At 32.7% G+C, this 72,089-nt stretch overlaps 3 protein-coding genes across 3 annotated transcripts; 1 reads left to right on the top strand and 2 right to left on the bottom strand.

Annotated features, from left to right (window-relative positions):
* Positions 1–23,986: 23,986 nt before the first annotated feature.
* Positions 23,987–34,186, bottom strand: LOC108728306 (dynein intermediate chain 3, ciliary). Its single transcript, XM_018456798.1, has 11 exons — positions 33,892–34,186; positions 32,912–33,073; positions 32,582–32,682; positions 31,454–31,605; positions 30,397–30,574; positions 29,518–29,946; positions 28,767–29,049; positions 28,182–28,463; positions 25,605–26,077; positions 24,685–25,011; positions 23,987–24,311 (listed from the first exon to the last, which is right to left on the bottom strand). Exons 1-11 carry the CDS (start codon positions 34,072–34,074, stop codon positions 23,987–23,989), a joined length of 2,895 nt encoding a protein of 964 aa, XP_018312300.1. The 5' UTR covers positions 34,075–34,186.
* A 5,699-nt stretch (positions 34,187–39,885) lies between these two features.
* Positions 39,886–53,646, bottom strand: LOC108728860 (dynein intermediate chain 3, ciliary). The gene is made up of 10 exons (XM_018457657.1): positions 53,295–53,646; positions 51,616–51,777; positions 51,038–51,138; positions 49,140–49,300; positions 47,794–47,971; positions 46,500–46,928; positions 45,129–45,411; positions 44,134–44,415; positions 42,901–43,264; positions 39,886–40,469 (listed from the first exon to the last, which is right to left on the bottom strand). Exons 1-10 carry the CDS (start codon positions 53,475–53,477, stop codon positions 39,886–39,888), a joined length of 2,727 nt encoding a protein of 908 aa, XP_018313159.1. The 5' UTR covers positions 53,478–53,646.
* Positions 53,647–61,189: 7,543 nt separating this feature from the next.
* Positions 61,190–71,801, top strand: LOC108728296 (furin-like protease 1; the record flags this gene model as incomplete). The annotated part of the gene is made up of 6 exons (XM_018456790.1): positions 61,190–61,384; positions 61,810–62,028; positions 62,568–62,696; positions 64,268–64,433; positions 65,557–65,729; positions 71,384–71,801. Coding segments are annotated over exons 1-6 (1,300 nt in total), but the record flags the coding sequence as incomplete, so codon positions are not given.
* Between the last annotated feature and the right edge of the window lie 288 nt (positions 71,802–72,089).

Here is a 72,089-nt window from a genome sequence, read left to right as displayed (position 1 = left end):
TAAAAAGAATTCATAATTCTGCGATAAAGTTTTGTAATATTATATTTCCTCTATTTTCTAGCAATTAAATTAATCTCTTGCTTTCAATATGTTGTAAAATCTATATATTATATATATAAACGTAAATTCTCGTGAAATATAATACATACATCCACATTCAATTTAAAGTAACAATAAAAAGTTCCAACGTATATAGATAAGCACAGAGATAATCCTAAAAGTATAGAATAAAAGCAGAACTTTTAATTGCATAAAAGATTTTCTGTGATCCTAAGCGGATAATCGACTTCATTTTGTGCAACGTAGATCCATTTTAGGATTCGAAGAAACGACAGTGTTAACACAATATTCTCTTTATTGGTAGATACGATATATACGGATTTTCGTAAGTTTCAATTTGCAGTTCAATAGCGATTAATTATGTTTGAATAGGAATAAGCGGTGTTTTTTTAAATTTTACTTTGATACAGACTTAAATATGTTTTTTATTATTTTAAAAACACACTGACATGTTGAGAGAATTTAGGAAAATAACTTCTATTCAAAGTGCACACAAGATATAAATTTTAATAATAAAATGTGATTTTATCCAATCTTACAAAATTTCTTTATATTTGTTACGATCTTTATTTAAAATAATTAATTATTTGAAGAGAAGACAAGATTCTCTGTAATTTATTTTTGTTATAAGTTACAGAAATACATACAGATACATGTTAGTGCATTATTTTTCATAATATTTTTTATGGATTTCAATAGAACCATTACTGCGATGAACTTTTTTTTTAATTGTCTTTTCAACTTCAATAATACGATTATCATAGCGCGATATTAAAGACGTCACTCAAGCTGAAGTATTACCGACATTTATTGTTCTTTCAAGGAGGTCATTGGAAGCACACGCACAAACCAAATTAATGTCAGTTCTGTCAACATTTTAGTGTTGATTCGTACCTATTAATTAATTTTCGTTAAAACCTCAATATTTATTAAATGATTTAAGAAGATTTTACAAATATTTTGAAAGTTAATTTCTTTGAAATTTCAAGTGTGATAAATTAATTCAAAAATTAAATTGTATTCTACTCTGAATTTTTGTCGTGAATTATTAATTAATATTGTTATTATATGTCTCTAATAACTAATTCTGAGTAAAGGAATGAAATAATTTGGAAAACAAAAATGAAATTTTTATACGAGTAAAGATTTATTTGTATATTATATCTTTAAATATACTTATTAATACATTGATTAGTACATTGTGAAATACATGCAGAATTTTTATGCTTCAATGCGAATCAATAAAGTTAGTAATACTTGAAATTTGCATTCTTTATTGCAGGATGTAAAATTTTTATTTACGTAGAAGAGTGTGCTTGTGTCTATACTTTTGTGCTCTTGTGAATGCAACATCAAAGTTCTTTGATGTTGTTTAGGATTGTCGTAAACCCTTTAATCGAAGTCCAACAGGTTATCACGAATAGAGATTCTCGGCAATTACAAACCGATACTCGCAACTCCTGCACGTAATTGTGTCTGACACTTGATACACTCGCACTACTTACTACCGAAGTTTCGACGACACGAGTATTTAGCGCAATGTGTTGCTATCGCGTACAAACAAGTTGACACAACAGCAATCAAAATGTATAGTCATCAATAAATACAGATGTTTTATTATTATTATTTGTTGATAATTCATCTATTTAAATTCTTTATTAAAAAATTGATTTATATATTAAAAAATTGATTAATTTCTTTACTTACATAATGACAATTGCGTACATGAAAAAAAATTCATCAAAGAAATATTTGCAATTATGTGAAAGATATAAGCTTTGTTTTTTCATTTAAGTAAATTTCATAGAATTTTGATTGTGTGTGCCTTCCATTTTTGTCATTCCAATTAACTCGGCTGTTAGCTGTCGAAACATTCGATATATCAATCAGGCATTGCAATCAATTCAACAAACGCCCATTTTAACAACGCTATTTTGACAAAAATGGTTGAAATTAGATTGATAAATCTTTGATAACTTAACGTATCAACTGCATGAAATGCTATTACAAAAGTATATAGGTGCTTTAACGAATATGAATTTATGCCGAAATGAAATGAAAAATTAACTAGTTAATTAAGCATCAGAAATTTTAAAAAAGTTCCAATATAAAAAATTCTGTGTAAAGTTAATCTTTAATTTATCAGAATTTTACAAATTTATTAGTACCATTAAGCAGACACTTTCTACAAAAAATCTTAAAAGGCTTAACTTCATTAAATTGCATGAGCATTCATTATATATTCTGCCAATATACAAATATATCGAAGCTTTTAATATTATTTATTGTCACCGCTTTATACCTATATCGATCGCTTACAGGGCGCTCATTAAATATCATGCTTTAGCAGCAAAATCATCTTCCTGATCTAATTCGGAACGGACTCTTTCTTCGTCGTACGCTTATCGAGCGCTCGTTACGGAGATAATGCGATATTAAAAACCGGGTCTTACGAGACACCCTGTACACATTGAGCTTCCAATGCGCTCGTAACGTGGCTGATATTACGGAGCTTCGCGCAGCAAAACTAACGAGCTATCGCGGCAATTTGCCTACATTATTCAAAATGAAATTGCAAGATGTCGTGAAACCGCGAGAAGAATTTTATTTTTGCGGCTGATTATTTTGTTGTTTTTTGTTGATATCTCGTCGAGATAAATGATGATAAAAACTCTATACATTACGTGCACCGAAATTAAATTTTACATAAATTCATATTAATTATATATTTCCACTTCTGTAATATTCCACATCTTGAAGACGTTATGGATATCTCTAAATTTATCTTGTCCACCCCACATATTTCTTAAGAACAAACAAACAGTGACAAAGTATGACGTACCGCGCGGACCACAAGATATAACGCAGCCCGGATGAAAAATTGCCCATCGTCGTCATAAATCATAGGATGTCAAAGTTTAACTTGTTATGGAAATACAGATCAGGTACTCAGTATTTTTACGCCTCGCCAGTATTATTAAATATGGACGAAAAAGGACTATAAATGATGTCAGTATTAAAATGCGATAGTAACATATTATGATTTAACCAATTGCACAGTACTTTTTAATTCTGTCTGCTATTGTAGTGTACCTTCATGATGATTAGAAAACATAACCACAGATGAAATGAAAAAGAAAAGTTAAATAAATAAGTGAAAGTTTACGTTTTTTGGTTTTTTTTTATAAGACGTCTGCTCAGGTATCTCATTCACGGGTCAAAAAATTGTTTGCTAACAGAAGTTGCTTTTTTTCAAAGAGGATTGAAATTAAATATGCCAGTACCAGGTTGCATTAACGAGCTTTGAGACGCGATTAACTTGATAAAAGGGCGTCGTAATAAAATGGGAAAAGTTGTGGCCGTGATAAAGTTTCGAACTATCAAAGTAAAGTTCTTCTTCTTGAGAACTTTCTGGAAACGTGGATGATCTTACAAATTAGCACACTAACACGTGAACTATTTTTAACGAGTTTAAAAAATCTTTGACTTTTCATTTTCATTTGCTTTGTATTTCTTTCAATTTAATATTTACATTTCGCACTTTGAACGAAAAAGATGAAATTATTAGATTTATCTTTGCATTAACGTATTGGCAAAGAGGAAAAAAGATCAATTCGAGAAAAAAATTCTACGAATCTTTACACATGTTTCTCAAGAATATTCTCTAAAGTGAATATAATTCTTGTAAACAGAAATAATAATTAATGATTAATTTAATACTTTTAGGATATGATAAAATCTATTACCAAGACTATATTTAGAAAAAATTTAGAAACATTTAAGATATTTATTAAAGCAAAAAAGAACGGAGAATATAATAATATGATGTTATAAGAACTCTTAAACGCGGACTATATAGCTTTTCAGCGTACCATTTGAAATGGGCAATTTTAACATTTTCCCAAAAGTCGAGATTATCTCCAAAGAGCAGAAACGTGATAGAAAGTTCTACAATTTTAAGAGTTATAATTAAAGAGCTGAGAGTCTGTAACTCTTATTCGCAGAAATCAGCTGTACGAAATATTTGGCGAGGATTTCATTTCTCGCAGCAGCTTATTTTAATTGCCGTGACATTTGCGCGTTATAAATTCAAATCGAAACGTATCGAATAATTATCGGTAGATTGATTATCGGCTTAACTACGGTAGTTAAAAGCATTTTATCGCCTAGGGAATATTTGCCTCGTGATAAATGAATTATTTAAGAACGAAGCTACACCCGCGCATGCGCTAACATTTCACAAATAACGTAAAAACCGTAATTGTAAAGATATCGAATTAAATCCAATTTAAAAAAATAAAAAAATGTAATTAATTTCTAAAAAATATATATATACCATATATAAATATATATATATATATATACCATCCAAACTGCGCACAAGTTATCCAATTTTCCGAGTTTCCTCCTTTGTTCTATTTGATGAAAGGACAGAGTAAAAGCAAGCAGAAGGTAGAAAGGTCGGAAAGGACACCCTTTATATTTCTACTGTCGGCCCACATTAACGCACCCCTGTTAACATTGCGGGTTGCGGAACCCCACCCAGCAGCATTCGTTCCAGCATGCGAATTTGTACTGTGATATATATTATAACGTCTAATAGAATAGAAGACGTGTCGAAGAATACATGTCGAATAGAAGCATTCAGCGGAGGTAAAGTTAGAGGGTCAACTTTCATTTCCATATAACTCGTTACAATTGTGGAGCGATTACTGCACGTGCGTATCTACCGGGATCTCCCGTGAAAGATTTTAATTAATTTTCGCGCAATTTAATACGTCGTTGTATGAACATAATGCGACGCACGTAATAACGTGGTACGCGGGGTAATGCAGAACTTGACAGTGTCAATTAATTGCCAGCGTGATGGCGTAATAATGCGATAAAGGTTCTTTTCTCTGTAACATGCAGCAGACAATTAATTTAATTTGTAAATATTGCATTGGATCTTCTCTTTTATGTGTGCAAAATGCAGAATAAAATGAAAATATCAACGAATTGATATACATTTGCAGTAGCATTATGCGTTCGTACATTGCGTGTGACTTTGACATGCAAAGTGTATCAGAGTATTTCATTAAAGCGTACGTCGTTCAAAACGAAATGTCTAAAATCAGATTATTGATTGCATAAATGTTATTTACTATTGTTATTTAATTGTGACGACTGAAACTTAAAGACAAATAATTAGCAACTCGGAGAAACCGATATAGATCATACATTTAACAGATGAGGACAGTTTGACGCGATCTCTTGCGGATAATGCGGCCTCTGCGGTGCGTTGCTTGCGTTGCAGCAGCAAAATTCCGACGTGGCGTTATTACTTTCGAGTACGCGGGGTAATATAGCGCCGTGACTGCGCGCGAAATGGGAGTCCCATGTCAAAGTTTGTTTGAGTTGGAATCTCGTGAAATTTCGTGGACTAAAATTAACGGATCCTGGTGGTATCATTTCGTGAAGGGCTAGTCTACAATTTCGCCGACGGAAAGTTCCGCGTTGCGCTTTTCGTCGCGCTATCAACACGATAAATATACGTTATTATATTAAATCTTTTAATACATGTGATATGCTGCAGTTTTCTTCACTTAAACCCTCTTAACATATATTTAAGATAACAAGTTATCTCGCACGAATACTAATGAAAAAAATGCTCGTATATTTTTATATATAAAGTGTGATATTTTTTCACACGTTTTACAAAAAAAATTATGACAATTTAAAACATCACTTATAGAAAATTGAGATAATCTAAAATATCGTTCAAATATAATTTTATGTAACATAGCTGTTACTTTGATTAATTTAAAATTTCAAAATTAATTGTTTTGATTACAATTGAATTTCTCTGTTTTTTAATGTTTACATGGTTTGCAATTACTTTTAACTTTAATAAAACCGATTTTATGTGTAGAAATTTTGTGGCTATTGAATACCGGATAGGTCGTTCTATTTAACAAATAAACTAACAATCTAATTATTTCGGTTAAATCAACTAACCAGATCCGCATCGACAATTCACATGTGGCGTTTTCAATTTGTTCGTTTGATACGATTATCACCCACTCATTATTTGTTACGAATTAAAGGTTTCACTTTAAAGTTTTACTTCAAAATATATGTTATGTACACAGATCGATATATACACTACCGCTCAGAAGTTTGCTTAAAAAATGCACTATGTATAATTTTTAAATAATAACACCATCAACGAAAGAAAATATGATGAGTCTAACAGTTTCATGTTAGTCAAAATTATATAATACATTAAATAGGGGAGAGTTTATACCTAAAGCCGTCTGTATTACTGACTAAATCGTAATTTTTAATATAACAATTACTTTCTTCCTCTTTTACAGATTCGAAAATCCTTTTCCAGGATTAAAGTATACGCATTAATATGTGTCTGTGAAGTTTATGCCGAAAATGACAAAAAATTTTTCTTAAGATTTCAATTTCGAAATTTTTTGTCATTCTCGGCATAAACTCCACTTCACAGACATGTATTAATGCGTATATTTTAATCCTGGAAAAAGATTTTCGAATCTGTAAAAGAGGAAAAAGTAATTGTTACACAAAAATTACGATTTAGTTGGTAATGCAGACGGCTTTAGGATCATCTTAACCTATTTTTTATTATATTTTCCTTTTGATATTGTTTTGTATGCAAACGAACATTAGAAATTGTAGCTTGAGGTTTCCGTGAGCACGCTTATTATTACATGTTTAACTTTTCATCAATAACAAATTAATTGATTATAAATCTTTTTTTGTAACATGCTGCAAAAGGTACGAGGCTATTATATTTTTGTCTATATTACTAATTTCTCATATATTTTATATTATTGTTACTAAATACTGCCTATATTAACTAATAATATAAAATATTGATGAGGTACGATTTAGGCGATCAGTATGCATTTGGCAATTCTCCCCTATATATTGAAAAATTTAAAGTAATCAAATTTGTTTCACAATGAAAAAAAATTTTTTGCATTTATGTACTTATATTTGAAGAATATTTGTATTATCTGTATTTGAAGGATATATAGAATATTATTAATTTTTATTTAATTACAATTCATTAAAGGCATTGAGATATAATGTTGGGATGCCAGAAACACTCCACGCGAGTAATTACATTAATAAACCACAAAAATTATGTAAGATTAAACTTTTTTTTTAATTTAAAGATAGAATCAAATTTTTGAACGGCAATTTTCTGCGTTTATCCACAATTGCGTTTAATTGTCCACAGATGGATTATGTTATTGCAACGCCCAGACAATTCCGCAACCAAACGCAAAGATTGGTTGACTCGTCTATGCATATGCACCATCGTCGTTATGGAAATGAGTTGCGACTAATCACGACCATTGCCAATGGTTGCGACGTCGACGACTGTTAATCAGTCAAACGCGAGCGTGAGCGAACTTGCGCGAGACGCTAATGAGAACGTAATAACTTGCAGGCAAATCCCGAAATTATCTATTCCATAAATTGTCCTACCTGCCATATTGCCGCTGATTACTTAACGCGAGCGTAACTATGTAATTGCTCGGCATCATTTCAGAACCGGACTAACCGCAAAGCATCGTGTTTACTCTTCCAATCGATGTTACTTTATTTTAATTTATGCAAAGCAGATTTATTTGGATCTTATTGTGCTTTAAATCAAATATTATGTTAAAAATCAAGTCACAAAGTATGTTTGTCATACGAATAATTAACGTTGCAATTGCTAATTAAAAATACGTGCAATATAATTTTCTATTATATTTAATTGTGTAAAAAATGGTATAATTTTTATTTAATATTTTATTATCATATATGATATATGAATTACATTTGATATTGACCGTTACTGTTTTACTTTTATCAAGAATCCGTAATTGCAGAGTAATATTAATAAAAATTTCTTTTAGCAACAAACATTACATCAATATTACAATGAAAAATAACAGAGCATATAAAAATAAGAGTTATTTTTTTATTATATTTTCTACATTCAATGGATAAATAGATGAATATAAATATAATATTGTGAAATACGTAAAATATTCCAGCATCCTCTGTCCAAGTGCGACACGAATAAAAGCGGCAAGAGTCTCTTTGTTCCCATAAATATTCAAAGCAGGATAATATTTGCTCGAGCACGTTTAATGTAAAGTGCAAGTAAACACGCAACTTTTGTAAAACAATATTCGTCGCGAACTGTCAGTGCTGTTATCACTGTAACGCAGGTCTCCTTTTTAAAGAAGTGTAAAAATGAGAGAAAGGGGGGAAGAAATAAAGATGTCAACGCATTTAAAATGGCGCATTTTAAGATGACGTTTATCTTAAGGATCGAAGTGCAGAGTGCTCCGGCTTTTACAGTCATTAAAAGGTCCTTGTTGAATATTTAATGAGTATACATTACTCGGCGCCACGTCACACCATCGGACTTTAAGTGATGCAACAGTGAACGCACGCTGGAAATTCTAAAATTAAAATGCAGGAAACATGTTGATGCGTTTAATTAAAATTTCTTATTTTGCGTTACGAACATGCGCTGCGGCAAATTAATTTTGGCCAAAGGTACATTTTTGGTAATCCAGTATAATAATAAATAAAACTTTTTGATATACATATATAAGAGAAAAGAAAAATTACTAGGAAAATTAAAATTGTGATAATGTTTCTGTATAACGCAAAGTAAATCATTTTATTATGTCAACAGAAATTAAGTATTACGATTTAGTCAATGTATTTTGGATATTTAAAATGTAAATTGAATGGTATTTGAAATAGTATGCAATAATAATAAAATAGTCAAAATTTGCAATATTAGTAATTCTCTTAAATTTAATAAAATTTCAACAATGCAATGTGTGTATTAAAATATTATATTTCTGTTTTTTCATTTTTTACATTCGATGTACTATTTACCACAACTAATCGAATTCTGTTTTTTATGTTGCAGGTGAGTTTCGGAGGAATATCTTATTGGATATGTAAAGAATATTCGTTGCGACTGACCCAGGTCTTTAGGAAATAAGTGAGGTAAAAAGGTGAACGTGGTTTCTGGCAGCCAAGCGTAGCTCTTACGTTGGAAGTGTTCAACTTATGCAGCTAAAGTTCATAAACGAAACTTTCTCAACGATCAAATCTCTAGCGGAAAAACAAGACTGTTAGAGAAGTATGGAATAATTTATTTAATTCCATTGGAGACTCCTATACGAAGCACTATCCTAATATTTAATGATCATTATACAATTTATCAAAGAAAGGGAACGAGGAAAAGAAAGAAAAAGAGAAAGAAAGATAAAGAGAGAGAGAGAGAGAGAGTTTTAAAAATATTCTATACAAATAACGATCGAAAAATAATTATATTATTTGTACAACTTATTTAACATTTTACTGATGTGTTTAAAAAATTAGTAATCCAAAAAATATTTCTTTATATCCTACATTAAGAGAATTGTAGCTTTTTCGTCCAGGATTTTAACATGAGAACATATTTTCGTTTTAAAATGATTTCGAGTTAAAATGAGCTTTGTGTAATACCACCATTTCAGAGTACGTGCTTAAAATTATGAATTGCAACTTGCCATCCGAAATGTAACCCGTACCAAGTATAACTAAACGCTTATCAGAAATACGTGTATCGCATTCGTGTAATTAAAAGATTTTAAATAGCATGATTATTGATGCAAAATATCCGCGACGAAAGATATTGCTGTAATTTTTTATTTTTTACATTATCAAATTTCTCTTTCCTATATAAAAAATTGTTTTTGGTACTCTTTATGAAGGGTTATCGTTGTAAGAGTATTGCTAAATGGACCGAATAAAAGAAGATACGACAGTGAAAAAGCTAAAGCAAAAGTCGAAGTTGCCAGAAGCGTACTTTCGCATCCGATCGTTTTACATGAAGTTTCCGCTCTCCATTCGGAGTACCTAGATATTGCACGATGCACATTTGCTCAGCGCCATTTATGAAATTGTATTAAAACAACTTTGCCATATGGTGGCATCGGAAGTAAATGGCAATAGCTAATAATACCGTGGTTATTTTCGATGTTTAAATGAAGCCGTCTAGTGATGATTAGTTATTTCAACTTGCTGTTAGAAATTCTGAATTTTTTCTCTTAAAACACTTTACAAATATGAAGTTTGTTGTCATGAAATACTAAATGGTAATGTTTCCGTAATATTTTTCAGAGAAAAAGAGACTGTAGAGAAAAATAGAAGGAAAAAGAAAGGGTGAGAGAGTCATTTGTGTGCAGAGAATTATGCAATTAATTCTCAATTTAAAATCCTTTTAAGGTTTATTTTAATATTGAAGATTTATAATCTTCTATCTTTATTCTTGAAATGTATTGCACGAAAACTTCTACAGTTTTACAATTGAAAATATCGATTATAAATATATTTTTCTTTGAGAAAAATAACTATAGCTTAATTGTTCAACGAATCCGTAGATAGAAGCGAGATTTGGGAACTATTCTGTTTGTATTACTTAAAACGGACTGTATTTTGTCAAAATTGGAAAATTACGCGTTTTATATTAATGACTTAGCATATCCAAAGCGTAAGTAAATTATTGCATAGCACTATAATGAAAGCAAATACTGATGGCGAGTAATATCGCGGAGGGATGATGATTATCGTCCTTCGCGTATACAACCTCGTAAATCCTAGGCCGATTTTACGGCCGCGCGTTTACGGTGTTCGACGAACAAAGAGCCGACGGTGACGACGACATCGTCGACGACGTCCGTTCATGGCGGGTGTGGCACTGTGCTTTGCGCGGCTCCATAAAGCATTGTCAGAAGCAAGATCCCGGTCTTGACTAAAGTGAATATGTCGCTGACAAGGACGTACGGTCGTGTTATAGTCGGAGAAGCCGACGAGAGAAGTGGTATCCACATGCTAGTCACGATCCTCGTGGTTCGCTCGATTTTTCATTGCAGACTGCACTTGAAATATTGTTGCTTACTTGACGTGTCAACGTCGTTTACTTCGCTCCACATAGACATGAATTAAAAGCCGAGTATTAATTAAGATTAGCTTGAAGAAATATTTATGTAGCTAAGAAGCAACATATAACAATGCAAAGTTCTTCTACATGTTGTTAATAAAACATCTTATAGTTTTTCATTGAGGCGATCGCATTTTTGATTTCTCGCTTTTATCATTTCTTTTATACATAATCCATGAACCAACAGCGCGTTGTTTCGTGAGAGAAGCGTTGAGTTCTTTCTAAATTTTCAATGGGTTTTATCTTGCTCGTACAGTTTCGGAGGGATTTCAATGTTGTATATATGGCTGCATTTTTCATGCAATTTTCGGATGTATGTGGGTGCGGGAGTCATGCATCGCGCGTGACAAGCGGTTTTTGCACCTTGTCTGTCATGTGAAAGGATTCGGGACGATATCTAAGAGAACAAGTGACACTTTAGATGGAACGGCTATCGTACAGTAAAAGGAGATGTATGCCTTGTACTCGTGTCGAGATAACAAGGCCCGTATCAAACGCTCGGCCCCTTTTTCTCGATTTCATATCTACATCAAAGCGAATGACGAACTCTGTTCCTCGCATAACTCGACGAAATGTTATTTAAATTATTGTTTTATGATAGGTTTTATTTAATATAGATTTAGTATAATATATTGTAAACAATTTATATTTTGGAAATAAGTAGCGAAATTTTAATTTATCAACACATACTTTTTGACAATTTTGTTTCCTATATTACTTGTGATGCTGTTACGAAGAGTGTGACCAACAAACATTTTGTTTCTTTGAGTGTTAAAATTAATTTTTTTATTAGATTAAAATTTTCTATTGTTTTTTATTGTAAAAAGGAAAAAATATTAATACTGATATTTATGAGATTGTTCAACATCTTGCCTCAAAAACAAAAGGTTACTTTTCAGTTAGATTCTCCTTTAATTGAGATTCGCGGGCATTATTTTACTAGAAGTTTAATTCAAAGCTTAATCATCAAGCTTCTTTATTTGAACAAAATTCAATTGTAAATTTTCCTTTTTATTGTTTTAGGATAGGTTTTATTTAATATAGATTTAGTGTAATATTGTGAACAATTTATATTCGGAAGATACTCTCTGTATTGTGATAAAAAACAGATCTATTCTTTATAAATGAAATATTGTTCACTCACGAGAAATCACAAATTCTCGATTGCATTTACATATTTAAGTAAATGTGAATCATAACGGAATATTAACCCTTACCGTGCAATCGGGTCACTAGTGACCGATCTATTCCTGTCCGTACAAGTTTCTTTGAGTCTTTCGGTAATTATAAATTATACTACATTTTATTATTTTCCAAAATGAAGTTTCAATATTTATTCTATAAAGTTGAAAGTATGTTGGTGAATTTTTAGAGGTTTTTTCTCCAATTTTTAGAGATTTTTAGAACTATTCTTTTTGAATAGGTGAAAAAAACGGACGGATTTCTAGTGACCTATATTTGGACGGATGAGGCACCAAATTGTATCTTGTATTGTAAGGGTTAATATACGCTTTGCATGATGGCATTGCACATGTATATAAACAGATTTTTGATTAAATTCTAAAGATTTTGCGTAAATATGTCTTTTTCCAATTCTAAAATACAATATTTAAATGTTATATTTTCTACATGTTATGTTTTATATATGTTTACAGTGCGTGAACTATGTATTTACAATAGGCATTATTAAAGTGTACATAAATATTAAACACTCATTACGGTACTAATATAAATTATAATTATATGATAATATTATGTGGAGAATATCCATTACTCCGTTAAAAGCGAAAGGATTAAGGGACTAATTCTGTAACAAGCTGGCATGACTAATATCCGCGAACTCGACTCACGTCGGCAATTATCACATCGATAATCTGGATAATTGCGTATCAATAATCTGAACTGTTGCATGTCGCTGCAAGCGCGTTCCATTTTAACGTGGTTAACGATTGTTTTAACACAATGCAGCAACATCGCGCGCATATACCGTCCAAACAATATATACCATCTACGAAATCGCTTACCTTGCGCACAGTAAATTCAGTTTCACGCGCCGCTCGAGCACACAGTCGTGTAGTTGATTTGCTCGACATATTTGAAAAAGAAGAAAAAATTGGGAAAGCGGAAACTAACCAGTCGATTTGTTACCATTCGCGCGAGTGGAAATCCCGTTTCATTCAATCGGTACTGCATACGAACCGAATTCGATGGAACGTCGACAGGGGTGAAATCTGATTCTACGTGAACGACATTTTTGCGGACTGAATAAATGACGCGCGACGAATGCCTAGACAATCCCGTTCTGGAAGATTTAAGATCGATCCGGTGCACCAATTTCTCGTTGATAGAATATAGCACGACCCTTGGGACATTTGGGATAACAACTTTAAGTTTCGATCCGCCGCGTGTAACTGCTATGAATCTAAAATTTGCAATTTAAATGCGTGTATTCCGCTGCATCTCGCACCACTGTTCACCATAAATCACTGTTCATCATTTACTATTGCAGCCATACATAACAGGGAGTTACCGCTTATCTTTATCAGATCAATTTCTTTAAACGTTTGAAAAATGAGAGCTTTTATAATTATTTTTTCTAATCACAAAATATTTAAATCATAGCTACTGATTGATATTTAATATTATAAATAAGAGAAAGTAAGTTCTTTATATTCTATCATTTTATATCGCTTATTTCATAATAATGTAAGCTTGACATTCTCGATTTACAAAAATTTAAAATTTCTGATAAATTGTTATATACTTACAATGATAAAATGAAGAATAGATAGATCTTTCTGCTGTTTTTATCTTATTCGTCTTCTCTCGATCTCTTTTAACTTTTGTGTCTGCTTGTCTCGGTTTCGACGACGGTCGCAGCCTTTATCAGCTCTTCCACAACGTTGAGAAGAACGATAACCGAGATCGACTTTTTAATTACCTATCCTCGCGTTCCAGTTTCGTACTTTCATGAAGTTTTCTTTTCAGCATAGCCGAGAACGTTGGGTTTTCATTGTGTGTGTCACTGACAATAAATCTTACGAGTGTGATGGCGTAGAATTTTTCGGACAAACCTCAAACTCTCATTATCCCATCTCTCTTATCCCGATTCGTATGTTCGTTGAGGACATTATTCTGCAGGAATGACTGCGGAATTATTTGATAAATAAAAGATACATTTCTCGTTTAACAATTTAACAATTTACATAATGATATAGGAAGTACAAAGTTTAAATTATTCTTTTAAATTATATGTTATAAACGACAAGGTTATTCTGGTTATTGCTTATTATTTTTTATATTATTTATTGCAATAAAAAGAAATATTATTACATTTATTATAAAAATTGACAAAATCTTATTATTGAATTTTTAATTATTAAAGTGTCAGTAAACTGAAACATAGAAAAATAAAATAAAAATTAATGTGAGAAACAGCGAAAATTAGTAAGTTCATTAATTCATGTACATCAAACTCTACCTCACTATGATAATTACGATTTGTCACGGCGAGCGATAATATCGGATGTCATTAGTCTTTGGAAAATGCATTCTCATTAATCGACGAAAAAGGTCATCAGTAATTCCCTGTTATATGGTAATCGCTGAATGGCTGATGCTTTACTGCATAAACGATAAATTGTTAACAAGTAGCACTTGTGAATATTATTGAAGTATTTTCTTGAAACTATTTCTTGAACTCATTGCACGATACTTTATTTACACATTTACATGAAAGCTTCCGTATTTTGCAATTATTTATTAAAAGCAAAAATAATACAAATGTTTTCCTTTATTATGACGCAAAATTAATTCTGATAAAGCATAATTGCTTTCTCAATTATAAATTGTTACAAAGCAATTAGATTTATAACATTATATAATATAATCGAGAAACTATCGTTATATTGTTAAGATTAATAAAAGTTTTCAATTTAGTTGCATTATTTTGAAAAATACATGTACTTATTGATCGATCTAACTGCATCGGTGATGATATTATGTAACGTATGCATAAAAATGCAGAAAGGAACTTGCATACTGCGATATGCGGATGCTACTTTTTTCCATCTGTGGCATCTTCACGAAAAATAGCAATCACCGTAATCGATTTTATATTAGCGCTGTGCATTGCATTTTAATCTCAACGGTTACCGCTTTTCTCTGTGCACAATTTACATAATTTCTAAAATGTATTCGCTTTTATGCAGAACAAACACACACGGAAATGTGAAAATAGTAGAAACATGTTGATTTTTAACCTTTATTTAAATATAAAGACATGCATTAGTACCAATTTACAATTCATATCTATATACAATACATATCTATATCACTTCTATACTACTATATAACTAAATTATACACAATTTCAATAAAATCTTTTTTATATTTTTTTCTTTTTTATTATTAGCTTTTATTTATTTACAAACAACACACATTTTTATAATATTTTTATCAAACTTAATTTACCATGTTATGAATGATTTTATTCAATTAAACCCGCATTTGTTTGTCGATGTACAAATTTAATCCGAAGGCAATTATAATATTTTTACATCACAATATCTCTCCAATCTCAATACCAGATGTTCGTTGATTATATAAAACGAGCGTGAAAAAGATCATTTTGCGAGTATGCTGAGCTTCTAACAACATAGTCGTGCAAGAAGGACATTAAGCAGCACGTCTATCTCGTTTTCCCATGCCGAAAAATTATTCTAAGTGCTGACCTAAGTGTTCCGCCTAAGTAGATTACTTGGACCTATAAACATGCCGCAAGCGATGAAAAATCCTGTACAGCATGTTATGCAAATCGTGTATCTGCATGGAAAAGACGTCACGTCGTTAAATTTGAGTATGACGCTTGACATCGATTTAAAATCGATTATGGTACTCGCTGGCGCGTCCGTGATCAAGGATGCCACAGGTGAAAAAACTGAATTTTTCGCATATTGTCCGTAGTGAAATGCTTTTCTGTAGGATTTTGATTAAATATGAAAAATGAAACTAGAAGCACTATGTTTATCGAATAACTCTTGAGAAGTATTATTGAATAAGTTTTTGATGACGCATTTCTTTGAATTTTTTATCGCATATTATTTTTAAAATAAATTCATTATTAATGAATAACAATTTGATTTACTGTTTTTAATTGTAGCATACACATTACAGATTTTATATCTTATTTAATTTTAATTTTTAATTATTTATTACGATTCTTACAAATATCAAAAACAACAATAATTTAGAAGTATAAGTCGTATGATGTAATTTTGTATTGTAAATTTTGCATATAATTCTCAACATTATTATGTCGCATTTTTTTTCCAAATATATTTTGTTATATATAGATTATTATTTTCCGTTCGGTTAACATAATTATTATATAATATATTATTTCACAACATAATTATTATATAATATTTTATTTGGTTTTATGTTTATATTTCATTTAACAATTTTAATTATTTTGTACGAAATTTTACATGGTGAAATAATCGAAAACTTGTTTTTGTTAATTTATTATTATGTCTGCATAATTTTATATACGTATATTTATTAATTTATTTCAATTAATTTCAATTTATTTATTAATGAAGAATATGAAAAAGATTGCTAACGTGTTTATAAAATTAACATAAGTGCCGTTATAATCCTATTTTCTAATTCATTGATTCAAATGACATCATTTTAATATAATTTTAATTGTAATAATAATAGGTTGGTTTTTTATAACAAATATCATTTCCACAGTTTGTTTTACATTTCTACATATTCTACATTAATCGGCTAACATTAATTTAAAATTAAAGAACGTTTTGAGAGTTTTCGTCGAGTACTCATTTTTTCATAATCCTCTTATTATACAAATTTTAATAAGGACTAGTACAGGACGTAGGTATTTGTCAATTAAATTGGTAAAAGGCATTAAAGTGATTTATCGAGTTTGCAATCTCACGAATAGTTGCAATTATTTGCGTCTTACCGTCGTAATAATCATTTCTCTTTCTTTTTCAACTAATTTTCGCTGATTGAAGATAGTTGGCAAGAATAGCGTTGCTGCGGTTAAACCAGATTAATTGCTAAGTGACACTGACGAATCAAAGGTTATCGCCGACGGCCATCAAACTAATCCCAGCGAAGCCAGTCCAGATTTTTACTCAACGTTTTTCGCTCTCGCCGTTTTGTTTTAATGAAACGAAACGGAAATAATTATTAAGATAATACCGTGTTCTATTAATCCTTTCTTCTACTCTTAGGCATTGAATAATTTCAATCATTAAATCTTAACTAAAGAAATATTCTCCTATATTTTCTTTCTTAATTAAGACATGGTGCAGTGTCTTATGTACATCTAGATGAAATAATAATAGGAAAGGTTTTTTGCTCTTATCTTCTCTCTCTCTCTCTCTCTCTCTCTCTCTCTCTGATTAGAAAAAAACATTTGACTTATTACTAATAATATTTAAGAAAATTATGAAAAGATATTTGATGGTATTTTTTGTTCATGTCTTATTTTGTTGTATTTATTATTCTTGTCTTATTTGATGAATGAAATATTTATTATAAAATATGGATGACAGTTATACATGCACATTAATTTTTCATTTGTAGAATTTAGTTCAATTTATTTATTTAATTTATTTTATTTTTTACTGGCACTTTCATTCTTGCAAAATGTATGTGCTTCGTACACTCTTGCATGTTCTATTCTCATTTTGTTTTCCATTTATTCGCGTACGCTATTTCGCTAATCCATTCGTTCGCCACTTACGATTTTTTTTTATGGGTTTCGGAATACAAATCGCTCACCGAGCGATTGGTTCTTACGAATTTAATCATTTACGTTCAATCGCTCTACCGAGCAAGGCTGAGTTTGGAAACCCATCGAAAAAAAGTGTTGCAACCTTTCTGTGACTGGCTGTACACATTTACAGGTCCAAATATAATATAATTGTTTCGAATTCCGATGGGACTCGTAGCATGCAGCGCTGCAATATTAAAATAATCGATTGTTTCGTTTTACCTCGTACATTGGCTGCGTACCAAAACGATACCCGCGAGTTACATCGGCCGATTTTCCATTTAATCCTAGAAGCTGATTTAACGGGTGTACATTTGTTACGGGCATTAGGCGCACTCATTATTTATCTCGGACCGATAAATTCCGCCGCGGAAGCGAGTGTTTAATTTTACACGCGTCCGAGAGCAATAATTGGAGGATGAAAAAGCCCCTACAGACAATTATTCGCGCGTATTTATCGGAAACGGATAAGCCATCGAAAGATTCCAAAATATGAGTTTACAATGCTTTATTGATTAGGAATAATGCCATTATCGAGAAATTAATTTTGGTTCTGCGAATGTGGCAATAGCAGAGTTACAATTTTAATTGTATTTGTACATAGCGCGAGAATCGTTCTTACAATCTACAATATTGTCTACATTTTCCAAGAGCTGGAATTTGTGTTTGGTTCTGTTTCTTTTAAGAATAAATGGAATTTAATTGAAATTGAACCGTGAACATAATTGTCATTGAAGGAAATTTTCACATTTTATGACAAATGCAAGAAACGTTGATAATTAAACTTCCACAGCGTTGGAATCACTCTGTCAGTTCAAATATAATTTATGATTCTATGTCCAACATAAATTATGCTACTGAAGTAGCTTGATTACCTCGATAATTAGAACGTAATAGTATCGTAATGCGTCGGAAACGTACCTCACGATTAATTAATGTGTTATTAAATTGCAACGTCGAATAATTTACGATTATGTCGCATTACAATTGTGCAAATATATATATATGTGTGTGTGTGTGTGTGTGTGTGCTGGGCATAAAAGTATCATGCATATTAATGATCGTGTTTACCGACCTATTATTAATAGTCATTCAACTTGAAATTGAGCACAATAATGTAGACTAATTTATCTTTCCAAGAAACGTACACAGTAAAAAAATTTGTGTATTTGTGTTGGAAACGGTCCACTCACGTTTGTGTTAACAGTTTGTGCTGAATTTTTTAACATATTCGAGTGTTAATTTAACATAATGTGATTATGTTATTTAAAGATTTTTTTGTGAAATTGATATTCAATGTTTCTTAGTGTCAAAATGACACAATTTATGAGTAAGTGAACAAGTAACATAAAAATAATGTGTTTTAAATTCTAAGACAAATGAATGAAATATGTGTTAATTTAACATATCATAAATGTTAATTTTCTAAAAAAAAATATGTTCCCACAGTATGTTTACAAATTGTGTCGATGTTATCTTTCTTTGTATTTATTCTCTTACATAATATTTGTCTTACCTTCTAACATATTCATCTTGTGTAAAATTAACTCAAAAATTTGAGTGGACTGTTTGGAACGACGATTTATGTTAAATTCAACACATTTTTTCCAACTGTGTAGTTTCTAAATTAGTTTTCCATGCTCATCGTTTTACAATTATTAATAAATTATTTTCATCACTTTTCACGCAGAATCACCAAGTAAAATCATTATAGTCGTTCTTCTATCATCTCTTTTTAGAAGTAACTTGGGATTTGGGAAACAAATAAGAATTTTGCGGTTCAAAGTTCACACATTCAGTGCTCCTATTCGAAACTTGTATATATGACATTTTTTTCTAAATTTCTTTTCGTTGGTGAACGGTAACATTCGATTGGCGACACATCGAGCGTTGCTTGGGCACCGCAGGGATTTCCCTTGAAAATTACAACGTGAATAATTTGTCGCAATATGCAACGTTTGTTGCGGCAACACTGAAATATTTCCGTTTGGATGCATTTTGATTCGCTCGCCTTTTAAAAACGTCCCCAAAGATTTTGATCTGTCAACTTTAGCTTTTGCGTAAGTTACGATTGTACGAAGCAATAGACATTCGTATTTCGAGGGAGGAAATCATTTCTGTTTTGAATTATACAAGCTTGAATTATACAATGATATACACATTTCACAAATTGAGGGTTATATTATATATACACATGTATATATCATGGTTACATTTTGAAATATTCATTAAATACAAATTGGAGGGAATTAGATTATTGCTTATAATAGAATATTATATTGATTAGAGGCCTGTCAAGTTTAATGTTAATTAATTCTGTAATATATACATAAGAGAAGTTTTGCCCGAGGGGGTAACCACTTAATATAATCGTGGGACAGAATCCTCGAAATCATTATAAAATTTATATGAAATCTCTATGCATAATCCGATAATTACATATAAAACCACGAGAAACCATTGTATAATATTAAATAAAATCGTATATTTTACCAAATTATTTCATATATAGTGGAAAAAATTATTTGTAATCAGATGTAATCATATGAAATCATATAATCTATGAGACAATATTTCAGCTAGTGGTTACCCCCTCGGTTTTGCCTTTCAATTAATAAAATCTAATAATTAAATTATGTATGCATATTAAGATATCAGAACAATGGTCTAATTAAGTAATATCTGCATTATCACGTAATTGTAATGTATGTATAGAAATATTTCGTATAATGAATTAAGAAATATTTCGAAACGATTTCGAGCTGTGGCTAGCCGTATGCTGAGTGGCGGAAAAATACGTGAAAACTTACCAAGTAGAAACAATTATTTTTCTGCAGACGCCAGGGAGCCTGCCCACTCGGGTATTCTGTCAGAGTTAACTGATAAAATTTCTTTCTATCTATTTTCTGAGCGTCAATTACTTCTTGAGTAGCAATCTGTAAGTAACGAGTCGGCCATATGCGATGGTTTCCTGTTGTCATTTCACTGAAATTAGCGGTTGAAATAGTACGATTTTACTCTTGCAAATAGTGAAATGATGAGAAATTGTCAAAACATTTGATGTCGAGTAATAAAAGAGTTCCGAAAGATGGTGTTACCCATTTAAACTTTCACCGAGGAAATATTCCCTTTGAATGCATCAAGAAATTCATAGATTAACGAAGAGTATACAGGTTGCTTATATATCCTAATATCCCCTTTCTCAAATCGTTCGTTTCTTCTCGAGGGAACTGAAATTGCTCACAAGAGAAAACTTCCATTTCAACTTTCGTTAAAGCACGTCGAACTTTCGTCTGGAAACATTGTCGGTGAAAAAGGTGCGATTCACCAGACGATTATACCGTTTAACTTTTCGCCGTGTGAAAGGTATGCTTTCACATGCATTGTTGTACATGTGCACTGATTGATGCATGAACTCGAGGGGATGGAATGCCGGAAGTTGAGCTGGACGTTGGTGTCCTACCGGAAATGTCGTCTCTTGCTCCACTGTCCAGTCCACGACCGGAATTGAGCCTTGAATGTGAGCTCTTCCTGCGCGAATTTATCATCCCGAATCCCTGAAGACTCGAGAGGATTTCCCATCGTACCCTTTCGACTCACGATAATGCGAATCGCCGTGTAGCCTCGAGCGAATGGATTAAGTTAGTTTGCACGATCCGGTTTTTCACATGAATCACAAAGAAAATCGACAGATCGAAGATATATATACATATATACAAGTGATTTGTTTGAAGAAGTAAAGAATACAAGTTTCAACATGAACTGAAACAAATAGGGTAACTATATACGCCGCACCTAACAAAAACTTAATTTATTTAATATATATTATTTAATAGTAAATGAATTATACCAGTAAAAACTTTGTACTATCTATTATTTATATGAAGAAAATGTTAGAAATCCGAAATACTTATTTTTTCGTATTAAAAAGGAACTTTTTAAAACCCTTGTATTTTTGCTGTATATTCCATAGGAGTGACTACTCATTAAGGTGTGGGGGGGGGGGTACGGCTTACGAAAAATTTACAAATAATTCTTATAAATATGACGTAAAATGACTTATAAAATATTTGCAAAGTTTTATTAAGGGGTAACATCTATGTAACCGGCTGTAAATAAGGTTCATTTTTGGGAATTTTTTTGGTTTAATGAATCGTGCTATTAAAAAATGAGTTTTATAACTTTATTAAGCACATAAAAATGTACAAAAAATAATTTTTTCAGAATTTTATTTATCAAAATGACGGATCTGCAGTAGCGTGAAGGAGACAGTCAAATTGACAGTGTTCCGTGGCTAGCAGCACAACTGTCGTAATTTTTTATGTAGAATAAAAAACAAATTTTTTTATTTTCTTTATTCAAATATCTACAGAAATACTTAGCCGTTTTTGAAAATATTGATTTTTGACAAAATAGTGGAAGTACAAACAAAAAGTTCCATTTTTGTCACAAAAAATTGAGTAAAATCAACTATAAATTAAAAAATTTGTAACTTATCAAAAAAATCCTACGTGTTTCTTCAGAAAATGTGATTTTTTAAATGCTGTTAAAATTTGAAATAAATTGGTTCAAAATTGAGTTCCACTGCTAGCCAACTTACAAAATGCTGTTTTGAAAAAAATGCGTTTAAAGTTTTGAATGTGAATATTTTTAGATGTGAGGCGCTTTGCGCGGGAACCTATAACTTTCGAAAAAAATTATGTATCGCAATAAAACCACTTGCATTTCATTTTTGATATCCTAAAGTGTATTTTAAAAGAAAAAAAAAATCAATTTTTTGAAAATTTTACATAATGTTACCCCTTAATGTTTACCCCTTAAGGAATAAGAATGATAAATATGTATATAAAATAGGTAATAGATAATAATTAACAATCTTTTACATATAGTACTACAAGTGTTATGAAGTACATATTTCATGTAATGCATTTATTACATTTAGTATACTGAATCCAATCTGTATGCTTCACTTTGTATGCTTTGAGCATAAATCCCGCCCACTAAAAATGCCGGTATATTCCTTCTAAACAGGTGGGATATACAAGACATCAAGCTGAGCAAAGAATATGGTGTATAGCAAAATACAAGGGCTAAGCACTTGTATTTTGTTATACACCATTCTTTACTATCCCTTTAGATTTATGTATTACCAAATAACTATTAAACCTTTTTTAATCTCTTACAATAATAATTTTATTTAATAGATATGATATATGATTGAGTTATTCAGTACTTTGACAAATCGATTCAACTGACAGTAATTTTATTAATATTAACAGATGGAAACTGACATCATAATACAAGACTAATATAACAGAGCGGTTGCGTGCATATTATCCCCACTCCTATTTTTTCTGACTTCTGTGGTGTAAATATCGGAATTATCCCCTGCGATAATGATATCTGATACAATATACGTAGAAATATATTTGCTGAAGAGTAAATATATTTCTATAACAGTATATTAATTTATAATATTGTTAAATTCATAATATTATTTCCAATTTGAGTTATTTCAGGTCACCACTGCTTCTATTTAATATCATTAATTGAACTAAAACATGGAATTAAACAATTTAAAAAAAAAATGTATTATATTAAATATGAGACTCAAATTTAGTTTATTATTTACTAAGTACATACATTAATATGGACGTTGTTTACTTTGAAAATAACCACAGAAATGAATTGATTTGCATTTTGAATATATGGAAGTTAAAAATAACAAAATATTATAAAATTAATTCAAGAGATTGAATTATCATTTCTTCTTTGATATAAACAATGCGTAATATTATATATAAATTCTCATTATATCATTGCATGCTGACTATTTAATATCAACTATGATTATTTAATATTGTTATAGTCTTTATTATTTGTTATACTCTCTAAGTATAATATATTTAAACTTCTTAATCTTATAATTAATTGTATAAAATACGATACAAATTATTAAAAAATGATTTAAAAAAGGAATATTCATTATGTAAGTATGAGATATTATTCTTTCTCTAAATTAAAGAAAGAAAAATCTTTAGAAATAGTATTGCAGCACTGACATAAAAAAGGTTAGGAACGCTTCAGATAATGCAACATTACTCGATGGATTGGAAATCGGAAATCCGTGGATAAACTCTAACGCGAGTGGTTTCGATCTCTTCCATGCAAGCCATGCCGGGTTTCATCTTTTTTTCCATCGATTTCGGCGGAAGACCTTCGAAAAGTATCTGCAGATCCTCCGGAAGCGAGGGTGGTTCCCAGGGAACGCAAGGATCTGTCATGACGACCGTACGACACACCTTCTTTGCCTTTCGTGCCGTAAGGATCCTCTTTGTCGTGCTCGTGACCTCCTTGGCAAAATCCTCCTTACCCCTTCCCGATCCTCTAGGGATGTCTCGAGATTTTTCCGCTACTGCAGCACTGTATGGAATATCGTCGCTGAATTATCGGTAGTCAAATATTGGACGGTGAAAAATTCAATTTTTGAGTCTGCGGGTTGTTGAAATGATAGAAGCTCGATAGAGATATTCTATTCTTACAGAAATATGTTTGTTTCTAAATGTAAGTATTGTCTCTGTTTTTTACGATTCATTGTCCAATATTAGTAACAAATATAATATTCGGAATAATCAATAAATTTAAATAAAAAAATTGCATTTAAATAAAGCGAAAGATAAAGAAAATTAAAAAGCTTCTGGAATACAGTTCGACGAAGATGAAATCTTCCGAAAATAAAATTCTAAAGATAAATCAGTTGAAGTCCAATTCCGAAAAACCTAAAACCGGAACTAACCTGCTTTTCAAAGCTTTCTTGGTGAGTTTCCTTGCCATGTTAGCTTCTTGGATCTCCTTTTTAGCTTTCCTCACATCTTCCGTCATGTCGGCGAATTCCACAAGCGGTACCATCATCTTCTGAAAGAAACGAATTTTTTCTTCCGAACTGTACTTTCTAGTTAGCTCTTTGCGCTTATGAACGCGCAGAAACTTCGTCCAGCGTTCTTTTTTCTTCCGCCTCATTTTGTCCTTGACTAACAATTTCGCTCTGATGTCATCCTTCGATCTCATTCTCTCGTCGACCTCGCCCCATTTCTCATGATCTTTGGCTGCTCGATCTGTAAACCTAACGCCGACAATTCAATATATCCTTTTCTTGTGGCTTTTAAAGTCAAGAGAGACAGAAAGAAAGATGATAGTTGGATCAGAATAAGTTAAAGCGAGAATCATTCAAATTCTAGTGACGTCAGGAAATCTCAAAAGTAAAATCTTACTAAGATTCTATCAATCTTAATAAAATCGAGTAGTCAAGTTTTTCTATCTGATATGTTAACTTTTTTATTAGAATATAGTACGGGATGTAATGTAACGTGATAAAATAAAAAGGTACTTTGCATATTATACATTATAAAATGAATATAAAATTAATAAAAATTTATATAATATATAGAATGTTTGTTATAAATTAATATATTGACATAATTGTTAAATATTAATTAATTTTAGATTAATTATGAAGCATCATAATATACAAAAAAGTTAAAAAAAGAAAATTAAGGTATTTTTATATATATCTATTACATAAGTTATAAAGTCGATCATGTTGAAAACTTTTGTCGAAAATTTTCTTTGTTAATAGTACTTTTATAGTCTTAAATATTCTTTTAATTAAAAAATAAAGGAAAATCTATATCCATCTTGTTAAATTACGCGTCATACCTAGTTTTTCTAAATGCAGTCTTGCGGCAGCAAATGTCAGGTTTGCAAACAACAACTTTACATGGCTTCGCCAACCTGAAAATGACGGGCTTTGGTCGTTTTTTCCGCGCCTTCTTTCTGCGCTTTCTCTTGCTAATTTCCTGCATAGGAGATTTTACAATCGCTTTCACCAACGGAGGCAAGGGCTCTTCCGCCAACAAAGGCAAGGGCTCTTCCGCCATTGCTTTCTCCTGTTCAACGTCTTGCGCTATTTCCGCCTTAGAAATTTCGATGGTCTCGGTTTTCTTTGGATATTTTTCTCGCTCTTTGAATAATATTTTCTTTGGTGGTATTTTCGTCTCGAGTCCTGTTGCTTCATCTATCGGCAAATGCGAATCCTTTTCGATTTTCCGACTAACGACTCTTTTCATGATACGACTCACTTTCGAAGGTAAAATATCTAAATCATCAATGTCTTCATATTTTTGTTTTTCCTATGAGACGCGGAAATACGATATAGATTAAATCAATAGTTATAATAAATAAAGTTATTTATTTGTTTAATTATCTATGTGCGTTCAATTATTTCAACGGCATTAGATGCAGCTGTATAAGATATATACAGGCTGAGCCAGACAAAACTAAATTTGAAAGTTCCGCCATATTAGAATTCACCTGTAGCTGCTACTTTACGGGTGCGATCTACTTTACGCTATAAATGCTTCGAAGCATTTGACTGACCAATCGAAAGAAAGAATTTTATCTACTAATTGACCAATCAAAAAATGCTTCAAAGCATTTGTAGCATCAAATGGACCGTAGCCTGCATTGAAGTAGGCAGATGCGTGAATGAAACATTCCTAACTTCAAAGTAGTCAAGTCGATTATAAATTATATCATGGAGCATAAGCAAAAGGCAGCGATCACTGAAAGTTTACGCACTGGAAGGACGCCAAGAGAAATAATAACGTTTTTCGAATATCCAAAATCAATAGTCTGTGATGTTGCCAAGAGATATGCAGCTTTTTTCAGAGGAATCCGAGGAATGTTCCTCGGCAAGAAAAAAATACACGATGATAAAAAACAAGGACTCCGGAACTCATCCAAAGAGTCCAAGAGCTTATTTTGGAAGACCCAGGGATTTCGATTAGGAAATTGGCGGCCGTTTTGAAAGAGAGCTATTCGAATATCCGTCGGATTGTTGAAGAAGATTTGAGGTATATATATTTTAAGAACGTACGACGTATATCTCAAATCTTCTTTAACAATCGTTCGAATAGCTTTCTTTCAAAACGGCCGCCAATTTCCTAATCGAAATCCCTGGGTCTTCCAAAATAAGCTCTTGGACTCTTTGGATGAGTTCCGGAATCCTTGTTTGTTTCTCTCGCGTGTTTCTTCCTTGCCTGAGAACATTCCTCGGATTCCTCTGAAGCCGCATATCTCTTGGCAACATTACAGACTGTTGATTTCGGATATCCGAAAAACGTTATTATTTCTCTTGGCGTCCTTCCGGCGCACAAACTTTCAGTGATCGCTGCCCTTCGCTTATAAGCTGTCCTCCATATGATATTCATAATCGACTTGACTACTTTGAAGTTAAAAATGTTTCATTCACGTATCTGCCCGCTGCAATGCAAAGTAGTAGCTACAGGTGAATTCTAATATGGAGGAAATTTCAAATTTAATAATTTTGTCCGGATTCTAATGGCTTACCCTATATATGTTTCAAATTTTTTGTGTTTTGGATATTGTAATTGCGAGTAATTTTTGTTACACGTAAAATTTTGTTATACTTTCATTAAATTTAGATCTAAAATAGTTAAAACTTAAAAATGGGGAAAAACATATATGCGTCGCTACGCTGTCTTAACTGTATTATGTTTCTCACCCAATTAAAATTGCAAGCAGTAACAAATTATAAGTGATTGCTTGGATACAATTAATAATAATATTCAAATTTGAGATAAAGAACTGTAACAATAAGAAATAGAAAATAATAAAATTGTTCAAAAATAATAATGATTGATTTAATAAATATCAAATCAGTCATTTGTGGTTTGATATAAAATTATTAATAGCTAATAGTATATAATTCGTAAATGTTATGGATTTACATCTAATAGCTATATTAAATTTTGTCGAGCATAATTATTATTTAGCGACATTTCGCGCGACAGTGCATGGGCGATAAATCATACCGAAGAGTAAAAGGTCGCAGTCGAATGAAAGATAGATGAAATATTACAAAAGTTCTCTAATATATTGCGGTTAGCTGACCGCGCGAGTGTGATATATTAGAAATTTTATTAAACCCTGAAAATAAAACGTTGGAAGGAAGAAGAATATAGTGTGAAATTAAATATATTCAACGACACGCGACTTTTTATGCTAAATTTAAATTTACAACACAAAGTACAATATCTTTATGGAAATTTAACTGAACAACTTTTTTAATTTTTTATTGTTATTCAAAAGTTATTAAACTCTATTTCTGGTTGACTAGAAATTTTAATTTGAAATATATTTTGATCACAAAATGATATTTATTATTAGATATATAATACTTTAAGTATTATCGAATGTTTATTTTGATATTACCTTTTTTACAATCTCAAAAAATTTGTCCTCCACTTCTTGAAGTTCGGGAAACTCATCTTTAGGCTTTCTCTTGGATATAATTCTAGTTCTCTCTCGTGGTTCTTTTAATTTTTCTTTTTCCTTTCGTTTATTACGATCGTTTATTAATCGTTTATCCTTCTTTTTTTCTCTCGGATCCACCAACGCAAGCTCTGACATTTCCTCCATAGCAGTTCTCGCTAATTTGATTTCTTTCATACGTGTATCTATTGCTTTTACGAAACGAGAACATCTCTCCAGATACTGGCGTCAGTTAAATGCAATGAATATATATCACGTTCATTTTATTTCTCTCTTTAACTAATTATGTTTTTATCAAATTTAATTTATAGTATGATGCAATTAAATTTATAATGTAATGAATTTTAAATATTTATATATAAATGAAAGATTAATTTGGTTATACATTTTTGTCGAATAAAGAATGTTATCAGATATCGTTATATCTCATAATATTATTTCAGAGATTTTTTAACTTCTGTCTGTTGCATGCTGCTAATAAATTTCATGTGCAATTTTATAAAAAGACAAATTGTCGATACTCACCGACGTAAAATCGTTCCTGTCATTTTTATCAAACGAATATAGTGCTTCCGTCAACTCGACGAGATAAACATTGCCAGCAGAATTTCCGACGGCCAGTAAAGACCCCATCTCATGTGACGCGACCGCAGTTAATTTTTGCTCGCATAGTTTTACTGACAAGATTGGTTCTTGTAGTCCTATTAGAAGATCCCATACAGCCAGCACTCCGATACGCGTCGCTACGTAAAATGTAGAGTGTCTTTTTTTATCCCAGCAGCCACATTGTGGGCCTTCTATTATAAATCTAAAGAAAATTCAGATAATTATATGAAAATTTTAGATTTTATCACGTTATGTTCAATTATGTTCTATTCTAGTTGACAAACAATTGTAATAGGTGATTTCATTCCTATTGCCACAAGAATTGACTCTACATTTTAAGATATAAAAAATTATTTGCCTATTTATGATTATTTCAGTACACTGAGAGAAAAATGTACTAAATTTTAATAAATATTTATTCGAATAGTGTCAGTTTAATATTTATTAAATACGTATATTTTTATTTGGTACAAGAACTATTAATTTGATTTATCTATTATTATATTTTATTTAACAAATAAAATATAATAATAGATAATTAATTTTTCGTAAATAAATGTTGTATACTGAAGTTATCACATTTTTGTAATTATTTGTTGTTGTTATTTTTTGTTGGTATTCTTGCAAATATTTCTTTGAATGTTTCGTTTTAAATGAAAGAAAAAAATACCTTGTTGATACAAGACTATTATCCTTAGTGTCTTCCGCCCAAACGCGAACTGTGCAGTCGCCTACCGTTAGAAAGATTTTTGGATTGAAGCCACTGCGATCAACGGAAAGAACCGGGCCATAATGAGCGTTGAATCTCAAGGCCATTTTCTCGGCCGGCGTTCTCGATTTTCTCGAACCACTGATTACAATGCCATTTTCCAAACCAAACATGAACTTCGTGCCTACGCTTGGTTCGTAGTCGCTTGATGAAACTCCAATTGCCCGATCTATCTTCTGCTCATTTGGTGTCTGAAGATCGAACACGAGAATTTCGGTTGGTTCACGCAACTTCCTGGTGTCCCACCACATAGCACGGCCGTCCGAAGAACCAGAGAAAAACTCCGTATTACTCTTCGTAGCGATCCACTTTACTGCTGTCACGCAATCCCTTCAGGCAAAAATACAGAATTCTTATACGTCATTTAAAAAGTATAATATATTTTATAAAGGAAATTTGATTATATCTCTTTATTAATTTAATTATATTCTTTTATATCATATAATTATTTCAAGGAAAAAGTAAAAATCTTTCTCGTATATACTGTCGCTGCATTTTTCACAGATAAAACGAAATAAAAAAAAAGATGATTGGGGTCGCCGTTGCAAGCGCGTGATATTAAAAGAAAAATCACGTACGACGTGGCAAATGTCACTTAAAAAATGTAACGAAACTTAATTGAGAGCGGAAACGCGACAAGAACAACATTTTAATCATTCATCATTTTGTCGCGTGAGCGCGAAATACTCTTTAGACCGACGAAGAACGGGGCACTCTGGTACTGAATTATGAAATCTAAAGTTCCGACGTCGCACCCAGGCATGTTCACGTCTAAATTACCTATGACTGAATTGACGATGAGACATTTGAACCGGAGTGCTGCCAGTCCTGACGTCCCAGCTGCAAACTTGGCCTGACACCAAGCCGCTAGCAAGTATGGAAGGATCTCGGGGATTAAACTCGCTGACCATCGTGGCAGATGGAGCCTCCAATGCCATCCATGGCTTATTTGGATTGTCTACCATATGTTTTTCGAATATTCAGATCCAGTTTCGCGACATTTCGGTTGACGATCGTACAAACGAATGGAAAAACATAGCGTTATTTTTAAAAGATTAAAAAGTTACGCTTGTGAAATCCGATTTTAAGCCATTAGAGCCGTATCGTTAAAAAATACATACGTTGAATAAAGTGTAGCTACATTCCATTTCCGATACGCGAGAAATGCAATATCGTTGGGTTTTCATGCCCGATTTACTCGTGTGTGTTGTTTAGCTAGTGTTTCACTCGTTATAGTAAGATGATTGTAATTGCTGACGTAAAAACATTGCGTTTTTCTCATTCAATGAATCAGTAACAATGTATTGTTGCTTGATTGATCAACATTTTATCAAGTGTCGAAAGCGTGATATAAAGAGAATTGGCATATTCGATCGCTAAAACTGCATTTCACGTAGAACTTTTTAATCTAACTTTGCGTCGAGATGAGAAGGAAACGTCTGTTTCTCGTATAAAAGAGCTATGATATATCAACAATTTCTATTGTAATATATTGAATAATATACTATGGATTTAATTTATTTTTATCATAATGGAATTATATCGACTGGTATTTTCCATACGTTTTTTGTTGTAAGATTTACATTATTTAGAGCAATAAAAATTTCAGGCTATGTTTTGTTAGAAGGTTATCGAAAAGAAGCTTAATGTACAAAAAACTACATGAATTTTCGTGAAATGAGATTGTTATTTATCGAAGCAATTTGCATAAAGTAAAAAAATGGTCTAAAAACGCTGATGTAAGTTCAGAGCGGGAACTTATTGCGGACGTTGTGCAACCGTAATCAAGTGCGCCGTTTAAATGCAGTCAAGGCTTTTACGCGCTTTTTCCACCTACCAATTTGCCAGATGTACGCAATGTTGCTGTAATCTGGCTCGATTCCAAAGAAGCAGTATGAGACCACCATTTTACTGCCAGAATCTGGCGACCAAGAAATATTGTTCACCGATCTCACCGGCGTTTGAGGATCCTCGTAGACGTTCACTGTCCTGAAATAGAATTCCAGACTGCTACTGACTTTGTTATAATAAAAAGGAATATCTTTTAACGTGATAATAATATCGTTAAAATAATATCCGTATAAAATGTGTCTGACATAAAAATATGGGATTTTAATATTTTGAAAAATAATATGAATTCCTCATTCTGCAAGTGGATGATGAACTTTGTAATATATATAAATCCTTTTGGTATTAATATATTGTATTTGATAAATGTATTACCGCGATAACCTAGTTTACATCGTGGAAATTCTCTGTATTATTTCCATTTCTGTTTTTATCGTACTTGCCCCAATTTCCATCTATTAATTTTAATATTAAATTTGATGTGTATTATTTTACCTTACATTTATATTTATCTTAATGAAAAATGCACTTAACCTTTTAAAAGAAGGAAGAATAAATTATTATTTCCGTGCTATTTTTTTCAAAGTAGTTAAATTACTAAATAGTATAAAGCCGTCTACAGTTCCCGCGTACAGAAATCGTTAGTTTAAAACAGAGGAAAGCAAATTTAGCGGTAGGATGCATAATTCATTCGCGTCCACTACGACTCCGGAATCCTGACATATGTTCGGATACCTTCGGGCTCGGCCCGGGTTTAAATTTTAAATCTTTTTGATGGTCGAACCAACGTAGTCGTTCTTGTCCTCCACGAATATATACATTTTAAAATTGTCCATCTGAAATCGCATGAAGTTCTGTGGTATCGACGTGTCGTGTGATACGTGTGACAATGGAAACTGATCTATTCAGATCTCTTTAACTCATTGAATTGTTTACGATTATGGCCACATTTGTCAATACTTTCAATAAATATTTTATACATTTTACTACATTATTTTGCTTCACATTAACAATATCAATTTGTGTTTGAGTGAATTATGTGTATGAGTAAATTATGATTTATTTATAAGCTTTGTACATAAAGTATAAATTAATTATGACAAAATTAAATTTTCACCTGAGACCACGAGGTTTTACTAATTCTGTAGGAATCATATCGTCGAAATAGTGTTTGTATATATTAATTGCGCCATTTTGAAGGATATTGTACTCCATTTTCTATGAGAAAAAAAATAACGTAATTTTTATATTTTCTGCAATAAGATGTAGTATCAATATCTAAAATATATATATATACATATATGTATATATCATACAATTAATCTAGAAATTATCTAGAATTATTAATTATTAATTAATTTTGAAGCTTCATATTCCTCTAGAATTTTGATTAAATAAATTTTATCTTAATAATACACAAACATTCTCGATAATTCATTTAATATACTTGAAATAAATTCAACAATTTCGGCGCCCAATCTTCTTCCTTCTCGACTCGTCTGCGAAACCTTGCTGTTACTTCCTCGTCTTTCGGATTGATTTCCTTCGGCCAACCACCCTCGAAGTGAAACATTCCACTACTCTTCGTCTGGCTGCCGACAGTTTGGACCTGGAATTCCATAGGAATGATTGCTAGGACGGTAATGTGAAATTCCACGGACTTGAGCGCTGGATTGCATGTGTTCTGACAACTCTATTTCTCCTCAGTTGTTCCTCATTTCTTAACACAATAAAATAAAATTAACGATAAAATAAACGTGAAAATTTATAATTATTCGAAATGGTTTTTTATATATCTTATATTCCTAGTAGCAATTTCATTGGTTAATTTCTTCCAACAATAAGCATATGGCAATAAGCTTTTGAGATATTCTGCACATAAATGTGGAACTCATATTAAAATTATGAGTTATGAAATTGTTGTTGTTCTCAAAGTAATGTCGAATGTCTGTCTTGAGTTGCCTCATTATAAAACAAAACGTTCTGGTCGTGTAAAATTCGTGTGATATACCGTCTTTCCACGTTGCAGTTTCGTAGAAAGTTACACATTTGTGGCATCAGGTAGCGAACTCTACGAGATGCGCGGATGCTGCGCCGTCAGACGCGTCAGTCTGACGCCAATTTTACCGCAAGTTACGTCTAGTTTCGTTAAAGTAAAGCGAAGCTGATTTTTGAATATATTAGTAGAGTTTTTGAACTTGAGTTAGAAAGGTTGCCACAAGTTGGGTCGTAGTTCGTTCTCTTTTACATCTGATCCGACATTGTAACGCTAAAGTCATTATTATAACAGAAATCTTAAGTATATAATCTTGCAAATTAAATTAACAACCTATGAACTAAAAGCCAAATTTTTCTTGCAAATTTAACGAGTTTTAATGTTATTATCAAATAATTAGTGTTGAATTTATTAAAGTATTAATAATTAACCTCGTGTAAGGCAAACTGTTTGGTGTGCTGCACGTCGAGGTTGCAGTGAGATCTTATAATATAATGAGCCATAGCGTTGGGATCTGGCTTGATCTCTTCGTCCAAGTGCGGACCACATATGTCGAAAATGCATTGTTTGCCAAATTCGGCGCGTGTTTTTAGAAAAACCTGCTTGATCTCCATTGTACCGTATTCAGTATAAATTGATGATTCCCACTCGCACGTGCGAAGCTTTCCAAATCAATATCTAAAATATGAGGGATCGGCGAATCATTCGAAAATGTCACACGTGCATTCCCAGTTTTTCCCACATGTGTTCTCCCGTGTGAAATTGCGTATGATTGGTTTTTCTTCTCATCGCAGTGCGTTTATTGTTTCTTTCCTCTCGATATATAATAACATTTGTTTATTTTACTTGAGAAAAAGAAAAGAAGATTTTGCTGCTTAAAAAAATTTAGTTTGATACAATTCTGAAAATAATTTTGTTGGACTTAAGTGATCACAAAAAGTTTAATATTCTTGCCATTAGTTTAAACATTTTATATAATTATTTTGATCATTCAAACGAAATTATCTTCATATCTGTATCTGACTGAATTTTTAGATATTTCAGCAAGATCGTTCTTTCTGTGTATGTGTGTGTGTGTGTGTGTGTGTGTAAAATATTGTTTGTTAATTATAATTTTACAGATTTAATTAAATTTTGCGTTTTGTTATCCGAAAATTAATTTTCCAAGCTATGATATTTCTCGTCCCAAGAAACAATATATTTTTTACAAATATATTTTTGGACACTCCGTTATAAATTCTCCGTTATAAATTTTTACAAATATATTCTTTTTTTCGAAATCAGAAGAAGTTTAAAATTGTATTTAAAATTGTATTTTAAAATTGTATTTTAAATTTAAAAAAACACGAATTTAGAAACAAATTAAAAAATTAAGGATTTTTAAATTTTTGCACATCTTCATTGATCGTGCATCTTTTTCCGCTATCAAATGTATTTAATTTAATTAATACGAATCTGTCGTTTTTTCGATCTGATTGAAAGGACGAAAAACACTAGTCGGCGAAGATTGTTATCAAGATTTTTGTTCTTCTTACATTACTTATACTTGGTTCATCGAGAATCGCTGATGTAACTACTTCATCTTAACGATACGATCGTTCCTTACTTTCTGATGTGCGTCCAGCATCATGCTTGTCACGTCTACTACGTGAAAGATTGCTCGCGTGAGCAAAAAATTTAATAAGTTCCGCACAAGAGTTGTTGTTTTTAAGAAAAACATTATAAATTTTCTTAAATTTTTTTTAAATACAATATAATGAGATTTTTATTAGATCTATTAAAATTTTTTTTCTACAAAATTGTTTAAATAAAAGGAATTTTATCTTCTTTTATCTTAGCGTTTTAAATTGGCGTCTCAATTTATCGTTATTTCTTTGGCTTAACGACCAGAACTATTTATTTTTAATTTATCGAGAACTATAAAATTATTATATAAAAATAAGGATAAAATTCTGTAAAACAACCCCTAGTGATCGATGAAATTGCAGTAACTTTATATTGCGCAATTATTGATCATGTCTATATTGATGTCAATATTATATCTACATGATATAGGTATTATTTACACGATATGCATCAATAATATTGATTGTATAGACACAGCTTTAATAGTTTACAAGTTTCTACAAAATGATATATCTACACTACCTTTACATATGTGAAAATATGAGCGTCCAGAGTTAAGCGTTAATTGATTTACTGAAAATTTTTTTAAATTGAAATAAAAAGCATTAAACGTCTGTTGCATGAAACATGCATACTGATTTATTAGTCAACGAAAATATTGTATTATAGTGTGATTTATATACATTTTTCATCACATATGGTGCTACGTTTAGCAACAAATTATTATCAATTGGATTAATTATATTAATTATATAAATTAGCATATTAAGCTCTCTAAATTCTTTGGTATAAAATCTCACTCTAAATAGAGAAAATTGCGAGTTTTGAAAAAGAATAGCTCAATTTTCAATCTTTAAGAATGAGATTTTACTCCTCAAAGAGTTCACTCCTAAGATTCGCTTTAAAAGTTTAAGAGAGAAATAAGAATTTAAAAAATTAAGATATTAAGATGTGAGATCAATCAACAGAAAAACATTTTTCCTTGGTTGTTCAAAAAAAATACAGGAAATAAATTTTCTGAATTACTTAAGTTAAACGTCGACTGTGTGAAGTATTCACATAAAATTTGGGTTCATTATTCGAGTTCTTCAAGATTATAATAAATTAAATATAACGAATATCTAATGAAGTCTTAAGATGTATCCATTCGACTTGTACTACATTTCAAAAGAGTATTTAGTCTGAGTTTCTTCGTGACTATAAATATGTAATATAGTTACACTATCGCGATAGGTCGTTTAGCATTTCAAAGGATCCGTTGTTTTCCCGACGTTCCTCTCCAACTATAGCTTTTTCTCCTCATACATTGTAATTTCCGATCTCAATTCGTAGGGCTCAATGAACTATATACGATGCCCTCATCAGCTAATGGCCGCGGTATCCGTTTGTTAGCTTCCGCACCGACCACGTTCGATCAACAATCATCAACGGAGGCGAAGATTCGTATTGTTTTCGGATTCATGCATCACGTCGCTAACGTTGCTACAATCTGCAGAACTAACACACATATACGATTGTTAAAAAATTGTGTACCTTCCGCACGTTGTACCTTTGTGAAATAATGGAGTTGCAGCGAGTTCATATATACAGCATATCAAATACCTATTTCAAAAAAGAGACAAATCATTTTTTGTCAAATTAGTATTTATTAAAAAGCATCCAAAACAGTTTTAAGATAAATTGTTTTATCAATACAGATGTATAACAAAAGTGTATAATTATATATTTACACTTATATAAATTGTACAAAAATGTGTATATATCTACATTTATAATTCTTAGAATTTCTACAGTTTATTTTACATTATTGCTCAAAATTTCTACAATTTGTTTTATTATTGCTACATTTTACAACGATTTCGCAAATCGAGTATAGTTTTAACAGGAATTATCCCGAAATGGAGTGGCGAGTTGCAACACGAAAGACTCGATAGTTACGGTACGTTTCTCGAGTGTCTATCGATTTGCTAATCCGCGCTACACCTGTAGTTTTCCAGTAGGATTTACCGAGCAAATAAAGAACCTAAACGAGACCGGCTAACCGATTGCGAAACTAGGCCATTTGTAGAACTCTTTGTTGTCAACACGTTTTATCTCTTAAAGTCTGCACATCCATAATGAGCCGTGGTTTATTATCAGAAGCCATTTTCTCTTCAACCAGAAGCAAAAGTTTTATGCTGATAAGCAAAAGATGAAAAGAACGTATTATCCAGTGCATAAAAAGTCGAAAATCTCTTTCTGTTTTAGACCGTATATATATAATCTCAACTCAATAAGGTACTTGTGACTACGGCTGAAATTTGCTTATTGAATTTCTGTATACGTTTATAACAAAAGTACTGTCGTCATCAAAACGTTTTCCGGTTGAGTGTACGCCTCTGCGGGAATTCACGAACTGAACTACTCTATACGCGAACCCTTTCAATCAGGTCGCGCGGCTTTTCCGTACGAGAACGCAAGTTTTCCGTAAGACACGAGTGGCGGGGAATAGTCTCATGATTCTTCCATGAGCGCGGTACGCCATCCATTTGCTTCGGCTCCACTCAACTTTCCATCCTTAACTCTTCACTCCGAACTTTCCTCCCTTGTGTCGGGCAGAGAGTCGAACCCTGCAATTCGCCAATTTCGTGCGAAATGCATATTCGAGATTTCGCTTGTCCTCCATGTGGAAAACCTTCCGTATGCTCTCTCGATCTCGGCACTGATTAATTGAGCTCCTGACTGGCGCATTTCTTCTTGAAGCATTTCTAGGAAAGCTTCAAGAAAAGCTTATTCGGAGTTGAGATTATATACGGTCTAAAACGGAAAGAGATTTTCAACTTTTTATATACTGGACAATACGTTCTTTTCATCTTTTGCTTATCAGCATAAAACTTTTGCTTCTGGTTGAAGAGAAAATAGCTTCTGATAATGAACCACGGCTTTCGTCGAAACTTTACATCGCTCTTTGATTTGTGTTTATGGAGTGCAGTTTCATTTCATTTAGCAATGGAATGTTATTTTATTGCGTTTAATTGTAAATTCTTTATATTTCTAGAGAGTTAATTAACGAAGTCGGCATTCGAATCGAGTTATGCATAACATTTCGGCAAGATGCAAGTGTATACATTTTAGATACATGTACACACAAATGTACGATTAATGAAGATTTAATCGTTCGACGTACTCCGCTATAAAAAGTGGAGATTAAAAATATATTCGTTTTCATCCGTTCAAAGTCTTGTATATCGCGAAGTGAAAATTCGACCCTACAGCCAGCGCGCCAGAACGATTTCCATAATTTAATTTATATTGGCTTAATCCGCCCGCGTTTCAGATGCGCTGCAAACTTTACGGAACGCTTGTCGCGGATTAAGCAACGAACGAACCCGCTTGAATTTTTAAACTTCATCCCTCTGTTTCGGAAAACTTTTTTTTTGCCACGACCCTCGAGAACACGCTAGTCTTATTTCCTATTCGGTGAGATTCATCTCTTCGCGAATCGCACAACCGTAATTCCGATATAATACCTACCTCTATCCTGCACACCTGCGCTTTCGTTCTGGCTCTTCGAGATGTGCCGCGCGATCGATTAATCGGGCGGAAACTTTAATGGCCCCTTTGATCCTCACGGTAATTTCGGCAATTTACAGTCTTAAGTTTCGGCCTCTCTGAGCCTCGTTGCTACCACTTTAGTTCTACAGAATTTCATCCGAACAGAATTTCGACCAGAGGTGGAAAGTCTCTCGTATAATATTTCATCGTTTGCGATGGTGTAGAATCATTAGCGCGTCATTACGAAATGCTCGACTTTTTCATTTGCACTTTTTTACTTTATTTTTAAAACTCCCAGCTTCCAGTTAAATTTTCAATCTCTCGCTTTTTCGTTCGTATGTATACGTGAGTATACCTTGCATCATTCGTCCGTTCTATTTGATCCGTTTCTCTCTATGCGAAGCACCACGTTGAAAGTCTTGCGATTCTATTCAAATATGAAGTACCCTCTACCAACTTCTTTTTCATGAACTTCTTGGAGATCATGCTCCGTCTTTCCATACAGCCACGACAAAATGGACAACTTCGTAATTTCTCTTACTCAAGCTTTTGAGATATCTCGAGAAACACTTAAACTGAGTTATTGCTTCGCAAGTATACTTTGAATGCAATTTTCTGGATTTTTCTGAAACTTCAAGACACGTACCTGTTTGTTAGAGCTCGACAATCAGTTCACCAATTCTCGTATTATGAAATAATTAAAATTAAAATTGCATTGTCGCATTGAATTAATTAATTAATCGGATTTCTGTTACGCTCCGAAATTTTTCAACTGCTTCTCCTATCTTAAAATTGCCGTGTTATCTGCCCTGAAGCCTCTTTTCGTTGAGGCTGTTAGAGTACTTCGTTTCCGTTGAAATGTTGTATCCAAGGATTTTGGAGGTCGCTGATTTCGAATCCGGTCTCAAAATTGGAAAATTCAACATGGTTAAACCAATATGGTGGATGGAAATAATCCGTATAAATAAAAATTCTCCGATTTCAGCGAAATGTAGTATTAAAGGGTTTTCGGTGTCGCTGATTTTGAAAAGTCCTTCGATTTCTAATCCGAACTTACAATTTGAAAATTCAAAATAGTTAAACCAATATAGTGGACGGAAATAATGAAAATCCTTCGATTTTAGCGAAATGTAGTATTAAAGAGTTTTTGAAATGCATTATTGAAGGGTTTATGGGGGTCGTTGATTTCGAAAAATCCTCCGATTTTTAATTCGAATTTAAAATTTGTAAATTCAAAATGAATTAAATTTTTCAAATGAATTAAATTATTGATCGCTGCCCCTACTGCGTTTCGTCGATTCCGTCGTTACTGTTTCCGTTGATTCATCAGTATATGCGGATAACGTTGGATATGTTTCTTCCTCTTGAGCACACTTTTCGAGATGCGAGTCGAGTTTCGTCGCCTCTCTTTTTCCGCGCGCTTGTAAAGTCTTGTCCCCGATCGCGGACTTCCATTTCGAGCTCGTTTCTGCGAGCTGCCGAAAATCCATTCTTCCCTCCTCGACGTTTCGCACAGGCGACTCGACGTCGCCGTTCCCGACTTCTTTCTTTTTTCCTTCTGGTTTCTCATGTATAACCTCGATCGTTCGTGGCCGCCAGGAGTCACGTTTGCCCAACGCGATTCTCTCCTGCCAAGCACGCATTTCCCTTCTGGCTTCCTCGACTTCGTCCGCGAGTACGTTCGCCAGCGATTCGCCCTCCTCCAAAAGTATTCTTCTCTTCTCGATTGACGAATGTTCCGGCAACTTTTGCTCAAAATCGAATAACTTAGGTCGCCGTTGGGTGATAACCCACGAAGATTTCTCCTCCTCCGAAGCAAGTTGAATCTGTAATTCGGCCTTCCGCTTTTCTAAAATATATAAATCGAACGTTGAATAAAAATTACGATATTGATATTTATAATAATTTTATTTTGATTATTTTATATATTAATCTAATTATTTTATTATGAAAATCAAATTGTTCATAAAGTTAACTAATATTCGTTATTAATTTTATGTTCAATTTTCAAGATTATTGCGCCTCACTAGAATTGTAATATAATGGTATATACTAAGACGACAATTATGAAGATTTTGAAAAAATCAACATTTTTAAAAAATTGCAAACACACAATTCCGAAACTATTTTATTTTATATTAAATTATTTTATTTTCTCAAATAAAAATTGCAGTTAAAGCAACGGTGTATTATATTTCTTCCACCAGATAAAATGTCATAGAGCCGATATTCCCCATGAGACCAATTATATTGTGGACACTTCAATGCACCCTCGACGTGTCTAAAATGTCCGGTGGGAAGACGACGAATGGTATTCGCTTTACTGCTCTAATCTAACGCTAGGGTGATTTCATCCTGCCCAATTTGTTCTATCGCTACCATTGCTGTCCTTATTTCTCATTTATTTAATATCCAATCTAAACTTACCCCTTAGATATATCCTTCCTATAGATACCCTCGCAATAACGCCTCAACAGTTACAGTTGAAGTACGTTTTTATGTGAAACATTATACCTGCTTTCATATTATGTTATCATTGTCTGTCTTATGCATCAAAAACATTTTTCGTTTTGTTTTGGGAGAAAAAATTATAAATAGAATCTTTAAATACGAATCTTTAATTTAAATCCAACGAGATTCAGAGTTGAAAATATTAATTTGGAAATATACCTACTATATAAACAAATTACATATATATTATATTAATCCTAAGTCATATTGTTATTATTAAAGATATTGATAAAATATTTAAGTATATATTTAAGTGTATTCAAAATTAATGTATCACTTCTTTATTTCAAAAGTGACACAACTTAAAAAAACGTGATTTTAAAAAAAGTTATTATAAATTAGTTAAATAAATATTACTCTATCAATTATCGAAAGTGAACTAACTTTTAAAAAGTCGTCAAAACGTCACAACTTAAAAAGAGTGGTTTTTTCCGAGGAAATATGGATTGTAAAATGACAATGATAAAAATGACATTCATTTTATCATGTTAAAAACATATTTTTTGTACGATATTATTCGATTAATCAATATTTTTCTGTCAAGTTGGAAAGTAATTTTTCCCATTTTCTGAGAAATTCAATTTTTCGAATTGTGTCATGTTTGAAATAAGGAAACGGTATGCATTCAATGACATATTTCACTGATGAATATTGATATTCAATAGCCGGGTATTTTAAGAATAGTGAAAAAACATTTCTACTGGAGCAGTCAGCCAAGATATTGCGCGTCATAGTTGCTGGCGAAACGACAGAATCATAATGCATCTTTGATGGTACATAACAAATGATAGTTTAATGGTGCAAGCTCCTGCGGTTGTGCAGCGTGCGCATATCTGGTTTAAGAAATGAATTATAGTGGCGCAAGAATATATAACAGATGTATATGAAGTGTTGTTTGATAAAACCTTTCTGTCAGTGGTTCTTGCATAGAAAAGAAATTGAAGAGAAATTGAGGGGAAAAATTTTCAAAGCTTAATTTCTTAATTTCATCTTTCACGCTTTCCTTCGAACTTGCCAACGAGTAAAGCGAAATGAGACAACTAATCAATTCTCGTTGGGTAAATTCATGTGCGGACGTTTGTTCTACGTCCTTCATTAAGAAACGGCGTTGAAAACTGTCTTAGTTTCACCGTCTCGAATTACGCTGGCGCATCTAAACTAAACAGCCAAAGAGAAATAGTAACGAACCTCGAGTGGAACGCATTAATCTAACTGGGCGCAGTTGGAGTAAACGCATACGGCATGCTTTAAAACCAACCACAGTCGCGACAGAGACGTTCTTAATTAAACTATCCGATTGTGTTGCAACATGGAGGTGTCTCCTATGCCGAATCAACGAAACATGATATTGATGGGAGACAGGTGAGAAAACGAACAAATCAGAACAATGAACGTTTATCAATGTTTCTAGCTGACGTGGCGCTTTGATCGCGGTTTTCCACTGAAACGTTTTTACGAAATTATCTGCTTTTCTCGCGTTTTTCCGCTTCGCGGCGCTATCAATCTGTCCGCCGCGATATTTCTTGTACCACGTTGTCGCTTGCCAAATATGAAAGAAAATTACATAATACTGTCGCTATTGCAGACTCAAATAAAGCCGTGCAGCCAAGGAAGCTCGGTATTATCGGATCTCGCCAAGCTTTAAGAGAAGATCTCGTTATCTTGTCCGTCCACGACGTCCCAAGCGACGCATGGAAAGTGAAAAAATAGATCGCCTTACCGACCCGATAGTAACGACGTTTACGCTGTCGTTGGAAACGGAAATTTACCTTCCAGGTCTGCGCAACAGATTTCCGGCTTGCAAACTTCAACGGCACAGACTTTGCTTAAAATCTGACCCCGGCGTTTCTTCACGATCTTTATTGGTTTTATGAATGGCGCTTCTATTTTTGCAATCGCCTTTTCTTTAACTTCTTCTTTGTCAACTTCTATCTCTTCTATCAAGGATCTCGTTAGGGATATAGACTTTCCCGTTCTTATCCTTTCTCTAGATTTAAGTAGCCACGCAGTGTTGCTTATTTTCTCCTCTACCTTCGCTGATTCACGCAGAATCTTTCTCTTGCGCGGTGTTTCTTGCATAAGACTGATCATCTGTTCGGTTTCGGGATCCAGCCTCGGATAACTCGCAAATTCCTGAAAGACATTATAATCGTGAACTTCTCGTAAGAATTTATATGGCATAAATTACAGATATAATTGTTTATTAATATTTTTAACCCTAGAATGTTATCACTGTTGAATGATAACGTACAGTATTGACATGTAAATTGTATGCATAAAGAAATAGACTATTCTTAATTAATGACACAAGTTTTTATACATTTTATATTACACCTTTAATAACAAACACTTATAATCTAAATTTTTATAAACACAATAGCCTAATTATTAACTTAAAAAGAAAGAAAGAATAAGCACACTATCAAATTCAATCTTGAAATGATATGGAATATGTAAACAAATTTTGTGTGTGTGTCTTTTCATACATTTAAATAAAACATATAACATAAAACTGCTTAAAAATTGAAATCACTTATCACACTCTCTGTTATAATATTAGTCACCAGACAAGTGATATATAACGAACAGAATTTTTAAAACCCTGTCTCCGCTTGTCTTAGCTCTTAGGAGATTGAACCTCCTATAACTGAAGATATATAGTTCAACGTTCAATAACCTTTACTTGTAGGCATGTAAAATTTACGTATGGATAGCATTTTGAGATTAAGGAACTCTATTTTTTATCTAAATTAGACAGATGGTAAATTAGTTAAACTTATGTATTGCATATGTTGTAGTGATTATTATTTAATAGTTAAAATAGAAGAATATAACGCGTTATTCTTCTATCATCATGAATGAAAGTACTCATAGCAACGATCTTTAATGTTTCTAAAGACGCAAAAATACACGTCCTGAATAGCACAAGAGAAAATTTTATGCCAGTGGTAAGTGCACCTTCTTATTGCACCTTCTTCTCGACTACTTAAGTTTTTCTTTACCTTCTTTACTGTTTGAAAAAATGCTGCTTCTGAATCCGCCAGTTCTTTGAAGAATGTGTCGTCCTTTTCTAATCTTTTCATCCGAGATTTTTTCTTCGGATGCTCGCCCTTTCCTTTAATTAACACATTGTTTTTATTTTTTTCTTGATTGTTTCCTTTTTTCTTTGATATAAACGCCGAGCGGTCCATTGCGGAATTTTCGTGAATGTTAGCTTGCATCAAGCGCATTTCTTTCAATCGTGCATCGACGATCTTCTCAAAACGACTACATCTCTCGAGATACTGCAGCAAAAATACATTTCTTTTCATTTTCGATCAACGCAAAGTGTAAAGTGATATAAGATCAAAGTTAGAATATATGAACTCGAAATATACTAATTCGAAAAAGATAACAATCAGTAAAATCCAAAATTATTATTATAATACATTAGTTACGTAATGCAAACCATTAGCAAAATTTTTACGTTTTACTTCAGAGTGATGTGGAAATTAAAATTAAAATTGAATTGTCAACAACAAGGAAACCATCGGACTATCCTTTACTGATTTTGATGACCTTTGTATATGTTGTAGAGCATAAAAGAATATTAAACTCATTTTTTTGTCTGTTTATCTCAAGATTCAGAGATTAAACATTTTGAAATTAAATAACAGATTTTTTTTTATTTTCAGCGAATATCCTCAAAACTGCGAGATATATGAAAAAAACGTTTTATATAAAAATTTTAGTGAATTTTATGTTTTTGATAATGGTGTAATTTATTTACATTTTTTGAAAATGTTGAAAATAAAAGAATCCGTTATTTTTCAGGAATTGTTTTGACTTCTAAATCTGAGAAAAGTAGATAAAAAATCTAATATTTTCTGATGCTTTACATACCTATATCCAAAACCTATAAAAATGAATAACGAACAGTTTCGAAGATTCCCTCACAAAATATACATAGCTACTTAATTGTTGCCCTTTTTAACTGAGTACCTTTCAAAATACTCACGGCAATAAGGTTCGCCTTGTCAGTTTTAGTGTTAGTAATGTGTCCGTTGGAACATTCCACTAGATATATATTTCCGTCATGACTACCGACTGCTAGGAGTTGACCGTTTTCGTGAGGCGCGATGGTCGTAAGACTGTCGTTGCAGACACGAAACGTGGTCACCGGTGAATCTACGCCATTCAGAATGTCGTATACCTCTAACAGACCCGTCGCATTTATGGTGAAGAACACTGAGTACCTGGATCTGCTCCAACAACCTCCGCGTAAATCAGCATTCTGTTCACTGTGCGTACAGAATTTCATCTACTTGATCTTTACCGAGCCGTATGTTCTATGATACGATGATAACGTTAACTTCGAAACTACGCCGACAAGAATGGCAACAGAAAGCTTCAACACTGATAAACAAGACATTAGTCGAAATTGCGAGATACATTCATGTATCATTGTGTTTACGTGAATAGCTAGCTGCTTTGCTTTGTTTCACGCTAAGTATATAACTCTATTCTACTTTTTGTGCGCTGACTAATTTGCAGTCGGATATACATGGTACAATGATAATAGAGCACACTGGAGCGTCTATGTAATCCTAATATACATAGCAAATTTATGTTACAATGAAAATGGAGGAAATGTTATTAGATATATGCAATAAAGTTCTTGTGGTTTTTCAAGTATGATTCCAATGGCTGTATTCAAATAAACATCACATAAAAAGCAGCTTTGCAACTGTTGTAAAATTCTTTAATATGATTCGTTTAGATACATTTAGATTCAGTGAGAAATTAAGGTCAAGATTAATTATATTAAGGAATTTTACAATGTTGTAAAGCTGTTTTATTTGCTGAATGCAACCAATGTCTATGTATGCAGTTTCATTTTTAGTAATTCTTATAATAAACAAAAGTGGGAAACAAGCATAGAAGTTAATAATTGACATTACATAGGCATTAGTTTGTTTTTTAAATTTGATCTAAAAAGCAAAGAGCTCTAATTACATTTAATTAGATCCTTGAGATCTAATTTGATCTAAATTTAAAAAGCAAACAATGTCTGATATGTAATTTATTTCGATGCTTACTTGGCAAAATCTTTTTCACAAATAATATATATATATCAATAACAAGTTTCCTCTTATTTTGCAGCTTAGTCATTGTTTATTATAAAAATTACTACATGGCGCTGTGCGTACATATAGGCAATGACATTAGTATATTTGAAAATTGCCGTTCAAACTGTAAGAACTTTTGCACATTACCTGATACGACACACTTAACTCAAACGATTTCAAGTTAGACGTATTTGTAGTTTTAGTTTGCATGATTAGATATGTTCGATATGTTTACGTTGATTAAACTTAGAGAATCTTACCGAATGGTGATCAAGCAATCCTCTCTGATATCATCCGACCATATCTTGACGGTCCAATCGCCTACGGTAAGGAAATTCTTGGTAGAGAAGGGGCTTCGATCAATAGCGATGACAGGGCCGACGTGACAGTTGAATCTCATTGCCAGTTTATCGACCGGTTTCATGACTTTCCGTCTTATGTTGATCACCATGCCATTCTCCATACCTGCCAGGAATCTATATCCTATGCTCGGCTCGTACTGCAGCTTCGTGACGCCGATCGCACGAAGGATATCCGCTCGGAGTGGATCATCCAAATCCATCACTAGCTCGTCGGTCGGTTGCCTCATCTTCCTGATATCCCACCACTTAATCGCACCGTCGGTGGATGCCGAGAAAAACTCTTTATTGGTCTTGGATTGAATCCAGAGCGTCTGGTTCGCCGGATTTCTTTTGCGCGTCGTCGGTAAGAACGGGAGAAGAAATGGTAGTGACGGAGATTACAATTTGGCATCGAAATGGCAGGCTCTTTGGAAATATTTTGCCACGACAACGGCAGAAGTTGCGACCGCGTTTACGAAACGTATGAATTGTAACTGTCTGTAACTCTCATCGGCTATAAGCCACTTTACAAACATTGTTCCTTCACGGAGTCTGCACCGTTTAATTGGCGTGTTGTGAACATTAATGCAGAGTAAAATTCTACAAGATTCAGTGCAGTCGCAGCTTCTCGACTTAAGTAAAATTGTAGCATTTCGCTATTTAATATTTATTTTACTCCCACCCCTCCTCCTTTCACAACGAGAAATGGAGCTAAATATTGAGAACAATTAGTAGTATCATAATATTTTCCAACGATTTAACAGTGATGCAAAATTATTGAGGAAGTTATAATTATTCATTTAATAATAAAGTATCTGGTAATTGATACTGTTTGAAGCGGAAGTAACAGAAAAATTGTTAAAATTATTTCAGAATACATACACATAAAATAATCTCCGGTGAGGCTAAACTCCAATTACGTAAACTCAAATAAAATTACGTAACAGCTTTTGGTTTACATTTTATGCGCAAGTGTTCACGTGTTTCTAATCGTGTTAACACATTCTCGTCGATAGATGCTATATCTACCAAGAACTACATTAATCCAGGTATCAGAAACTACCGTTTGCACGGCTTTACAGCGTTTCTCTCGGAGGATATTTGCAATTCCACAGGTCATACATCAAAGTCAAGCACGTCCAAGTTCTGGCCAATAATCTCGGCGGATAGGTGCAAGTCCCGAGGAACTTCCCATTCGCAGATAGATAGATACCTGTGGCTGAACTGACGATGGGACATTTGCACTGGCCTAGCCCCAATTCGGATGTCCCAGTTGCACACTTGGCCAGACATCAGTCCGCTAATCAGCATCGACGGATCGCGTGGATTAAACTCGACGATTAATAATGGTGATGATGATTTCAGGCATATCACCGGTTTGTTTGGGTTCTCTGCATTGGATAATACAGAATTACATTTTGCCTATTTTAAAAACTTTTGTTTGAAAATTTGATACTATTAAATGAATAAATAATTAAATCAATCCACCTCATCCATTAGAGAATTCTCTTTTTTCGAAATCTATTTAAACGAAAAGAAACATTTTACTTGTTTTTTTTCTTTGCAATACATAATCGATGAAATTTTTAGCATTATTAAAAATTGGCAAACAATTGAAAGTATTTTTTCAATATTTTAATACTTTCAGTAACGATAAAACTTAATTCTTTTCGAACAAAGGAAACATCGTGTTATGAAATAATTAACGCAAATATCATGCTTTTAGTATCTATGAAATTTTCTAAAATATTTCTATTATTAATTATTAATAATTTTATTTTCTATTGCTTTTTACTTTTTAATAAGATTTTTTATTTGGGATTTGTACTAGCTGTAAAAAATATTTTACTTTTTGCCATATTATATATATCCTACTCGTGAGAAAATCGTGTTACTGCAAATTCATTCGGCTTTATAGGTGGTTGTTTTTGTCATGTGATATGTTTCTGTCAATAACAAACACTCCGCATAAACAACACGCATGCGTATGGTCGTCTGGTGTAGATATAAAGATTCATGTCAGTGAGACGCATTTCAAATATTATGAAGGACTTTGAAACGACCAATCGATTTCCGCGACCGGAACCAGAACGAGCGTGTGACAGGTCGCGTTTGACGACGACATGATGAAACATGCTTCTGATACGTTGTAAAGCGTGTCAGATTCGACATTCTAAAAAAATCTCTGCGCGGAATATTGCATTAGTACAGGAGAATTCAATAAAATTCAAAAATACTGGACAAGGTATATCTCGCGTGGAATACAACAAACATATGTATTTGGCAGTTTAAAATAATTTTAAGATTAATGTACATATTGAAGTAACAATAAACAATGTTTCTTTTGAATTATAAAACTGAATTTGTGATCCCATTTCCATCATATATTATCTTTTCATATATTGGACAATAATACAAATATTATCTCTATAAAATAAATTAGATTTTTAAATAAATTTCCTTTGCAAAAAAATATCGCGAAAGATACGTGCATTTTCTGATAGTGTTCCATTAGTGGTAAAATACGTATTGTTATGCGGTAGCATAAAGATTTTATACCGATGTCCCATATGTAAGAGGAAGGATTCACATTAGACAGTTTCCTCTCGAACTCCATAAAAGAGTAGGCAGCAGCCAATCGATTCTGTGCACCGGGCGACCACGACAGGTGATTGATTGGTCTTACGATAGGTTGTGGATCGGCATACATGTTTGAGGTTCTGGAAAAAAAGAAAATTAAAGTTCCCGTAAAAATCCGTGCAAAATCGCACTCATGGAAATTCGTTTTCCTCCTTTTGTCTTTTTTTCTATCCCCGGGCGCGTAAATCATCCGCTCGACGACGCGATAACGCCGTTGCTTTTACACATTGCAGACGGCGTTCTTTTTGTTTCATTTGCTTGGTAATACCCTTCGGGAAGCGATTAATTGTAACGACAGCCGTAGATTCTTCGTTAGGAAGCACGAAAACACGTGGATACCATTAACGTTCGAAACGACGTAATAAGAGCTTCAAGCTCGTTCTGTCGCAACCAAAGTGATTGGCTTTATTTCGAGAATTTATCAGATATAAAAACACAATATTGTTGCTGTGAAAATATCGAATAGATAGAATACACAAATAGAGCAAGACTTTGTTGAAACGTAAATTCGAATTTGAATTTTTATTTCTTTTTGTTTCTTTTGTGGTTGCTTTCTGATTCTAAAGAGAAGAAGAACAATTTTTTAACTTTTATTTTGTACAAAGTTTTTTTAATTTATCCTGTCGCTTTTCTAAAAGTCTTCAAAATTTTTTCGTAGAGGTAGAGGTGTCATTAATAACAGTAAATTCGAGTATCAATATCGGAGACAGCGATATTTAGAAGCTTATGGTGTGTACATACAGAAGAAAAGCGGATCAATTCGCGCAAGAATCGTATGAGGCATCCGAGAGGCGCAACACGTGTTTCGATGCGCGAGGAAAAAGACGGGGAAAAATTGCAACTTGTGTTAAACAAGCATCGAGAGATGAAAATCCGACGAGATAACAGAATTTCCCCGCGAGCTGCTCAATGACAGCATCGTCGTCTAGCGAGATGTCGCATCGATTTATGGATTTCTCGTCTTATAAATAAGTTACCGGATATCATACGAAATGTACAACAGTATAGTGAAACAACAAATTTGTAGATGTATTTTATTTTCAAAAAATTATAAATATATTAATCGGAGAAATTTCCTCGTATATTTGGTTATCGATATTTCTTTGCACTTTAATACGTAGAATTTGTCTCCGGATTTACGAGATCCTATCCTTTATGTCTGTACAAGAACATATCGCACGAGTAGCATTAGTCCCCGACGAAGATATGCGTCGTATGATAATTCCGTACGTGACCACGATTTGCGGAGAGAGATTTAACTCGTCCGTGGAAGCTTCCGTCGGGCACGTTGAAGCGAGACTTTGAATATTCCTCGGATATCGGGGATGGCAGGATTTACAATTTAATGTATGCCAGTTGGTTAGAAAAAAATAAGTAATCTGACGTACTTTTTAGATTTCATATACCTACTTGAAGGTTGAAATAAGGAAATGAACAATTGGAAAAAGATTAGTATTCTCATCGGCTTAAAAACGTAAATTGAAAATGGCGACACATTTTAATCCTTTCTTCTGTTATAACTGAGTCGTCTCTGAGGCTCTTTATAGGGACGAAAATCAGTGAACTCTACAAAATACTGGAGCCATCAAGAAGTGGAGGTGTCCCAATTCCTAAACAATGATATTTTGATGCAAAGTGTTATCGTACTGTTTTCTTTGTCAGAGATTTGTTGTTTGGCTGATGTTATTTTACTACCATAAATAGGAAAAAATGAGAAAGACAAGTTTGTTTTCCTTTTCTCCACAATTTTCTATAGTTTAGTATAAGAAAGCACGTTCCAGTATATTATAGAGTTTACTAACAAACATGCAACATACCTTATATCATAGGAAAGAACGAGCGCAGTCGGTTCTATATCGTCAAAGTAGTATTTATAAATGTTGATGACGTTATTCTGCAGTATACAGCGTTCCATAGGCTAAGCGAATAAGTTAATACATTGATCTTCTTAACAAATTAATCCTCTTATATTGAGCTTTCTACATTAGAGGTTCTTTAGGTGCGTTTGGTACGTGCGCTATCAGCGCTATTGTATCATTCTATCTTTACTGTTCGTTAAACGTAAAATGATAGAATGATGCAATAGTGCTAATAGCAGCTTCTTGAACGCAATCTTTAAAATAAACATATTTATCTAATTAAGATTACTAATTAAACAAGATTTTATACATGTATCAACATATTTTTTAAATCATCTTAGATTATCTGTTTTTAACTGTGTTCTTAAAACTGCGATAGAATCCTTGATTTTATATAGAATATAAAAATCAAAGATTATATTAAAAAATTAAATAGCAAATATTAATATCTTACAGAACTAAATTATTTTTAACATAATGCATTTTAAATGATTAAAGGGTGTATTTGAAAACATATATATTTCAAAGTGGCTCACGTCAGTGAGGGTCTTCATCTTTGGGGCCCAATACTCGTTCTTCACTACGCGCCGGCGAAATCTCAACACGGTTTCGTCGTCCTTCACGTTTATCTCTTTAGGCCAACCGCCCTCTAAGTGTAACATCCCGCTCTCCTTTGTTACTTTACTAGCGGTTTGCATCTGACGTAAGAATAAAAAGAGATCACGTAAACTGTTCGCAATAATACAGTTATAAACGGTTTCGCTTCTCCATTTCTAACCGTTTTTTTATTGCACATGTAAAATCTAACACCCCATACTTAACACTTGAGCACTCTTGAGAAATGCGTCACGGCGTTAAAGTGGTTCACTTAAAGTGGAAACGCACAATCGTCTGTTTTCGCTGTATGTTTTACACTGCAATGTATATTTTTTCAGTATAGCATAGCTTACCCGTTCTGTATACGCAAATTCTTATTTGTTATGGAATTGAATGCATAAACAATTTATGAGGCATTATTTTATCCCACATTTATGGCACGTGTCGTCAAAAGCATGTTCACAAATATTGATTTTTTGTATTTTTATACAATTAAATCTGTTAAATTTAATTTTTTCATTGCGAAAAATATATGGTTTATAACGTAAACTGATGCGAGATACACCGTGAAGCAATATTATGTTTGAATTAAAACTTTCCGCGAGTTTTATTTCACGCTCTCCCGGATTGAAAACCTGGATTTTCGTAGTAAATTTTGCATATTTTTCAGAATCGCATGCGATATTTAATTTAAACTGACATAGCTCTGATCCTTTGAAATGTAAACAAAATATTAGGGAGCTGTCGGTCGGCGTATTTACATGTCCGACGCACTTATTAATTCTTGGAAATTAAATGCCGCAAACGCTAAACTCGCTGCAGAATTAGTTCGTTCGACGATGACTCAGCAGAGCTATTTTCATAATCCCAGCTTTCCCTTAAATCCTATGATATACAAAGTCTCGAATATAGAAACTCATTAGCGTTTAACCGGTGCTTAATTTATGGATAATCATTTTGCAGCTGCTGATGATACATCTTGGAAGCATGCAACATCATGTTAACATAATAATAGAATAATTAATGCTATTTAGATCTTAATCTAATAATCCCTCTAATATACACTTGTCAAAAGCTTTCAATATTCTTAAAGAAAATCCTATCTACACACACACACACACACACACACACACACACACACACACACACACACGATATTCTAACATTTTTTTAGAATCAGCTTTTATTTTCTTTATTACATAATTTGTTTATATTTTTTTTATTAGAAAGAAAATTATATGAAAACTAATAATTATATAAGAATAAAGACTAATAATGACTAAAAGTTGAGATAAATAATAATTAATAATTAAGATTCATACTAATAAACAAGAAATTGAAACTTCTCGCTGAAACTTCGCGATTCCTTTTAAACCTACAATAATTTAGTTTCTGAAGAATAATGTTTCGCTGAAGACGATTCCAAATCGAGTCGAAACGACATTTGATGAACTTTACAATAGTTAAATATTAAAATTATTTAAAAGATTAATTGCGCTCTAATTTCTGTGCTCTATTTTCATTAGTTTAAATTATAATTGTTTAATTTTAAGGAATCTGAGGGATTAAAAATACTGTTCCCCTTTTCTATTGTATAATAATCAAGACAATAATTTACCTCGTGAAGAGCAAATTGCTTGGACATCTGTACACCACGGTGGCAATGGCTCATGTAGATGTAGTTTCGCATGAGTTTCGGATCCGGTAGGATGTTCTCCTGAACGATCGAGTCGGTCTCTCCGAAGAAACATTGCTTACCGAATTGCGACCTTGGCTTGATGTATGCGTACTGGATCAGCATTATCGGAAACCGTTCTCCAGTTTGTGGGACGAACGTAAAACGAGGAAAGGATGACACACTCACGCAAACAGAAACGAGACACCTCTGTTAAACTATTTAGAGGACGGGCGAAGGAAATCGACGAACGGTGCAGGTTGCACGTTTAAACGCTGATACTAGTGATACTTTTCACGCACGAGCGCCCGAAGTTGGTCGTGATACGCGATATGCTCGATACAGCATGAAGGGCCATTAAGATGATGTTCAGCTTGAAATACGACATGCAAATGAATAATGAAGCATAGCGTTATGTAACGTCTTGATCGAAAGACTGATGTCATATATGTTCCTTCGTTAATGATGAATGTGAAATTATAAATGTAAATATAGAAATTATGAAAAAAAGTTTCAAAACGAATATTTTTGTAAAAGTGAATAGGGAAGTTTAAAGTCTGATTTCACGATCTTGTTTCTTAACAACGAGAGTAATTTTTCCTTTATTTACGGTAAAAAAATCGAAGTTTTTCCGGAGAAATTGCATAAAAATGGATTAGTAATCTCCAATCCGGTACGTTTCTTCTTCGGAAACATTTCTTTCTTTGTTTTGTAGATAGAAAGTAGATCTCAAGGCTCAAAGGAATCGTTTCGGACATCAAAATGAATATGTATGATGACGCAGTAGAGCTTGTGAGAAAAACTTCGCGAATCTCCTACACGACGTTCTGTTACCGCAGTGCGTCCTCTTTGTGCATCCGCGATTTGATTGCACGTCAATTCGCCGTGCTGGAGATGCACTCTATGGAATTACGGTACTGCCCGCGCATTCTCGTGCCGCCGGGCCATCACTATGACATTATCCCTTCGCCGAGAGCACTCACAATTTCTGCGGTCCACAATCCGGCGTCCGCCAATCAACGCTTTCGCGCCGTCCGATAAATCGGATGAGCCCGCCACTGCCCGAGAGCTGCACCTAATGAATCAGATTCGATGCGAAACCACCGGCATTGTGTGATCGATTATCCTGCGTACGCGGCGACACGAATCTGAAACTTGGCGATATCCCAATGCCAGATTCAATTTGCAAATCCCTAATGCACGCGATCGGGATGAAAGTTTAAGAAATTGGAGCTGCGTATTTAGCTGTTAGCGATAAAGCTCGAGAGCTCTAATAGTATAAGTAATCAATAGTGATTTCTAGAATCAAATCCTTTTCTTTACAAGGTGTCCCAAAACTGACGATTTATCGTAATAAGATATTTTTATCATAATATAAAATATTTATACTTTTTTTTTATAGAGACAGATTCTTTGTAATATTTTAAGACAAAAAGTCTAATACAAAAATATTGAGGCTATGCTAGCTTTTCAATTGTAAAATCACTACATAGACACTTTCGTGCATACGGCGACACAAGTTGCGTCACAATTGCCGTAATTGTCGACACACCATTACACATCCGTACTCATTGTCAGTCCGAGGACTACTAGTCGGCTATGTAAACTTCTGTTTTCCAGTAACAATTATACATGTTACTACCGCGGTGGCTATAAATAAGGTTGGAGTACGTTGAGTAGCCAGCTTTTGCTTTCTTTTATTCAATACAGGCGGAAAAAACTACAGTTAATCTAACTCTATCCGAAATGGATTGAAACCATGCACAACGTACACAGTCTGTTCCAAATGAATTGTGCACAATGCTATACTTTGTGCATTCTTCTATACGTTTGTGTTAAGATGTGTTAAGTAATTGAAGAGCACCCTTTAATGGGAAGAGTTTTAAAATTATGAAGACGGAGCTAGAATTTCGCGCGCTCAGAGATAGCAAGATGAAGGTGTTTCCTCAGTGTAAAAATGTTTCCTCGAACTTCATGCATTTGATAATAATAAAATCTTCACACAAACACACACATATCATTTTGTCGTCTCTGAGCGTACGAAATTCTAATCTCGTCATTTGTAATTTTGAAACTTTTCTCATTTGAAATCTATCATACACAGTAAAAAATTTTGTGTTAAATTTAACACATTTCACATGTCCCAAACGGTTCACCCGAATTTTTGTGTTAATTTAACATAAGATGAATATGTTAGAAAGTAACACAAATATTATGTAAAAAATTAACGAAGCGTAATACTTTGATACAATTTAAAAACAAATTTTATGTTAAATTGACACATTTATATTGTTAAATTTAACTGAAATTAGATACTATTTTTACATTTTCAGTTTAGGCGATGCCTCTGCGTTGTTTAACATATGCAATATATAGATTTAATACATATTTGTTGTTACAAAGAGAAAATAACACAAAATATATGTACCTTCTTACATATAAAATATGTAACTAGTTGTACAGAACATATTTCTTCAGTAAAATTAACTTAAATTAAATAAAATTAAATAATTCAATAAAATAAAATTAAATAAAATTAAATAATTTATATTAATTTATAATATATAATATTAAATCAACATACTCATGTTATTCTTAGAATTTATGTTTTAAAAATTTATGTTTTAAACTACATTAATTTTGTTATTTATTTACTTACCTATAAATTGTGTTATTTTAACACTGAGAAATGTTAAATTTTAATTTAAAACAAAATATTCAATTAACACAATCATATTATGCTAAATTAAAACTCAGATATGTTAAAAATTCAACACAAAAATTTTAACAAAGATTCGTTTTAACATAAATACAAAATGTTTTTTACTGTGCAGCCTCGACATTTTCGTATTAAACTTTTTGTCTCAAAATGTTAAAAATATCTATCTTTAAAATATTTATTATCAATTTTAGAACATCCTGTAGAAAGAATAAATTTAATAATTACGACTTTTTATATACTAAAAGATAAATTTTAATAAATATTTGTTTGAATAGTTCTAAATAAATTTACTAAATGTGAACATACATATTTGATACAAAAACCATTAATTTGATTTTAAGCGTCAGTTTTTTATTGTGTAAAAATATTTATTATAAGTAAATTATTTTACTATAAGTAAATACTTTGTACTATTCAAAGAAATATGTATTAAGATTTAATAAATTTTTTTCAGTGTATATTTTTTATAAATAGTTTATTATATTTATAAAATTTTATTCAATTTCTATCTTCACAGAATCATCTTGTTTTCACAATAATGATTTTCTCTGCAATTTTCATTAAAAAAAGCACATAGTATAATCTGCTACACATTTAGGTGTAAAAAATTAATAGTTTGTTATTTATAGATATTTTCACAGTAATGAAATTTCAAAAAATATTTTTCATTCAAAATATGTATTTTAAGAACTGCTGCGCGATTTTATTTTACAAAAAGTCCGTCCAATATATTTTATGTACAAACAGCTTATAATCAAAAATTATAAACAGATTAAATAAAAATTATTGCCTGTATATGTAGTGTCGAAGATCCATGTATGAAATTGGCACAACCACGAAAGTTTGCGTGAACGTAAACTAATGACAACGTTATTCCTTGAGTTTCCGACCGGGATTCTCCAATCAATATCCTTGTACGAGTTCTCAAATCAGATAATCCGGCGACTGAGCCACTCGTAATGAATCTGATCGATTGAATTGGGACATAGCGTATGTGCGACGACACATATCGAAGATGAACCCGAAACGCGTTGCTAAAGCAATTTAGTCGCGGATTCTAAACCACGGTAGCAGCGTCGCGAATAGAAAGTTCGAAATGGAATTCACACGACCTCGCCTGCGATTCTAGAGTTCTCCAAATTTTGGTGGCAATTAGGACCGATGTTCAATGGACGGTCTCCGGCCGGCGGATGGCACGGCGAAGTTACGAGGGACTGGAAATTAGTTTGGGCGTCGAAATGAAACGATAGGAGTGATGGATTGTGATATTTATATTGTAATTCTATTGTAAATAGAATATACATGCATATGTATCACGTTGTAAATTTAACACGTATGAACATTGTAATATCGATCGAGTTCCTCTTATCGCGTACTTCAATCGTTCATTTAACTTTTACTCAGCAAATCGCACACGTTTCATACGTGTTGCGTCAAAATTTCCAGTAAACAACAGTTTTCGAAATTAAAATAAATTTAAATATATTCTTTTTGGATCGCAAGTCTACATGTCATTTTTGCACGACTTTTTTTATTAACTACATCAAATGGTTGACGCAACCATAGTTTTATTTTACCTGATAATATTTTGACATTTCTAAAATGTTACTTCCACCTTAATAAGCGAAAAATTGACGGCAGGAAAGCAACAAGAGGAAAGTAACAAGATCAAAGTCCAACTACAGAAATTCTACTCTGAAGCTTCTAGTGAAAGATGTTGGGAGCTTTCTGGCGGAAGATAAAGTCACGTTGGATGTCTCAACATCCGAGCAAAATGTGTGTTAAGAACCATAAAGATTTAACTCGTACATTTTATACGGAGATAGTACTCTGCAGTCAATCGTCTTATATTTATTAAGAAGCCCGGCTTGTGTTTATTGATGAGTAAGCTTTCGAAGAGACAGCAAATTCAATATTACAAATACACTTCGAAGATTTTATGTTTCTTGCATAAATAATACATCTTCTCATCCAGGTGTTCGCAAAGACGATTGCAGTACCACATTCACGAAACAGTATTGACGAAACCAAGAAGGCTGTCAGAAAATTTTATCAAAGAAGAACCTCATTCGCCTCGATAGAGCAAGATTTGTGAAATGAATATTTTGTTTAGAATCATGACATTTTTGTCGCATGAGAAATCGCGAATGACACACGCATTAAGCGAGTCCCTGAGAATTCTACAGAGATTACTGGTGTTACAAACTGTTCCAAATCGCATGATTTCATATCGAAACTTTATAGGAGGAAATAATTCTACAGCTAATGATTTGTTACTTCTGCAACGTAATAACGAAGACATAATTGCACGATTTAAACGAAGAAAGAGTACGCAGTCCAGCGAAAAGGATGACTCGAAACAACGCCACGAATGTATCGAGGATCATCAGCAGTCTGCGGAATCCTGTGAAAAACCGCACGAATGGCGTAGCGATGGTTACCAGATATCGACAGAAAATTATCAAAAGATTCGCAGCGACTTATTGAATCATGACGAATGTTACCAGTCGATTGAATCCAATTCCTCGAATTATTCGGACAAATCTGTACCATGCAACAATCGGCAAGCGTGCGAGTCACTGAAACACAAGTCTTATACATCAAAACCAGCGACTCGAATAACGTCTGAGAAATGGATTTGCGGAAAACCAGCAACGGAAAGAAAGATTTATTATAAATGCAAGCCGAAGTTGTGTATTTATTCGTACAACCGGAAAGAACCGATACATTTTCGATCGTCACGAGATAATTGCAAAGACAAATCGAAGCAAACTGCATCTTATCCTATATTCTGAATCAGAGACTTTGTCTTTTAAAAAAATTACATCGAATGAGAAGAAAGCTTCTCCTATTAAACATAAAATACCAAAGGAATATCCTACATTAGATCCATACGAGTATTACAGAAAACCCGATCCTCCACCGCCAAGATATCCACATTGGAATGAAAATCCACTGTCTTACTGTGACAATTGCTTGAAAAAGACGACCCGTTCATCCCCTGTTAAAGCCTCACCAATGATCTTCATCCCTGACAAGAGACCGCGGAAATCCCGTGCGAAAGACACTGTGTCACCTTCGCAGAATATTCATGAGACTTTCAGCGGGAGCCCGAAAGGAAATGTGTGCGATGGAACAGATGCCAAGGCACCGCACTTGCAGAAGAATGTATCAAAAAAACGTAGCACGATCTCTTTCGAAGATAAATGCGCTGCTTCTTTGACAATTCCTGTGCCTAACAGAATAATGGAATCTAAAATTCAGTACTTTCCAACGCTGACGAGGGACGGTCGTTGTTGCGTTGAGAAACCTGAAAAAAAAATTTGTCATGCCGGACGTCAGCGATTGTAACCCCAACATGGCGAGTTTCAAGTATCGATTGAGTAAATGTCCTAACGTTAAGGAAATGTGGGGTATCGGCATTAAACGCGAGCCACCTGTTGACGTTAGTGTCCGACAAGAGCAAGGAGCTTTTTTGTCCGACTATAAGAAGATAAAGACATCAGAATCGCGCCGAGAAACTACAAGAAGAAAGAAGAGATTCAAGTCGCGGGTACCGAGTAACGGATGGACACAACAGAGGTACAAGGTTCGCTTGAAGATTTTCCAGAAAAGAAATAGCCTCGATCCTTGTCTTCCGCGGATCGTCGAACTGATACAACCGCGTGGCGAAAAAATGCGGTCGAAACTGTTAAAGTTCGTTGCAGACGAAGGCGAATTTTTGTTACAATTGAAAAGCTCGTGCTCGCATAATTGTTCATCCAAGTTGCCGATTGCCGAAACGAAGAGTTATCCGACGAAAATGAACGAAAGCAGTTTGATTCGTGATCAGTACCTAAGAAAACAACCTTGCAAAAAGCATCGCTGAACTTTTGGAAACTACTTTCCGATGTAGAATATTTGAAAGTCAGTTGACAGATTGAGTCAATATTTATTTTAAGAATTTTCAAAATTTACATTTATTCTTTCAATATGTACAAACTTTAACGCGTGTCGAAAATAAAAGGGAATACGTAATAAGTGCGAAATAAAGAAACAGCACATTAGTAACATTATTTTAATAAAAATAAAAATTTTGCTACAGCTTAGTTATCAGTAAATTATATACAAAAAGTAGTGCTTTGCGCAACTAATATAATTATTTTTATAGTTATCTTTAAACAATTATTTAATTCCACTAAAATGATAGATTTTTTGCAATGACAGTGATTTCTGCGACAAAGAACGTTTAGAATGCCAATTTAATTTGCTTTTTATTTATATTAATAGGAAATAATACGTAATAACAGCGAATTTTTAAGCGAAATATATGCACGAGACATACAAAGGTGACATTATAAAGGTGTAGGAAAAGGACATGCGGAAATGAAAAAATGCAGCTCGCGTGGCTTGAGACGGCTGCAAAAGAAGTCTGTTCGCAGCAGCTGGTCTCTAACTTTTCACGTTTATCATTATCTCACCCTCTCATCGTACACCCTTATTTTTGCACTCGGTGGAACAAACTTGCGCATCAAACGCCCTTGTTTTATGGCCGGTATACATTTTCATTTCTGTCGGGAAATGATATATCTCGTAGCCCTAATAAACGCGACTCGGGATTTAGTGAGCATTTATCTTGTCTACATCGGAAATAATAGGAAAAAATAAAAACGCATGAGTTTGCGTTAATCCAATTCCAATAATTAATTGGAAGTCGTGGTAGATTGAAGATTTTGCATCTTCCATTTCATGTTCTCTTAATTTTTCAATAGAAATTTCATAGAATATTAACGCTGTAAAAATTTTATGCGTTAATTAATTATTAATTAATTTTCATAACGTAACTTAACAATAAGAAAAAAAGATGAAAGGGAGAGAGAGACAGTTGAGATTAAAATTTGTAATATAATATGTATGTAATCGTCTTATATAATTGTACATGATGTACATTTTTTTCGAATTTGGTAAATTCGATTTATACATTTTACACCCTGATAGCAAAGCCTGCGGAGACAGATTTTGAACAGAGCCTGCTACCAATTTTTGATTGCAAAAAGACACCAAATTGTATACAGAATTTGTATTATCTGACATTGTCAGCAAATTGCTGTCAGAAATATAACAAAGCCTGCTAGACATGTTATGCCAGCATATTGGTAGCAGAAACCAAGCAAAGGCTTGCATAATCTTACGGCAGATTGAAAGTAGATTGAGAGCAGAACTTGATTCAAGCAGACTTGTTCGGTTTCTGCCACCAATCTGCTGGCATAGCCTGTCAACAGGCTTTGTCGACAAATCCTATTCAAATGCGGACACAGATGGCTATGGTTTTGTAGTCAAAATCTAATGGAGTTTGCTGCCAATTTGGCCCCAAATTGCTGACATTTTGCTATTAGGGTACTTATATATTTATATACGTTTACACACACAATTAATTTTTCTTTCCACATTCATTTAATGAGTTCTTAATACATACAAGCAGCGGATGTTACATCGCTTCAGTGACTTCAAAATTGTTACCTATTTAGAAGTACGGTAACCTGCACTTGTTTTTCTCCGTCATTGAAATTACATGCGATTAAAGGATACAGTAAAACAGCGAAAGGACGATCGCTGCTTGTAATGTTCACGATTGTTAACTTCTAATTGAACGTCAATGAGCAGTCTAAGTCGGTCGTTTTCTCTAACGGACTTGAAATAACGAAAACCACAGTGACATTTTACGATACTCATACGGAACTATTAACATTGTTACAGATAAATGATGATTGGTTCCACATGGAGCATCGATCCGTGGCGAAGAGGTCGACGGAACCACATCTCGAAATGCACCAAAGGCTAATGAATGACTTCAGAGTACGTCGAGCGGAGCAACAGCGGGCAAAATCGCGTACTAAAAGGGATCTTATAATCAAACGTCCGTCCAATATACTAACCATGCTAAACGATGAGAGGTGGCCTCAGATGTGGTATTTGGTAAGCAATTTTAATCAACAGCAAATAATGTGTGTTTATTTATCGGTGCGATATAATACAACAGAATATTGTGTGCGACAAGATTATTTATCGGTTGCACCGATAAATAAACACATAATTTTATGCAGCCAAAGTATCAAAGACAAAAATATAATATAATATTTAAATAGAAAATTTAGTAGATAAGTAATTTATACTTTTTAATAACAAAAAGGTACAATTATATTTATCAGAAATATATTACAAACTTGTAAAAACGTTTCCAAGTTTACATTTAATTTAGCAATAATTGTATACTTTCCATATTATCGATAAATGTAAAAGGTGCATTAACGTTTTATGAAACTTTTTTGAAAGCGTAAAGTGTTATAATAAATACATTATAAATTAAATAAGTAAACAGTACAATGAAGAAATTAAAGAAACTGCAAAATGAATTCAATCGATATCGTTATAAAGGGTTTCCACGTTTATATCGTAAATGAAGACTCACGACCGGAAGTAGTACGTCGAAAGTATTGGATAATTTTTCTTTTCAGAATAGGGGAAAAGGGTTAGACATGAACGTGCAAGGTGCTTGGGCTGAGGGAATTACTGGAAATGGCGTCGTGGTCACAATTCTTGACGATGGATTAGAGAAAGATCATCCCGATCTTTTCAAAAATTATGTGAGTATATTTGAGTATTTTACTATTTTTTTTTTCAAAAATTTACCAATCAGATTTTTAAGAAAATGTTTTCTAGCGTGATTATAAAGCAAACACATTTGTAATATTAAAAAGTTCTGCATTTAACTTACGTTTAAAATATTACGAACTGAAGAAGCAGTCATGTTCAAATAAATTGCGTTTTGTAATTTCTTGTGACAGTTCCGGTAATCTTGTGAAGTAGCTTTCTATTTGATTAAATTTACGCGAATAAGTAAAATTGCAAGCGCTTAATATCTGCTTAATATTGTTTAATGGATGAATGTTCGATGCGTAAATACGTTTGACACACGAAAAAAAAAAGAAAAGCGAGGAAAAGCTCTAACGGAACATACAATAGAATACGGCGGACGAAGGCATATCACGGATGCACTGGGAATATCAGCTCTTGAACGCGAATATTGGAAGGGGGTTATCCAGCCCATGTACACGTATACCGAATAGCTATTGATTCACGGATGGTTACATTGAATGAGGCATCTGCGCACGTAGTAGAAAGTGAATCGTATTAATCAGCCAATAGGCACACGCTGCGATGCGCAATGGTGCGCCTTAGAGCGTTGCTCTGATTATGCGAGCTTATATCCCTTCGCATGTATTTCTCATTATGCAAATGATGCATAAATGAAAAGGTATTAAGAAGATATCCGGATGTGCGTGATCAGGGATTTAAACATAATACTTCTTCGCTCTAACGACAATAACGTCTAATTATTGCAATACCTCTGTAACAAATATTGTCTATTTGAAAGATCTCTTTACATATAGTAAAAAAATTTGTGTATTTGTGTTGGAAACGATCCACTCACGTTTGTATTAACAGTTTGTGTTGAATTTTTTAATATATTCGAGTGTTAATTTAACATAATTGTGATTATGTTATTTAAAGATTTTTTTGTGAAATTGATATTCAATGTTTCTTAGTGTCAAAATAACACAATTTATGAGTAAGTGAATAAGTAACATAAAGATAAAGTGTTTTAAAACGTAAATTCTAAGACAAATGAATGAAATATGTGTTAATTTAACATATCATAAATGTTAATTTTCTGAAAAAAAAAAATATGTTCCACGGTTTGTTTACAAATTGTGTCGATGTCATCTTTCTTTGTATTTATTCTTTTACATAATATTTGTGTTACCTTCTAACATACTCATCTAGCGTAAAATTAATTCAAAAATTTGGGTGGACCATTTAGGACATGCGATTTATGTTAAATTCAATACATTTTTTCAACTGTGCATAAAAAAATAAATTTATTTCGCTTATAATAATTTTTAACATATATAATTTTTTATTAAAACTTTTGCTAAAACTTGTCTCGCACATCGTTTCACGATATACACTAAATGTTTTCTGTTTGTTCTACGGTTATCTACTAGGTGTGCACGTATTATATTTTTATTGAGTAAATATTCTACTTGTATATTTACACAAGTCTTCGTTCTTCACTATTAGAAAGCGGAATAGGTGAACATAATTCATGAAACGTGTGAATTTTAATTAATGCCATTCTCGGTTTCTGTTGTAGGATCCTCAGGCTAGTTACGACGTCAACAGTCACGATGAAGATCCCATGCCAAGGTACGATCTCGTAGATAGTAATCGACACGGCACCAGGTGTGCTGGAGAGGTCGCAGCCACTGCCAACAATTCTCTTTGCGCTGTAGGTGTTGCTTTCGGAGCTGGCGTAGGTGGTAAGTATATTCTGTGAAAAGAATTATTTAATATTTTGATGCATTTTACGAATCAAAAAGACTTTACGTACATTTTTCAGAACTTTTTTATATGTATAATTTAAGAGTTCTGATGAGCTATGAAAATTTTTATTTTAATCCGTGTCTTATCTTAATCTTGAATTAGACGCGAGTAATGTAAAATTTTAATTGCTGTTTTAATAAGAGCTTATTGCGCAAAAGTTCGAGTGTAAGATAAAAATAAGGTATTAAAAAACTTTTAAGAAAAAAAGGGAGGTAGAATATTTAAAATATATTAAATCGTCGGAAATGATAGTTTAATTCCGCAATCACTTAAATCTATTTAAGGTTCTGTTTACAATTAGCAGCAGTGAAGTCAGTGCCGAAACTCGCGTTACTGTGAATAACACGTATTTGTAATAAGCAGAATTGATATCACGAGGTCGCATCATTTTCGAATTAGAATCGGGATTGGCAATAGCCTATTACGTGCATTACATTCGGAACTGATTCAAATCGGTGCGCGGTGCCCAATTTCGACCTTGTAAATTGGGATTCTCTATTCCACGTACCATCGCAATTATGTAGGATAATTAACTCAAACGAGGAATCTATGCTGTTTAACAGTTTGAAAATTCCTTATGTATACATGTATATGTATTGTATATATTGTATCTGAATATACTGTTAGAAATGTGACCACGAGCTTCCTTTACATGTAAATGAAGCTCGTGGTTATGAACGAAATTAAAAGTAATGAATGATTTAACTGAAAATTAAGTTACAGTCGTTACTTAAATATAATGAACGTGTACATTAAATTTCATAAATTTTCATGAAAAATACATTAAATTTCATGTACATGTACACAAACATACTTTTCAGTTATAAATACATTAAATTTAATGTAATGTTATGAAATTAAGTTCAAATTGTGTAAATTGAAAGTATATTAAATTTCATGAAAATTTTAACAGTGTATATTTTCAGAAAACTAGCGTTAAAGATCCGTATAGAACATTTTTATATAACATGCGAAAATTCTATTATTTACGAATATATATGCTATCATAATGCTATATAACGTTAGTCGTTAACTTTTTATAATTATTTTTTTAAACAGGTGTTCGAATGCTGGATGGCGACGTAACAGATGCCGTCGAAGCAAGATCTTTGAGCCTTAATCCTCAACACATCGATATTTATAGCGCCTCGTGGGGACCGGATGACGATGGCAAGACTGTAGACGGTCCTGGTGAACTGGCCACCAGAGCTTTCATCGAGGGAATTACCAAAGTAAGTGTTTGCTATAGAAAATTATATTACTATTTATACTTTGCATGTAACTTGTAATTTTATTTAGACGTAAATCATAAAAAAATTCTAAGATTTCTCAAATTTATTACTTTAATACAATTATATTTATTTTCGGCATTCTTAAATTCTAAAATAAAAATACAAAAGCCGGATAAAACGATTTACGTTTATATTTATTTTTAATTTAGTTTTGGTAGCTGGGACGACAATATTTTCTGCTAGAAAAATAGATTTATCCAGAAAATTATTTTAAGATCGAGATACTTTGTAATTTGTATAGCTTTTCAACAGCAGCTTTCTTCGTAAATATTATATGTATAAATTCCGTTTGCCTAATCGAGAGATTATTTATCAAGGATATTAGTAATAATAATAATCTTAATTGTCATATCTTTTTCATTATTATGTTACGAATAAGTTGAAAGGAAGTATGTCGCATGTCCTGAAGCTTCAGACTTCGACGTAGCAACGTAATCCACTTAGAACTGCAATTTTCTTCGCTATAATTTCCCGCGCTATGACAAGATAAATGCAATTAGCTGCAAGGTACCTCCGTACGACATGGAAGCTTCTAGTTTGCTTTAAGACACTTCCTTACTTTCAAGTGTCAAGCAGAGGATTTTAAAGCTTCGCATTACAACGCTTATGCTTTGTTAATATGTTGCATAAAGAACATTAACTATACAGCATTCAAATAAAATATCCCAGCTATACAGAAACTCTTGTTATTGTTCAGATAATTGATATTTATTTTAATGAAAAATTGAAAATTGTAATTAAAGATTCTTATAGATATAGAAAATTCTTAGAAGAATAGAATATTTGTGACAATAATACCAATTGATAAATTATTTAATATAACGTTGTAGTACTGAAATATTGATACGAGAAGTTGTTCGTAGTAAATTGAAAATCGTTACTTTCCGATTTTCCTACGGATTGGAATTTCATTTGTAATTAATCTCGTCAATCTCAATTTTTATTTGAGAATGAAAAGGGAATTTAATAGCTATCCTGATTAAAGTTGACAAACTTCAAGTTCAATTATCGCCTTCCTGATTTCTTACATCTTGCGCTAAAGAAGTACATTTAACTTACTAATGCTTTTCTTTGTAGAACTAAATAGACAAGAAGTTGCTTTAAATGCTGTAACTATTACAGATTTCTCACTCAATAAGCATAGAGAAAATTTAGACATTCATTTTTCGATTTATAATATAATTACACATCGAATAGTTTAAATTAATATTGTAATGTTTAGTATTATAATTGCGTATTCTTCTTAACGATGTGTGTATTTTATATATATTTTTTATATACATCTTTTCTTAAACAACTTTTTAATAATAGGGTGTCGAAAACGTAATATCTTTTCAAATATTTACACGAAGATTGTCTTCACTTTCCATTTTGTGATTGAAGATTCAGAGACAATCTATGTTCATAAAAACTGAGGAACCGGTTCAAATTGAATTTTCTTATTTTTAAGATTGATTATTTTTATCAATTTTTTGAAATATTATTGCGTACATGCAATAGACATGATATTTTATCTACTTCGAATCTCCTTTTTGAAAGCAAAATTCGCACATTAATGCGTCCATCATTAATGCGGTTCGTATGTTCAAAATAACGTCCGAACAACGTCCCGGGATGAAATGAAATTCGCACAAATGTATCACGCAGAAGCATTCCCTGAAATCTTCCGAGTTTCAGTAGCGACAATGGCCATTGTCATCTCGATGTATACGCCTCGGCTCTTCGATCGCGTTTGCAGCGTGTTCCTTTATCGCGATGGCGAACTTTAGTATTGAGAGAGCCCCTACTTCAAGTAACGATCATTAAAGCGCAGATACCTAACATTAAAACGGAGCCATCAGATGCTGGCAAGAAACTTCTTCCGTACAGCCCATTTCTATTATCAACTTGATTCACGATTTTACGTTTTATTTTACGATATAATTATAATCAATAATTTCAAATATTAAAGTTCCTTTTTAATTCGAGTCACTCTCGAGCTGGTTATTACAAGATTTTAATACTGGACACTATTGTTTGATCGATCAATTTGCATTACGCTATGTTACAATAATTTTATATCTTGACTCATATTATACACATAGAACTAATATGATTCTCGCTGTTAAACGGGGATTTAGTTTTAAATATTTTGGTTGTTATCTATTCGTTTGGACATGGTGTGGCAAAACTATCTCGACTTATGTAATAATCTTTGAAAAAGATGATAATATAATTTTAGAGAATAATTATTGTCACCTCACATCGATAGTTAGACTGTAGAATTTAATATTTTCATTTTATTTTTATTTGTATTTATATTCTACTGAAGAAGACTCTGTAGTTGAAACGTTTATATTTATGTATTAATTATAATTAAATTACCATTATTCAAACATCTACTTGTTTGCTCGATTATTAATCATTATCAAGAATTTTGTATTTCTTTTTAATCTTTTCATAATCGAGATTATACTTCCCGCGAAACTTATTTGGAAATAAAAAAACGTGCTGACTTCTTTAAATATCATAAAAATTATACAAATTATACAAATAGTTATGACTCATTAAAAGCGCTCTGCTAATGTACTGGCATCTTTTAGCATTAAAATATTGACTGTTTGAAGTTATGAAAGTATTGAAAGGTATAATGTGTTATTAATGTTTTCGGATTGTTATGTATACACACTACAATTAATCAAGGTCCGTAATCAATGATTGACTTTCTTCGATATCGCAATCATCGACGAAATTGTCGACGGAATGATGACAGATGTAATTCGATTAGCGGGAACGGGAAGAACTCCTTCAGTTAGACCTGGTTTAATAGACTTGCTTGAGAGGTCAGCCCTCAGAAAGTTTCTAATTGAGTGCTTTTAAGCGACCGGCTTGAGCTGCTCTAACACGTATTTTAAACTCACTGCCCCAGCGGCGTAACTATATAAATCGTATGTAAATATCAGTAAGATCGATACAAAGTTCGTTAAAATATATGATAATTATCGAGTGAAACATATACGTTGCGCAAGAAATAGTAGGTCCTATACATCACAGGTGCATTTCCGTCGAAACTCATAATAAGAATGCGCGTAATAATCCAGGCAATATATGTATATAAATCGCCATGTATAAATTTCTATTTATATATTATAAAGTAAATTATGATAAAAATTGTGAAAAGTGAAAAGCAAGCGAAAAATCTCGTTGAACAAGTAAGGAATTATTATATAATTCTATCGCTTAAAAACGATAATTAAGCAATAATATTAAGTAAATTTTTGAAATTGGTATAAAAAGCATATTACCCGCAAATTAAAAATAAAATTATAATTTTATATAATTATAATTTTATATATAATAATTATATTTTGTATTGTAATTTGATATATTGTAATTTGATATCTTAACGTATTAGATATAACATATTATAAGATATAATATGATTGGAAATTCGTGTAATATAGTATAATTAACATAATATTTTTATAACAGTATTTTTATATCTCTAAATAATATTCTATTTTAAAAGATGTAATAAATTTACTTCATATCAACCAAAATAGATATAATACTAATATTCCAAGCCATTTCGTTGTTCCAACAACTATTTGGCTTTGCATATCGTTGTATATATCTAACCGACAATTCTCTTTGTATCATATTACATATACACTACCTTATATTTGACAAAGGTAGATATGGACGCTCGGAGTTCTCCTTGAGGCCTGTTATCAAATTCGATAATCTCATCCTTTATAGTAGACAGAAGTGTAACTATAGAATTCGTGCATGTCCAATGGAATTGCGTGAGATATGTGCATGTGAGTTATCATTAAATTAACTTATATATATTTTGATTTTTTTATGTTTGCAATTTTATTTATGTTGAATCGGAACAATTTTTTTTAGCGAAAAGATCGAATAGAGAATGAGATATTTTTATAGCATTTATAATTTATACTTTGTCTTAATTTTTTTATCATAACCTGCATTTAGAAGTTTAGAATATTAAATTGGTATAAATGGAATTATATAATAATAATAATTTCAATATACAATTATAAATCGACATTTCAATATAATCAGTTAACAATTGTTATACAGATCGAATTTAGCTGTCTGATACAGTCAGGCGGATACCTTATCACTTTACGATCAAATAGCTTTACTGATCAAAGGCTCGAACACTATATTGCTGAATTAGTTAACGTCGAACCTCAAAGAGAGTTCAGAGTTCGTGGTCACGCCTAGTGTACTTTAGTATCGGACGACTGGTCTTATCACGATAGCTGGACCTACAGGTTTGATAAAGAATTGTATCTATAAAACTAGGCAATATACCTCACGGTATATACCGCAAAAAGTATCACTCAAATTCTGAAGTATTTATAAAAGAAAGATTCATGATTTAAACGTGATTTAACGTGATGATAAAATCTGCATATATGTATAATAAGATAGCAAATCAATATTTAAACTGCAGAGTCTACTGCAATTGTCCGCAATAGTGATTAACTTGAAATTAATTTCTTGAAAAATTCTTAGAATCTATTCCAAGTAACCAGGCACGCATTATATGAATCAATCATCCTTTTGCATGCGACTTACCAAAGATTAGAAACTCAATTGCCAAAATTATCCTTTTAATCTTTGAATGGGGCTGCATACAAAATGTAGGAACGTTCCTCGTTATGAGAGCTTAAGACACACAATTCAGCCTCGACCTTACGAAGACCATTAACGCTAAACACTCATCGACTTCCCAACAATGGTTTCACTCCGAATCATCTACTATTGTGTGTCTACGAGCGCACAGAAAGCAGCTTTAACATGCAAAGTGTCTTAAACTTCTAAAGCGCCTTAAGCGTTTTGAACATCTTAAAGCCAAGTACCAGTAAAAAGTCAACCGCGTCTAGAGTATCATCCGAAGTAGTAAATCCAGATCCCAAGTAGAACAAAAGCGTTGAGAAACTGTTGAAAAACCGTTTTTCCATAACGTTGAGTAACAGTTAGAAGTATCCATATAGGAAACGTTAAAAATGATGATTAATTAAAACCACTATATAAAATCATTTTAAAAACATTTTTTTTACCCTAGTAAAATATTTTTTATATATAATTAATCCAGTTTTACTGCGAAAATAAATTTTGTTAATTTATAGTATCACATTCCTAAATACACGTGACAAAATAATAAGTATATTTAAGGAAAGAAATTCGACTTTACGACTGTTTCTCCAAACGGTCACTCATCCAAGCGTTGCTTGATTTTTATAACAGTACGAGAACTAAAGTAATCTTAAGCGATTTTAAAACAGAGAGAAAGAGAGAGAGATATGACCATTCTTATACATTTTATAAACGTTGCTCTGTTCTTTAAAATTGGAACTCTAGTTTAAAGCACAAATACTTGTTAAATCTCGCCGTTTTAGTTTTGCGGCCGCCCGAATTTAATTTGCTTAAGCGCGTTATAATAGTCTTTTAAATATTTCTATATACGATTGCTTTAAATATTTTAAGAAACTGAATTATTATATACATAATCCAATACACACACACATATAGTAGCTTCTTTCATTAAATGCATTAAAAGAACTTTACTCCAATATCGTCAGGGTCGCAACGGTAAAGGTTCGATCTTCGTGTGGGCGTCCGGGAACGGCGGCCGAGACCATGATAACTGCAATTGTGACGGCTATACCAATAGTATCTGGACGCTGTCGATCAGTAGTGCGACAGAGAACGGCCTTGTGCCCTGGTACAGCGAGGCATGCTCGTCCACTCTCGCCACCACATACAGCTCGGGTTCTACCGGAGAGAAGCAAGTCGTCACTACGGATCTACATCATCACTGTACCAGTAGCCACACCGGCACCTCCGCATCGGCGCCGTTAGCGGCCGGCATTTGCGCCCTTGCTTTAGAAGCAAACAGAGATCTTACTTGGAGGGACATGCAACACATCGTAGTCAGGACAGCCAAACCTGCGAATCTGCAAGCACCAGATTGGGTAGTCAACGGTGTCGGTAGAAATGGTGAGTAATCATCAACTCATTTTTGATAGAGAGAAAACATTTCTTGAAGATTAAACGCACATGATTTTCAAGAGAGGAATAAATTATTGTTTATGTATTATAGTAAAATTGAATCATAAAAGTTTTAATTTTTTATGGAGTAAATATAACAATATTATAATTAACATTTATTATTTAATACTATCAGAATATTTTAATCAATCTATCAGATTCATTTAGTGAATAAATATAGAAAACAATATTTTAAAGGGCATACATTACTACGCAAGATATTAGAAGCGAATAATA

Source organism: Mycetomoellerius zeteki, unplaced genomic scaffold (assembly GCF_001594055.1).
Source record: "Mycetomoellerius zeteki isolate Tzet28-1 unplaced genomic scaffold, Tzet1.0 scaffold114, whole genome shotgun sequence".
NCBI lineage: Eukaryota > Metazoa > Arthropoda > Insecta > Hymenoptera > Formicidae > Mycetomoellerius > Mycetomoellerius zeteki.
This window is presented reverse-complemented; position numbering and strand designations above follow the sequence as displayed.

Bases quoted from the DNA above. Each gene is read 5' to 3' on its own strand.
- LOC108728306 (XM_018456798.1), bottom strand. From the start codon at position 34,074: ATGGAGATCAAGCAGGTTTTTCTAAAAACACGCGCCGAATTTGGCAAA. The intron at 31,606-32,581 runs GTGAAAATTTAA...ATTCTATTTCAG, and splicing joins GTAAAACCTCGTGGTCTCAG to GACAGTGAACGTCTACGAGG. The intron at 28,464-28,766 runs GTGAGTATCGAC...AACTGACGCCAG, and splicing joins ACAGGAACGATTTTACGTCG to TATCTGGAGAGATGTTCTCG.
- LOC108728860 (XM_018457657.1), bottom strand. From the start codon at position 53,477: ATGCTGATCCAGTACGCATACATCAAGCCAAGGTCGCAATTCGGTAAG. The intron at 45,412-46,499 runs GTAAGATTCTCT...CTGTACGCACAG, and splicing joins GATTGCTTGATCACCATTCG to TGAACAGAATGCTGATTTAC. The intron at 43,265-44,133 runs GTAAAGAAAAAC...AATGTCTTTCAG, and splicing joins TTTTTCAAACAGTAAAGAAG to GAATTTGCGAGTTATCCGAG.